Below are 72,089 nucleotides of genomic sequence, written 5' to 3'. Positions count from 1 at the left end.
ATCCATGTGCATAGCTCATGCATATACAACATTTCAACTCATGCAATCCAAGTAATTCAATAAAACTTGTCAAGGCGCCAAGATATCCAATTTTTGCAATTTTGCAAAGTAGCCCCTTACAAGTTAGCAATTCATACACCATTTTTAAGATATCAATATCTCATACATATCTACACCAAATTTCAAATACCACAATTCAATCAAATCATGCAATTCAATCAATTTAAACTAGTTGAAATTCACCAATTTAACAATTCAAAACATTTCAAAACAACAATTGAACTAACATAACAAAACAACAATTCAACTAACATAACCTAAATCAAAGCAATTCAAACAATTCAAATTAAACATGCAATCAACAAACAATTCATGCAAATAACACACAATTTAAGTTATCAAAAAATACGATCTATTCGTCATTCATGGGGTCGTTTGGTTCTTCGGCCATTTCTTCTTGACTTTCAACTGGGATGTCTTCTTCTTCATCATCCAGGTCTTCTTCCTCAACCAGACGCTCACGTGCTCGTGCCGGGCTTCCAGAGGGACCATATTGCTTGATAAAGCGATTGGAGAGGCTTGATTGTGCTTCATCAAGCGTATTGAGAGCTCGAGCATGTGCTCGCAGTTGTTGCCTTATCTTCATTTGCCCCTTTTCAAGCTTGTCGAACCTCCTATTCATGGCTTGATGATTCTGTTGAATCTCAAGACGTTGGTTGTGCATTTGTTGACAAAGCCACATCATTTGTGCTTCTTGACCTTCTGGAGGGACAAACGCACCAGCTTGTGGCACAAATTGTGGTTGAGGTGGAGGTTGAGCCGGTGCAACTTGTTCTTCCGGATCCCAGTATTGATTGGGTAGTGCCTCTTGATGGTTTATCCATTGGTTGATGGCTCTTGCATCGGGTTCATAGCGCCTCAGACCCGATTCTGAATGACCATAGACCCACCCGATTCTTGTCAGGTGGTCAACCAAATTTGTCGGGAAGGATACTTCTGTATCTTCAGGTAGTTGGATACCGTTGAGACGGATGATTTTGTGAATGAGGTGGGCATAAGGCAGAGAGTGGACCGAGGTTGTAAATGCACCATTAATGTGACGAAGAAAGAAGTAGGGTATATTAATCCTCTTTTCATCCATTTGAATGAGATGACGAAGAAAGTACATGGGTCCCCACTCAAGATTGGTTTTGATTGTGGCTTTGGGCATAAGGATGTTGTTGATGAAGAGAAAGAGCAATCGATGTAGAGATGGAAGGTGAGAAGCATAGATTTTAGCCCCGGATATGTAGTTGCGGTCAAACCATTTCTTATAGTTAAGTGAAGTTCCATCGGCATAAAGAGGCCAACTTCTCAAGGGGTAGGTTTCCTCCCCGTCATTCTCAACCCCAAGCCATTGTGCCACAGTATCCAGAGATAGGACAATTTCTTTCCCGCCTACCCAAGAGATGATCCTGAAGGGTTCATCACTAGTTTGGATGTTTGCATAGAACGTGCGGGTAAGAAGGTCATTGTAGGGTTCATAACAAGTGACAATAGGTTCCCATCCCCAATGATTCACATAAGCAATTATCTTGTCATCCTCGGGTTGGGAGAAGGTAACCGCGGCTTTGTTAAACCAGTAGCAATCGGTTATTTTCCTATTCATAAAAGAACCCACATAATTCTCATAGGCCACAATATCCCGGAATAGGTATCTATTTGACCGGTGAATGTTCCAATTTGGTTCCAAATTCCCCCCACTTCCTTGACCAACCTCAGAGTCCACACGTCTTTTCTTACTACCCTTAGGCACTGCATCTTTCTTTGGAGCCATTAGATTAGGGTTAAAGAGAAAGTTTACCGATTGAGAGGTGAAGTGCTAAACCGAGAAGAGGAGAGCCCTAGAAGTGCAGTGGTGAAGCCGGATCGTCAATCCAACGGTCGGATCGCCGGATTTGCTCCTAGGGTTTTGGCTAGGGTTTTGGAGAGAGAGAGATTGAGAGAGGGAAAGGAGATTTGGAGAAGAGAATTGAGTAGTGAGAAGAGAGGAGAAGAGAAATCAAGAAGAATTTCTTGATTTGGTGAAGTAGATGGCTAGAATGGGTAGAGAGAGAGAGAGAGAGTCGGAGTAGAGGAAGAAGGAGAGGTTTGAAGGAAGAAAGAAAGAATAGAGAGGAAGGGACGGGTTTGGAGGCTTTAAAACCATTTTTCGCTATAAAACGTTACCAACGTTTGTTTAAAATACATTGTTTTTACCTAAAACGTTATAACGTTTGTGTAACGTTTGTCCAACGTTTTTGTGAAGCTTTCGGACTTTTTGAAGTCTCATAAAACGTTACCAACGTTTGGAAAACGTTACAACGTTTTCACTTGTAATTTTTGCACTTTTGGTCCCTTGTCAGACAAACGTTGCAACGTTTGTATAAACGTTGTGACGTTTTGAAAGCGTTGGAACGTTTGTGTAACGTTTGTCCAACGTTTTTGTGAAGCTTTCGGACTTTTTGAAGTCTAATAAAACGTTACCAACGTTTTCAAAACGTTTACAACGTTTATATTGTAATTTGTCAATATTTTGGCTAAGTATTGGAAGTGAAAACGTTTATAACGTTTATAAAATGTTATGTAACGTTTTTATAATGCTTTCGGACTTTTTGAAGTTTCACAAAACGTTAGGAACGTTTTCAGAAACGTTATAACGTTTTGTTTCTTTAAAACACTCCTTAAATGACCTATTTTGATTGCAAATAATAATTTTGAAATAAGTTATGAATATGACTATTCTCTAAGTTCAAGCATGCCTAATTTAAATCTCAATTCATTGTGTTGTTGTGTATTTAGGGGTTTTGTGAATATATCGGCAATTTGTTCTTTGGTGTCGATATGTATGAGTTCAATTTCACCTTTTTCTATATGATCCCTAATAAAATGATGCCTTATCTCTATGTGCTTGGTTCTAGAATGAAGGACCGGATTTTTGGATATCATAATGGCACTAGTATTGTCACACATAATTGGTACGTTGCAGAAGCGAATTTCATAATCATTTAGGGATTGAATCATCCAAAGAATTTGTGTGCAACAACTACCGGCCGCTACATACTCGGCTTCCGTTGTGGAAAGGGCAACCGAGGTTTGTTTGCGACTTGACCAAGATACAAGTGAACCACCAAGAAATTGGCATGTACCACTTGTGCTTTTTCTATCTATACGGTCTCCGGCAAAATCGGCATCGGCATATCCTATCAAGTCTAAATCCGATTGTTTGCCATACCATAATCCCAAATTTAAACTACCATTGACATATTCAAGAATTCTTTTAACGGCTTTCAAGTGCAATTCTTTGGGATTTGCTTGATACCTAGCACATAGACATACCGCAAACATTATATCGGGTCTACTAGCAGTTAAATAGAGTAGGCTACCTATCATAGCTCGGTATTGAGTGATGTCCACCGATGTGCCATTTGGATCCGAGTCAAGATTTGCATTCGTAGCCATTGGAGTTTTGCTTGTATTGCTTTCGGTCATCCCAAATTTCTTGATCAATTCCTTCGCATACTTGGTTTGGCTCACAAATGTGCCATCCATGAGTTGCTTGATTTGAAGCCCCAAGAAGAAGTTCAATTCACCCATCATGCTCATCTCAAATTCACTACTCATAAGAGAAGAAAATTCCTCGGCAAGTGCCGCATTAGGTGAACCAAAAATTATGTCATCTACATAGATTTGCACCACCAAAAGTGATCCATCTCTTTTCTTAGTGAAAAGAGTTGTATCATTATTGCCTCTAATGAATTCATTGTCAATTAGAAAGGAACTTAATCTACCATACCATGCCCTAGGGGCTTGTTTGAGTCCATAGAGAGCTTTGGTGAGTCTATATACATGATTAGGAAATGTTGGATCAACAAAGCCTTGAGGTTGATTAACATACACGTCCTCATCTATGAATCCATTCAAAAATGCACTTTTAACATCCATTTGAAATAGTTTGAAATTTTTGTTTGAGGCATATGCTAAAAGCATTCTAATGGATTCAAGACGAGCTACAGGTGCAAAGGTTTCTTCAAAGTCAATACCCTCTTGTTGTTTGTACCCTTGAGCTACCAACCTAGCTTTGTTGCGAATTACATTTCCATCTTCATCCTTTTTATTTCTAAAGACCCATTTGGTTCCAATAATCATTCTATCATTTGGCTTAGGTACAAGTTCCCAAACTTTGTTCCTTTCAAATTGAGCAAGTTCATCTTGCATGGCACAAATCCAATTTGGGTCTATATTTGCATCTTTAAAATTTTTAGGTTCTATATGAGAAACAAATGCACAATGACCAATCATTTGATTTAATTCGGATCTTGTTTTAACTCTTTCCCTAGGATCACCAATTACATTAGAAAGAGGATGAGAAGATACTTCCCTTAGGTCTTGAGGAATTTGATACTCAATTCGTGAAGGTTGCATCTCCTCGGTTTGCATTCCTTCAACTATTGGATCCATCTCATTATTGGTTGCTTCTTCATTTATTTGATCCGTTTCGATAAAGTTGGTTGCATCCATTTCGGGTTGAGTTTGCTCGGGTTGATCCTCAATTGTATCGGTTCTTGTCTCAATTTCATCTTGATCAAGAATTGGCACTTCAACACCTACAATCTCAATACCTTTCTCGACCTTTTGATTAGCATTTTCATCAAATTTAACATGCACGGATTCAATTACAATTCTTTGAGATGGAATGTAAATTCTATAGGCTTTACTTGAATTTGAATATCCTACAAACATTCCCTCAATAGATTTAGAATCAAATTTAGTTACTTTGGGAGATTCATCAAGAACAAAGCATTTTGAACCAAATACTCTAAAATGAGATATCTTAGGCTTGTACCCTTTCCATAGCTCATAAGGTGTTTTATTCAATATGGTCCTTATGCTTACGCGATTTACCACGTAGCATGCCGTATTTACCGCTTCGGCCCACAAGTGTTTGGGTAAGGAGTATTCATTTAGCATGGTTCGGGCAAGCTCAACTAAGGTTCGGTTCTTCCTCTCAACTACCCCATTTTGTTGAGGTGTGCGAGGAGCCGAATACTCATGTTTGTATCCCCTTTTAGAGCAAAGTTGATCAAATTTTGCATTTTCAAATTCCCCCCCATGGTCGCTTCTAATCCTAATGATTTTTGACCCCTTTTCATTTTCAACACGTTTGCAAAATTCAATGAAGTTGCTAATTGCATCATCCTTGTGTTGTAGGAATAAAACCCAAGTAAAGCGACTATAGTCATCTACAATTACATATGCATATTTCTTTTTGGCCAAACTTGGTACACTAATTGGTCCGAATAAATCCATATGTAACAATTGCAAAGGTTGATCGGTTGAAACCATGTCTTTGGATTTAAAACTACTCTTGGTTTGTTTACCTTGAACACATGCATCACATAATCCTTAAAGTTCTAATTTATGTGTTGGTAAACCACGCACAAGGTCTAGTTTGATCAATTTCTTAATGGTATCTATTGAAACATGACCTAACCTACGATACCATAACCATGATCCACTAGATACGGCACTTAGACAAGTTTCACCGGAATCAAAATGAGTAAAATACAAGTAATACACATTTTTCTTTCGTTTACCCGAATAGATTAGAGCATCATCCGAAGATCTAACTAAGTGACAAGCATTAGCATCAAATTTGGCATAGTATCCCGAATCACATAACTTACTTACACTAAGTAAGTTATAGTCTAATCCATCAACTAGATATACATTGGATATGGTCAAGTGTTGGTTACCAATTGAGCCTATACCAATAATAGAGCTCTTCCTTTGATTGTTTCCAAAGGTAACCGTACCTCCATCATATGGTTCTAAGAATTTAAAGTTTGATTTGTCACCGGTCATATGGTGTGAGCATCCACTATCAATGATCCAAGCACTTTCCTTTTGAGATGAAATCAAACACACCTACAAAGTATATATTAGTTATTATTGAGTTAGTAACTAACATATACCTTGCTTTTAATCTCCCCCTTTGTATTTGGCAATTTTAAAACTTTTAGGGGAGATTAAGTGTGAACCTAAGATAGAATAGATTTAGGAACCCAAACAACATTATGTTTGTTGTTTACATTCCTAAATCCACATTCTAAGGAAGTGTGGCCAAATTTACAACAATAGTTGCATATTGTAGTCGATTGCTTAAGTGTAGTAGAACCTTGTTTGAGAATGGATTGGTACTTCACTTCACATACACTACTCTTATTACTATCATGTGACCTATTTGCAACTTTGAATGCAACACTTTTGATTTTGTTAGAATTAAATCTATTGTGATGTTGGGGAACATCTCTAGCTACACCATTTCTTTGAGTTTGGTTTTGTAAAGCATTTTTATTTTTAAGTTCATAAAACCATCCATCGGGTCCTTTGAAATAAGTTTTGTTTGACCCCTTTGGATTAAACATGTTCTTATCACTATTTTGAAAAGTATTTTTGTTCTTGAAATTTCTTTTATTATACTTATATCTAAATGCATAATTAGGTGACTTTTTATCTTGATTAGCATTTGAGGCATGAGAGGACTTCAATTTGGATGACTCCTTGTTCAAGGGAGTCAAACCATTTTTGGTAAAGAATTGATAATTTGAATATTGTTCACAATTAAACTTTAGCTTTTCATTTGGAATACTTGAAGTTTGAGAATGTTCCCCTTTTTCTTTAGGGCTTAGCATGTGATTAGATTTAAGTGAGGATTTACCCTTCTCAAATCCAAGACCAACTCTATCATTTTTATAATAGGATTGATCATTTATCAATTTGCTCACATAGTAGGGATCTAGACTAGTGACTTTTGATAATTCACTAGGAGATTTCAATGCCCGAATTTCGGTTTCCAAAGTTTGAACTTTAACTTTTAAAATGCCTATTTCACCTAAGTGAGATACTTTTAATTTTTTATTTTCAAGTTCTAGCATGTCATTTTTTTGCAATTAATTTTTGGATAATACCTTCCTTCTCAACCAAGGTTCTATTTGACTCATCAAGGAGTGATTTCAACCTAGATTCATTATCATAGTGCATTAGAATTTCACTATTGAAAGTGCTTGCATCATTGGTATCTAACCGATTCATATTCAAGTCATTATTGGTCTCATTTGTGATGATACAATTTTCAATATCAATTTCACCACTATATTCTTCACCACCTTCATTTACAAATTCAAGTTCGGTCTCATAACCATCAAGACTAAGAGTTGAATGTACCTCACTAGCAAAGTTTGTTGAGGTGTTGACTCCTTCATCTCCCTTCTTGGCATTCCTTGATTTAACAAGCTCCATGAGAAAGTTGATGGTTGTTTCATCGGTGATGTTCTTGCTAGCTATCATTGAGTCTATGTCAATCTTTGAGGAATCTTCATCTACACTTGCCATCAATGCAAGGTTGATCTCCTCTTCATTATCCGATTCCATGTCGGATTGTTCCGTCTCACTATCCGAGAACAAGGCTTGCAAAGCTTTGGCCTTCTTCTTCTTATACCCGTCATACTTTTGTCTTGGTTTTCTATCTTGTTGTGTTTCGCCATCCGTGTTCTTCAATTGTGGAAATAGCTTGAAACATGTTTGAATGGAATGCCCTTCTCTATGGCATGCGAAACACATTACCCTTTTGTTCTTTTCTTCTCGTTCCTTGTTGTATTTTCTTTCAAAATCAAGCATTCCTTGAAACATCTTGGATAAGAGAAGAGCATCCTTGGATGTTTCATGATCAATTTTGTTGATAAATTGATCATTTGAGAGACGGGTGTTTGAGGAGCTTGGAAAGTTTCGGTTTTGTGCCGGAAAAGCTACGGTTTTGGACTTTGAGCTTTGCTTCAAATCACCGGATTGTCGAAGTTTTTCTTCAAAACTCCTAAAATGAGCATAGAGGTCATCCGGTGTGAATGTGTCGTGCGTGCCTTGGATTGCCTCTAGAGCACTCACCAACCCGGACCATTTATCCCTCATGAGCATCACCCTTAATAGCTTTCCTACAAGTTTATTGTTAGAAAGTGGTTCTCCCAATTCGGTAAACTCATTTTGGATATGCATAAGTCTATTATACATATCCTCAATGCTTTCACCATCTTCAACCTTAAAGGTTTCAAATTTTGCTTCTAAACCGGTTATTTTGGTTCGTTTGATTTGGGTATTCCCTTCATACCGGTTTACAAGAGCATCCCACATTTCTTTCGCACTTGATGCACTACCAAAGAGTGAGGCTACCGATTCACTAACCAAATTGAATATGGCATTGGTTGCTAGATCATTGTCTTTCTTGGTTTGTTTGGAAACGATGGTCTCAATTTTGGCATCGGTTGAACCCTCGGTAGCTACACTTGTGTATGTTGGTGTATACCCTTGTTCAACCACATACCATACCTCAAGGATATTCAAGTAATTGATCATGGTTTTCTTCCAATGCATGAAATTTTTGGTAGTAGTACCAAAAATTAGGGGTTCTTTCACGGATCTATAAGGTGCCATTTGTCAAGTTGATCTAATCTCCAATTAGGTGTGTCTTAATTCGAGTAACTTGCTCTGATACCACTTTGTTACACTTAGGGGCACCTCTAATTGCTCAAAAACTGAAATTAAATTGCAATTGAAAGTAAAGAGATGAGTTTAGAGAAATTTGACACGCGGGGTGATAACGGAGTTCGGCAAAACAAAGGCCTACGTCTCCGGGGCTTCGCAACCTTGTGAGGTGCGCCTTCCTATTACCCAATACGAAAGGATTACAACTTGTGAACCGTTGAGCCCTTACACACCAAGCGGGAAGTCAAACGGCCAACTCAAAGAGGTGAGAACAAGGTCTCGATTATCTAGGAACACAAGAGAAACACTCAATAGCTTACTCTAACCTAATCTATAGCTAGATTGGTGAAGTAGGTTGAAGTTGCTTGAGGGATTTTGAAGTTATAGGCTCTCACAACAATGGTGGATTCTAAGCTCTCAGAAAATCACTTTTGAAATAATTAGGGTCGGCTCAGGTGCTTTTGAAAGTGATCCCCTCAATCTATTTATAGTGGCAGCTCAAAAATGAGCTGTTTGATATAAAACGTTACCAACGTTTTATAAAACGTTACCAACGTTTTATTCAAATGCGATTTAGGGTTTTAATTCTCTGACAGCTTAGTAAAACGTTGCTCAACGTTTTATAAACGTTATAACGTTTTCTAAACGTTCCAACGTTTCTAGTTTATACTGAACACCTGTTCTTCAGTTGTTCTGAGCCTGTTAAACGTTACAACGTTTCATAACCGTTATAACGTTTGTAAAACGTTACAACGTTTTATAAAACGTTCTAACGTTATAACTTGGTTTTCTTTTGATATTTTTGAAGCTTCTGATCATTATAAAACGTTACCAACGTTTTGTAAACGTTCATAACGTTTTATCCCACTTTGATCAACCTCACACATACTTTATCAATCTTTTGAATTTACATTTTATATTCTTGATAAAAGTCTTCGTGATTTCTTCAGTCCAAGCATATTTCATCGCAGTTCTTTCTCTTCTTGGACCTATATGTTCTTAAAATAGAAGAAATCGTAAAATTCAATAATTGTATGTTTTTGCAAATTAGTCAAATAGACGTAAAAGATTATTGTACGAACAACATTACCAACTACGGGTTGAGCTGTACCATCTGCAATCTGAACACTCTCTGGGACTGCTAGGCGAGTATAGGAAGAAAACTCCCCAACAGTACTAGTCACATGACGAGACGCACCAGAGTCAACTATCCAATTTGGTGATTCTGTGATGGGTATGGAGGCTAGAGCAAGGGTATCATGAGTACTTGTAGCTGTGTGGGCAAGAGAAACAAAGTTACCCCTTGAGACAGTAGAGGTTGATGCATCATCCCTCACGCTCTTCACATCACCTATCGGCTTCTGCCTGTTCCCGAGTCCCTGAAATAGGCCTCCACGAGTGCCTGATCCTTCTCTGTAAGGTCCCCACCAGCTTCTTCTTCCTCCTCTGCAACCATCAAATATACCCAGTTGCTTCCTCTTCCACCTCTTCGACCTCCACGGCCACGACCACGACTCCCAGATTGCCCCCTCCCACCTGTATCTCTCTTCTTTGGTGGCTTAAGGCAAGCATGCTTCAGGTGACCTACCTCACCACAGTTGTTGTTACATTCTGAAATTTTAAAACATGATTAAAATTTCTAAATCGATCATTTGGTTTAAATAAAAAGTTTAATTAACTTAACGATCGTTCAGAAATTTTCTAACCAACTAAAACAAAACTAAAATTTCGTAATATAAATAATGTATGAAATTATGTATAATAAAATTTCGAGATTTAGAAATAAAATAAAATATAGCACTGGGAATAAAATTATAATTATTCGGTAAATCTGAAACTTAGAAAATTCGCTACAATTTCTTGAATTTTTAGAAAAGAAGAAATTACTTAATTAGATTCGTGTAAATAAATAAATAAATTGAATTCCAAATAAGAGCATAATTATACGAAATTATTCATACAATTGGATTTTAGAATTTATAAAACTAGTTCATTTAGGAATTTTAGAGAGTTAATGGAATATATATAATTATATTACTTGAGAACGAATTATTCAAATCATAAATCTAAAGTTTAACATCCTGAATATTAGAACGAAATTGTAATAAATTTTACGAGACTTGATTCTAATTTTTGTAACATCAAAAGTCTTAAAATAATCGATTGAGACCATATATTAAAAATCAGAATTTTTAGAGCCATTTGATCTTGAACCAGCACGGATCTTGAAGCAGTCTATTTAATAGCACCCTCTCCCTTCTCTCTTTCTCTCCTCTCCCTCTACGTGACAGAACCCCCCCCAAACCCGTCCCCTTCTTCTTCTACGCCAAAGAAAAGAAAAGGGACAGGGGCTCCGCCCCCTCCCGTCGCCGGCGAGCCGCGCCGCGCCCCAGCCCCATCTCCCTCTCCTCCTCTTCTCGGTCCGACCCACCTGACCCGCCATAACTTCTACGCCCAAAAACAGAGGCTCCGCCTCTCCCCTTGCGTCGCTGCCACGGCCACCACCGGCCGCCACCCCACCCTCTCCTCTCTCTCTCTGACCCGGGGCACTAATCTCTTGGATTCTTCGCAATTGCCGCTGATTTTTGCGAGCTTTCGAGAAACCCTAGAAATTAGGGTTATGGTGCTGAGCCGTGCTGGTGTTGATTGGTGCTACCTCGGTTCGATTGGTGCTGTCCCGGTACTTGGAAGTGCCCATTGCATGAGGTGCTCGCTGATTTTAGACGACCGCAAGGCGAGGCGAAACCCTCGGAACCGATCACTTTCTTCCGACATTTTCTCTTTCGGTTAATTTCTAAAATTCGTGATTTGTGTGTCTTGATGAATCGATTAATGTCGTAGAACTTGAATTAGCTAATTATCGAGTTTGGTTGTTGATTTTCCCGACTCGATCGAATTGCTTGAATTATTTTCTTTGAGACCCCTCTGTCGTAGGTTGTGTAATGCTATGTTTACTTGTAGTGCTTTAGTATTCCTCTGTTTTGATACTGGTAAATGCAAAATTGAAGATAGAGGGGTTGTGGCAAATTTTAATAAATTTAGGGGGTATTGATTAAAGTAAGTAAATGTGACTAGGATCGAATTGCAAATGTTTAAAGAAAAATGGTATAATTGCAAAAGTAAGAAATTGTTAAGGTATGGAATTAGGACTAACTCAATGAATCTGAATAGGTGAATTATTATTATTGAGCCCTTTGTGTTGGGCTCGGCTGTGAATTTGAATAAATGGATATGGGACTTGGGTCAAATGAAATGATAATTAGAACATGCCAAAACTCTTGACTATAGAAACGAGATATAATAATTTATTTAAAGTGAATATTAACCTCTTATTTCTGAGCTGATAATTTGTAAAAATAGAGATTTAATTTAAAAATCTGATTTGAGTTTTAGTTGTAATACTAATTTTAATTAAACGAAGGTTGTAAATAAAATGTGTCTGTTCTGATCTGACCTGGTGCTGATTTTGTGTGTGTACCAGCCCTTGACTTGATAGGGACCAAAAATGTAAATAAATTAAATTGAGGGTTGTTTTGTGCAAAATACAAGCCTTGGGAATTTTTATAAAAATAAGGGGTACGAATTGTAAAATATAAGGCCTTATGTGGAATAGTATAAATTAATAGCCTAAATGTGAAAATGTGAGGTTTTGAATTAACGACCGGCCTATGCATTAGAAATGTTATAAATGGACTTGGAGTAACTTGTGAATTGTTAATTAGAGGCTTAAACCTTTACTAAATTATGGGTCTTTAATTAAATTAAAGTGGAATAAAATAATTGATACGTCCAATGGACCAAAGTGTAATAAGGTGAAAGTTTATATAAGGGCCGACCATATATATATAATTTTGGAATTTGACTTGAATTAAAATGATTATAAATGAGCCGAAAGGTATAAAAGAATTGACAAATTGAAAGACGGCTTTTGGAGTTTAAGTTTTGAGAATGTAACCGAACTAAACCAAGTAATCGTATAATATAGGTGTAGGCTCAGTCGAGCAAGAATTAGCGAGGCAATTTGAGACGTCTGATCCGTAACTAAGCGGTACGCTCGTCATAATAAGGTGCGGGATTCTTGGACTTGTTTGATACTTTATTTTCAGGAATTAAACTGTTTATTCGTTTGTCATGTTGAATGCTTAATTGTTGCATACTTTGAAATTCATGCTGCATATTGATTCTTGCATAAATGAGAATGATTGAATTGTTTGGTTGAGGTTAATTGGCATGTTGGTATGGTTATTATTTGATTAGTTCTATTAATTGTTCTTGATGTGAATGAATCTGCCAGGCCGACCTGTTTAGGTGGCTGGATAAGGTAACGGTGACCTATCCGTTGACCTGTGTTTACGAATTTGCCAGGCCGACCTGTTTAGGTGGCTGGATAAGGTGACGCTGCTGACTTATGCGTTGACCTGTTCGAATTTGCCAGACCGACCTGTTTAGGTGGCTGGATAAGGTGACGCTGCTGACTTATGCGTTGACTTGTTAGAATTTGCCAGACCGACCTGTTTAGGTGGCTGGATAAGGTGACGCTGCTGACTTATGCGTTGACCTGTTATGATTTTGCGAGACTGACCTGTATGTGTGGCTTTGATATATATTTGCTTGAGATTTAGCAAAGTTGACCTGTATAGGTAACTTTGATTCCATGTGATTGCATTTGTCAAGTTGACCTGTATTGGTGACTTGTAACCGGACCTTAGGAAATGGTTAAGCCAAACAGCAATTGCAGATGGGTGTCTGATAAAGGGTCCAGCTTGGTTGGCCATCTGTAGGCGTCTGTAACCCTACAGATGTGGGTTTGATAACGGTTCAGCTCGAAAGAACATCTGTGGTTGCTACCAGTCATAATGAAATGAGTTAAGCCAAAATATATGTTGTGTTTGAAATTCATCTTGGAAATTCCGTAAACTGTGTTTCAGGTTGATTAAATTGTTGTCGAGCATTGGCATTCTGTTAATTATGATTATATATATCTGTTTGAACTGTTATTGTTTGGGTTTCATTTTTGAATATAGAGTCTGATTGCAAGTCCAATAATCTAAACTGTGGCAAATTTCGCATTGAGAATTTATTCTCACCCCCCACCCTCCTGATTATTTTCAAGTTTTTATTATGGACGCAGCAAGTGAGGATATTGGTGATGCATATAAAAGATCCACTGCCTTGCATGTATATGTGACACCTGATAGATACACGCGGCAGGCTGTCAGACCCGGTGGATTTGGGGTGTGACAGTTGTAGCACTGTCGAGTCTCACCTCTATACCGTGTGTTACCTGAGTTGGAGACCGCTAGTGCTGACCTCACTCCTGGAGGTCCTCCTGTCTCAGCCTGTAGCCTCATCCGGCTCTCCTCCTGTATCATGGCTGATACTGCCTCCGCAAGCGAGGGAATCTTGTTCCTGCTCAATAACATAGCCACCCTCAATTCAAATGCTGGGGCCACCTGCTTGAGGAACAACATAGTCCTATCCTCCATGGATGCGTCTCTCTCTGAACATGTAGGGTGTGAGCAACATGGTCGAACCCTGTAGTGATTATGCTCTAACCATAAACGCTCTAGCTCTATGGCATATTCCTGCACGGTCTTCGCCCCTTGTACTACATCCGAGATCTCCCCCTTGATCTGATACACCCTCATGATATTCCCCACATCATCATAAGTTCTTTTCAACTTGTCCTAGACATCTTGTATCTTTTCCAAGCCATCCATATTGTCTGTAATAGACGAAGGCAGCAAGCTCAGAAGCCAGATGTACATCTGCATGTGAGAATGCAAGTATATATGCAACCTCATGCATTACTTCTGTAAATTACTTGAGAATATTTCCAATTAATTGATGTTAAGCTTTAGCAATTTGCTGAAAGTTGTACACTGACAAGAATAATTAAAAGAAACAAAATATGGGTTGGCGCACAACCATATATAGGCAATCATTATATATTTTCAATCTACAATAGATCAACTACATTCTTATTCGATGTTTTAAGCCTTAATTTCTTTTAGTTAAGCATTGACAATTTCGATCATACTAGAAAATTTCTTATTAAGATTTCTATATAGCAACATTTGCTCTAAGACATCATAATTATTTAGGTGTACATTTGCTCTAAGGCATCATACTGCCTAAGGGCTAAAACAAGGAAAATAAAACACCGATCCTCATATTAACCTATAATTGACCGTGTAAATTAGCATAAAGCCCTTTTGTCAGGAATATTATTGTTACAATAATTTTCTAATTTGATCTCTGCTATTGATGATAAAATTTCCTAAATGTACAATTTACAACAACAACTCTAATATGAATACTTTATTGGGACTAATTTGCAAACAAATGATGTATGTTTACAGAAGAATTTAAACCATTACGTCACAAGTCTCTCCATCCATCTGGCAACCGCCACCTTTTATGCCAATAAATTGAAACCCTTGACCACAAAGGGAACCCAAAACTGTACTCCAAGGCTTCATCTGATACCCCACCTATTGTTAGAAATATATTTTGAAAACACAAAATTTATTTAAATAAATATTTATGTTAATATTAACGTTTTAATTTTATGAATTATGGAGCTAATGGTGAATCATTTGATTAATCCAATTTATACATAAAACTTACTATCAACCGCCACAGAAAATCAAATCAAATAGATATGGTAGAGAGCAAGCTGTCTCATTGAATTAATCAGTGTTTTAAATAGCGCGCTATAGCGTTTTCCGACCAAAAAAGCTATGGCGCTATGCCCAAATAGCGCCGCTATAGCGTGCTATTCTGCGCTATAGCGCCGCTATAGCGCGCTATTCTGCGCTATAGCGCCGCTATTTGAGCATAGCGCGATTTTTTTAACCCGTACGCTATTTCGCGATAAACGCTATTTAAACCATTGGAATTAATTGATAATAACTTGGAGGCTTGGAGCACCTTACGCAGGAAATAAATCTTTCCATTTGTGCTTTGTTCATGTCTTTGATACAATTTGTAAATCTTGCCATATAATCAATTGAATTAATTTGCTAGCTTGCTTCAGCTGCACAAGCAATGAAATCAAATATCCGTTAATTTGCCAGCTGCACAAGCAATGAAATCAATTAAATTAATTTGCCCGCATGACTACCATTTATTATCGTTTCATTTCCATTGATCCATTCCTGTTCAATTTTCTTAATAACAAAAGAAACGGTAATATATTGAATATTATTTTTAAGAGTCATGAATTCACAAATTGATTGATATCTATGGTTTTGCGCACATACCATTTGGAAAGCAATCATCCAATAATTGATATACTCTCTTCTTCCTGTTAGCTCCATATATCATAAATTCAGTTTCTATTCTCCCACAAATAAATATTTTCTTTATAAAAACATATTATTCTGCTATCATTGTTGAAAAAAGCTACATCAACCTCTACCACGGTTGCGCCCGAAGGTAGAGGAATACCGACGTAACTTGGGGCAAGCTTAACCGATTATTCCTGCGCTTAGGACGGGAAGTTGCCTTAGGTCCGCATTTTGCAGCTCCGGGTAACAAAGTTTTAATTATATTCTTGATTATATTTTTTAATATAATTGTTATTTATTTAATGATCAAAATTCAGATTTAAAATTAGTTGGTTAGTTCATATTTTTCCAACAATCTAAGGCAATAACCCGTAATCTGAATTTGATCAAATTAAAATTCTGATTTTAATTATCTTATATATTGTAGAATTAATTCGTGGATCAATTTTAATTTAGTTTATCTATGTTACATTGTTTAATATGATTATTAGAAAGAAAATAAAACTGATTACACTTCTGTTAAGTGTTTGGATAGTAATTAAAATAAATCCAGAAATCTGGATTTTCAACTTCTAATTTAAACTCTTTAAATTAGATTGTGAGCTAAATATAAAGTTATTTGAATGTATATTATAGGTTGATATATATTTATAGTTATATTTTGTAGACTCCAGTTTCTTAAAGCTTTAACGATTAATGAAAGAAATTGGATCTCCAATAAATATATATATATATATATATATATATATATATATATATATATATATATATATATATATATATATATATATATATATATATATATGTTACAATAAAAATATTGCAGAAAATTTAAAAGTTAATATACTGATCCTACCAAACTATTTAAAAAAAAAAACAAAGCTCTCAGATTTCTTATTAAAGATTTAGAAATCTGATTTTTTAATCTTGACTCAATAATTAGAGTTACAAGTTATTTTCTGAGAAAAAAAAAAGGAATGAAGTTACTAGATTATTTAGTAATTCCTATTTGTAAATAAAATAAAGTTAGCAACATAATACAAATAAATTTTTAGGTTCATCGGTAAATAAAAAAAATACCATTAAATAAAAAAAAATTAATGAAGAAACATTAACTGTGAGCAATGATTTATCATTACTCTAATATTTTATAACCGATTAATTATAATTAATTATTATAAATAGAAAAACTGAAAAGCCCTTATTAATGCTCTTATAATTGCCTCTGTAATTAATTTCATTAACCACCTTGATTACCTCTTTGATGACCAGAGAAATCAAAAGAAACTATGAGCATTTGTTTCTTAAATTAACACATGAAATTAGTGTTAGATTCATATAATTAAAAAATAGAGGAATCAACAAGTGATATACAACCCATCTAATCAATATTAATATTGATAATTTCCCTCATCTAATGTCGCCCATATAATTAGATGAAATATTATATTAAATATTGAAAAAGTTGTGACTTGCAATAGTATAGTATAATTTGAATTTATATGGCTGTTTTCTAATTAAATTGTTAATCATGGTAATTATATCTTTAATGTTTATAATTATGTATTTAATGATTGGGAATATTGAACATAGAATATTAAGCAGTTATATTCTTGAAAGACATTCTCACTTGTCCAATCAGAAAATGCTATGTCATTTTTGTGTGTGTGTCTAATCAATATTAAATTGATTGTAGATATTCTTAATTTTATTTTAAGGGACATTAAAATCTGATTTCCAAATGGATATTCTACATTAGTAAATTGAACTTGACTTTCTATTCAGTCAATTTATAATTTTAAAACGGAATATACATTTGCAATTGGAGGCCTTATTTTAATACTTTCTTATGGTCATAGTAACCAAAATATATAATTATGTTGAGATATTTTGTTCTTGAATAACTATACAAAACAATCTAGATAATATATATATATTTAAAAAAAAAAATCATGATCAAAATTATATTTTACTTATTACCAACTTCTAAGAAAAATTATCATAATGTAAAAAAAAATATGATTAGTAATAATTTACAAACAGAGAGAAAACTATTACAATTTAATAATGTTCCATAATAATAAATATTCTCTAATATTATACTATTAGTTTCATTGATGCCAAAAGTAAGAATTGTGATATCGAAGGGTTTATTTTTCCAAATAAATGAATATGTCAGTCTTATTTTCAGATTAAATAAAAATAATCCATGACATCTATGTAAAACAAATGTGATAAATATTGTAGTATTCCAATTTTATAAATATAATAATAAATCAAAATATTTAATATATTGTTGTCAGGTGAGATTTTAATTATATATTATTATAATTTGAAAGATAACAAAAGTAAATTGAAATATTGAATATTATTTGATATAAGAAGAAAGAGAAATGTGGGTGTATAATTAAAATAATAATTTAAATAATTGTGATCAATTTTATTGATTGAGAATTTATTTTACTCATTTAATCATGATTACTATATAGCATACATGATTCATAATGTTATATTAAGAAATAAATAAGATGTCAACCTTATTATTTGATATATAACAGAATAATATGAGGGTTCAAATGTTTATTAAAATATATATAAACCTACCCTAAGTTATATATGGCATGAAATTATAAATGCATAAATTAAATTTTAATACTGATTATGTGTTTATAGAATGCTTTAACATTATGTTATATATAGTTAATTGTGGAGATTAAAATGTTAAAGAAATATTAAATTAACCCTACGATATGTATGGCATGAATATTGAATATATGTCCTTGATTTTAATTTTATGAGGAATTATGATAAATTTTAATAAGAAAACGAAATGTGGGGGGTGTGAAATAAAATGTACTCATTGAATTATTGATCATGATAACTAATATATATATTGATTGTGATTATAGCTAATATGTATTAAATGAGACTACTTTATAATTTTCTCGTATGTTGCAAACAAATGTGAGAATTTAAATTATCATATATCATGACATGAGGTGATAAAAAATTTATTGAGATATACATGCTTAATCTATCTTGATATCTTAAATTACTTTGATTGTATTAGAATGCATGATTTTGACATTCTATTAAAAATACTATTATTGTTAGCTCATATATTTTATTCTAAGTACGTGTGATTAATTTTATGTCACATGTTGCTACAAAATTAATGATATGCTTTTGAAAGCATTATTTCTAATTATAATAATTTGGTGAATATTATTTTGCAAGTGATTTATAAATAAATAAAAATTACTTGCATGCTTGAGCAATAAATGATAATTCATTGACATAAAAATGTTAATGATGGACTAAAAGTTAAAGTCCATGTGTATATAGGACGAAAGTCCTAGAGTCATCGAGGGGGATGGGATTTAGCCTAATGTGCCAATCTGGTGTGGGAACCCAACCTCTGTGATGGGCGATCCCCTGAAGGGGTTCAATGGGTAAGAACAAGCAGATAGGTTGGCCAAGGAGCACAAGAATATTTTAGATATGGAACTTCCGTTCCAAACCCATCCCTATGGTGATCAGTGCTTCTGTGTAGTGTAATAAGATGAGTATCCCAAGTCGGTAATTCGTGAGATGTGACTCTACACACATCCCAGAGGGAACTCTTCTATATGAGAATGACCTTATATAAAAGGCCGCAGCTACTGAGTTTAGGCAACCCGTAGAATATTCTCATGAAAAAATCAAGTTAATGTGCATGGCCTCAAACGCACAACCCGCGATGTAGTTTTCTGTACTGTGTGTGTAATAATGTAAGTTCCGATCAAAGGAATCGTTGTTCAAGACCTGGTTCACTTCGATCTCCTCGGACTGAAATTATTGACACTAAGCGAAATCAAAACATTTTGCCCAATGCACAGTATAAACAATGGTAGCAGAAATATTTATATATATGTTTTTTAGTTTATTTTATTTTTAATTAAATTTTGAGTTTTGTGGGGGATTGTTAGAAATATATTTTGAAAACACAAAATTTATTTAAATAAATATTTATGTTAATATTAACGTTTTAATTTTATGAATTATGGAGTTAATGGTGAATCATTTGATTAATCCAATTTATACATGAAACTTACTATCAACCGCCACAGAAAATCAAATCAAATAGATATGGTAGAGAGCAAGCTGTCTCATTGAATTAATTGATAATAACTTGGAGGCTTGGAGCACCTTACGCAGGAAATAAATCTTTCCATTTGTGCTTTGTTCATGTCTTTGATACAATTTGTAAATCTTGCCATATAATCAATTGAATTAATTTGCTAGCTTGCTTCAGCTGCACAAGCAATGAAATCAAATATCCGTTAATTTGCCAGCTGCACAAGCAATGAAATCAATTAAATTAATTTGCCCGCATGACTACCATTTATTATCGTTTCATTTCCATTGATCCATTCCTGTTCAATTTTCTTAATAACAAAAGAAACGGTAATATATTGAATATTATTTTTAAGAGTCATGAATTCACAAATTGATTGATATCTATGGTTTTGCGCACATACCATTTGGAAAGCAATCATCCAATAATTGATATACTCTCTTCTTCCTGTTAGCTCCATATATCATAAATTCAATTTCTATTCTCCCACAAATAAATATTTTCTTTATAAAAACATATTATTCTGCTATCATTGTTGAAAAAAGCTACATCAACCTCTACCACGGTTGCGCCCGAAGGTAGAGGAATACCGGCGTAACTTGGGGCAAGCTTAACCGATTATTCCTGCGCTTAGGACGGGAAGTTGTCTTAGGTCCGCATTTTGCAGCTCCGGGTAACAAAGTTTTAATTATATTCTTGATTATATTTTTTAATATAATTATTATTTATTTAATGATCAAAATTCAGATTTAAAATTAGTTGATTAGTTCATATTTTTCCAACACCTATAGCCAAAGGCAACCACACATACCTAGAATCCCTCAAATTGGCCGGGTTCCATCGATCTGCCATGAAAATAAACATGCCGGGTAGCTCAGGAAGCGGGAGTACAAAAGTGCTCTGTGAAAAAAAAGTTGTATGACGAAAAATTACATTCCCTCCGATACAGGGGTTCCCTAGGGTTTCCCATGGACCCATCATTGACTCTGCTGCATGAGCCATGTGGTTGTAATAAATGCCTTGAAATTTAAATAATGCCGGTGCCTCCCTATGCTTTCTTACAAAAATCCTTCTGAACTCGTTACTTGTATTGAGATAGTCATCTGTAAGCGGACTTACATGCAACTCAGTATTATCCTTTGAAGAATAAATCAAGTATGCCTTTCTGTTGTCATCTTTAAAGATGGTCATGTCGCGGCTTTCACAGCCATGTGGTTGTAAACTGTACAAGTACTGAAATGGACCAGTAGGGTTTTGGCTTGTGGCAACACCAACTGATGCCTTGGAGTAATTTGCATTATCTATGTGCATCCACATGACATAGCTTTTTGTTATGTCATTGTATATTACTTTAGGGCGTTCTAGCACATTTGTGGAGATCATGATTCTCATCCTTTTCTTCACTGCCAAGAACAATTCCTTCATTCCTCCAAGACCACAAATCCTTGGACGAGTAGCAGCTGACACCGATTACATCAACCTGGTATAATATTGGAGTTTTTGTTAGTTCATAGGAAGATCAATTAGAGACTCAACCTACACTCTGTTAGTTTACTGATGCGGCGCAATAGAGAGTCACACATTACAGATGAATTTAACAAATTAAAAAATTATATGCCACCGTGATAACTACAAAACAAAAAGGAACAGAAAAAACTATTTTAATTTTTTTATTCTTTTGGTCACGCATCTCGTTAGCATGACTGTATGACTGGTATGTAATTTTAGTCCATACAGTAATAAAGCGCCAGTAGGGTGCTTAAATATCCAACTGGTACAAAAGAGAATATATCCAATGCTCCTTCAGTGTGAGTCCTTTTGCTATATATCTCATTAGATAAAATGCCCATTCATATCTTGCTATATATCTCTCATTAGATATATAATTACAGATTCCATCAATTTTTGTCAGTAATTAATATTGCTGTTGGGTCTAGTTTAACAGATTAACCATTCCACGTCAGCATTTGTTGGGACTTCAGCCCATTTTTCTACTGAAATTTCTTTTTTCAGACCAGAATTGTGCAAATTTAAATTGTCGGAGACCAAATGGGAGGGAAACATTAACAACTAAGCCCTCAATATAGAATTCATTAAGTCAACTAAACACAAAATAAAACCTGACCAGCAAAAATAAGAAAACAGCTGACAACCTGAAATCAATTAGATACCAATCCACCACAGACTGGTACATAATCCTGCAGAAATGTATCAGACCTATGATTATTGTAACAAAAGAATCAAAACAGAATAAACAAAACAAAAGTAAGCAATTTTTCCATACCCGTGCATCTGCCTTCTGGTGAGACAGATATGTGGGGCCATCCTTATTCTCCCCATACCAATAAAACATTCTTGTTCCTTCATCATACAAAATGCTTCCCATCAGTATCGAGCCAAATATGACCCGGATAGATATAACCCGTACCAGTATTGTCATTCCCCTCAGCTAGGGCTGCTAATGAGTCGAGCCGGCTCGCGAATCAATGAGTTAAGCGGCTTAATATTTCATAATGAATTAGACTCGAAACTAAAAAATGCCCTAACTCGACTCGGCTCACTTTTGAAAGAAAAAAGCTCGGCTTGGCTCGACTCATGTAAACACTTGGCTCGACTCGTGAGCTCGCAAGTCGGCTCGTGATCCGACTCATATTACATGTTAAAAAAATGATCATTTAATTATTTTAAAGAAATGATTGAAGTGGGATAGAGATATTATTGTGACTTTAAATTATATGTTGAAAAACTTTGATTATTTTTTAAAGAAATGATCTAAAGAAATTTGAAAAAAAATTTCATTTTTTTAAAATAATTTTAAAATGCCGGCTCATATTACATGTTGAAAAAGAAAAAATTTGAAATTTGAATTCTGAAAAAATTTGAAATCTGAAAAAAATTTGAAATATGAAAAATTTGAAATCTGAAAAATTTTGAAATCTGAAAAATTTGAAATCTGAAAAAATTTGAAATCTGAAAAATTTGAAATCTGAAAAAAATTGAAATATGAACAAATTTAAAATCTGAAAAAATTTGAAATCTGAAAAAATTTGAAATCTGAAAAATTTGAAATCTGAAAAAATTTGAAATCTGAACAAAATTTGAAATCTGAAAAATTTGAAATCTGAAAAATTTGAAATTTGAAAACAATTTGAAATCTGAAAAAATTTGAAATCTGAAAAATTTGAAATCTCAAAAAAAATTGAAAACTGAAAAAATTTGAAATCTGAAAAATTTGAAATCTGAAAAATTTGAAATCTGAAAAATTGGAAATCTGAAAAAATTTGAAATCTGAAAAATTTGAAATCTGAAAAATTTTGAAATCTGAAAAATTTTGAAATCTGAAAAAAATTTGAAATATGAAAAATTTGAAATCTGAAAAAATTTGAAATTTGAAATCTGAAAAATTTGAAATCTGAAAAAAATTTGAAATCTGAAAAAATTTGAAATTTGAGAAAAATTTGAAATCTGAAAAATTTTGAAATCTGAAAAAATTAAAATCTGAAAAAATTAAAATCTGAAAAAAATTTGAAATCTGAAAAAATTTGAAATCTGAAAAAAATTGAAATCTGAAGAATTTGAAATCTGAAAAATTTGAAATCTGAAAAATTTGAAATCTGAAAAAATTTGAAATCTGAAAAAAATTTGAAATCTGAAAAATTTTGAATTCTGAAAAATTTGAAGGTGGGACCCATGACAAATGAAGATATACATGTATTACAAATTTGAAAAAATTCGTCTCTACATGTAAATTAATTAAATATCAGCATGAAGGTAGGCCTCATAGCAAATGAAGATATACATGTATTAAAAATATGAGTCGGCTCGTGAGCCGGCTTGCGAGTTTGTGAAACGAGTCGAGCTTTTTCTTTTATGAGCCGAGTCGAGTCAAGCTTTTTCTTTAATGAGCCGAGTCAAGCTGAGTTTTTTCTTTCAAAAATGAGCCGAGTTAAGAGCCGAATCATTGGGCTACAATTGACGAGCCGAGTCGAGTTTGAGCCGAATCTTAATCATTAGCAGCTCTATCCTTAGCCAGAGGATTGACAGCGCTCTTCATGTCAGGAAAGAATAGTTCATGCACTTCTGTCGACTTATCCAAAAATCCATCAATAATCGTTGGCAGTTTATGCGAGCCTTTTCTTCTTACTGCTCGAGGGTTGCGATGCCGACGGCTCCTGGCTGTTGTCACATGAAGTGGCTCCTCTTCTACTGTTTCCAACTCTTTTGTGATCGAATCTTGGTCAGAGTAGTATACTGGTGGTTGAATTTGATTTGGTTGAATTTGGTTCAGAGTGTACAAATGGAATAATAGTACTATGCCGAGAATAGACCAACTGAAGAGATATAGATGGCATCTCTTTCCAGGTTTGAGGTGCCTGTTTCGGAACCTCATATATATGGAGCTTTTTAAACAGAAGCCTGTGGCTTTGCTTGTGTCACACCCCCGGACAACCCGTCGCGCATTTATGCGCTAGGCGTTAAGCACATCACATACATCATCAATAAAAACATTCAACAAGCCACTTTATTAAAAATAAATGAAGTTCACAAACAAACAGAAAAGGGACAATATGTCAGACATGACTAGTCAAACAGTCACTGCCATGTCCACACAATATATTGTTCATACAAATATAAAATAAACAGAGAGTGGCTATCTTAACAACTTCCGCTAATTTCCTCACTCGCGGCCTTCCTCCATGCTTTCTTCTTCGTTTCCTGGAACCCACATAACAGGTGGTACGGTGAGAGATCGAACTAACTCTCAGTACGGGATTTAGTTCCAGCCCGGTGCTTTTACAAATCAATGCATTTAATTCCCCAAATAACATAAAAAGGAGGTTTTTGAATTTTTCCCCATGTCCCTATCAATTCGGATATGCAAATCACTTTAAAATAACCAGTTTTTATTCCCGCCCCTTTTTAACTCATTTCAAAAGGTTTTAAAATTCCATACTCTGGGAATCCATGCCCGTACATGAAAACCCGGCGAATCGCCACGCAAGGACGACCCGATTATCACACTCTAGATGGGCCATTTCGGGGACCCATCCGGCGAACCGCCGCGAATTTGGCGACCCGTTCTGTTCTGTTCTGTTCTGTCCTGTTCACACACTGGGCTGCCACACATGGACAGCCCGCTTTTCAAAAACAGATGCAGAGCCGCCTCACACGGACGGCCCCAATTTAAAACGATTCATTCAAGTTCCCCATTCTCAAATTCACAATTCAATTCCTATCAATTCAATTTCATGCATCAAGAGTTCCTATCATGCAATTCTACACAAATTCAAACGATTGTTCGACATTCACAACATGCAGTTTATCCACCAGATTAAGAAAAATGACTACTTACCTCAATCCATGCATTTTTTTGTATTATTTGTAAAAAGACCAGGAACCCGCACCTGTATTTTCAGTGCCTTCGTTTGAGCGGTTGTCAGGATCTCGTGTATTCTCAGCGTCTCCTAAATTCACGCGGTTTGCTCCTAAGTTTTAAACGCTTAATTAACTTCTTATTTCTTTTTAAATCCAAAGAATTTATACATAATTAAAACCCTCAATTCAGTTTCCCCCACAATTCAATTTGGTATTATTAAATTGGTATTAACCTTGACCCTCGTACTAATTTGATTGACTTTAAAGAGGGAAGGGGTTCGGTTCGGATATTGGGTTATTGGGTTTAGGTTTTGGTTTCCTTACCCCGTATATTAAATCGGCGGTTAATGGGTTCATAGGATCACACTCTAGGGTTAATGGGTTTCGGGTCTAGGGTTAATGGGTTCGGGTCTAGGGTTAATGGGTTCGGGTCTAGGGTTTGGGTTTGGGTCTTGGGCTGTGGTTCGGCCAGCAGGGGTCCGGCTAGGGTAGTGGCCGGCGGCAGCGGCAAGGGGAAGAAGAGAGAGAGGGAGGGGTTCGGCCAGGGGGATGTCGGCCTAGGGGGCTGGCGGCCTTGGGGTTGCTCGGGTCAGCGGCCAAGGGTGGGGCTCGGGTCAGCGGGTCAGCAGCCAAGGGAGAGAAAGGGGGGCGGCGGCACAAGGGAGAACAAGAGAGAGGGAGGGCCGGCGGCATCCAAAAAGAGATGGGGGGGGCGGCCAAGAAGAGAGAAAGAGAAAGAGAAAGACTTACAGGAATAATTGAAAAGGAAACAATTGGGAATGAGAAGAGAGGAGAGACTTTGGTTGGTTATATTATTGGATGTGGGCTAAACTTAGGATTGCATATTTCTAATTTGGGCTTACTAATTGGGCTAAGAAATGCATAATTAAAATTTATATGCAGAATTTAGATATAACTTTCATGTAAATTAATAAAACGTTTTGCTATTTATTTTCTGAACTATATATATTATTCTTATTTTTATTTTGATTCAAATTGGATTCTAAATTTAAAATATACCCGAATTCAGAAGCGTTACAGCTTGCTCGGGGCCTCTCACACGGAAGCGTATCCTATGTGAAGTTTTTTCCCTGCAGAGCTTTTAATCTGGTCCGTTCGTTTCGAATTGGACGAACCAGATCAGATTTTGTCCGAATTTTAAAAAACTCAAAATTTGCAAAACTTTTAATCCGATCCGTCTGATCCGAAACAAACGGACCAGATTAAAAACTCCGCACGGAAAAACTCCGCAGAGGATATCATTTCCTCTCACACTCTCCCGATTCTACAAATAGATCTGATCTAAAAAGTTGTGTCGGCTTGAGGAATCCGTATTCTCTAAGGTAACAGAATACTTCTGTTTAGATCACACCCGTTCAATCGGAACCTGGGACAATCCAGCCGGAGGTGGAATGCACTGGATGCTTTAATAGTTGTGCTTCTTCTGGACGGTCCAGATCTAAAAAATATTCTGTTATCTCTAGGGATGGCAATGGGCCGAACCCACAGGATTTTTGTCAATCCCAAGCCTGACCTGCCTGTTAAAAATTAACGGCCCGCCTGCCTGGCCTGATTTGACGGGCCTGAAAATTGAGGCCCGGCCCGCCCATGGGCTTCCCCATCATTCCTGTGCCTGCCTGCGCCTGCCTGTCTGCGCCAATGGGCCGCCTTACCCGGCCCGGCCCGGCCTGCCTGATCCCAATTTACACAGCATACAAAGCAATTTACACAGCATACACAGCAAATCCATACAAGTGCAGAATACGAGTTAACACTAAAACACATACACAGCAAATTATAATTTAACACTAAAATCCATACAAACAGTGATAAAATAGAGAATACGAGTTAGCAAATACAAAACAAATACAAACAGTGCAGAATACGAGTTAACACTAAAATCCATACAAACAAATACAATTTAACACTAAAATCCATACAAAGCAAATCGCCAGAATCTGTTTCTTCTCTTGTGCTTCAGATGCCAAACCAATAAATCTGGATTCATTAAGGTGTCACAAAAATAACAGGTGCTTCATGTGTGAAAAAAGGATTTGGATCCAAACCAATAAATAACAAAATCTAAACCAATAAATTCTCTTGTTTTTCCTACTGTTTTACATACTTGAAACTGACACCTAACTTTTGGTTTGCTTACATATAAATTGACACTGATTTATAATTTTAAATCAATCATATCACGTATGTCCAGTACATAGAAATTGCAGAAATACCCATCACATGTACAGGAAAATATAACCACTAAATAAATACTAAAATATAGGAGAATTATGCATACCATTTATTCCTTCAAGAAGTTACTTCAACATCATTAGCATTAGCCGAGCAATCACTTTCAACTACATCTTCACATTCATTTTCACCTTCATCTAAATCATCACAATATGTCTTGAATGGATTACGATTACACAAATCTGAAAAAACAACAACTTAGAGTTAAACCGAAATACGATCATATATAATTAAAATTTGACAAAATGAGACTATACAACATTTATACCTTCAAATTCAGTTCTTAGCTAATTTTGTGCGCATGCTAGAGCTTCAACAAGTGAAGGATGAAGTCTATTTCTTTGTGGACTAACTATTCGTCCGCCCATACTAAAAGCAGATTCAGAGGCAACAGTTGAAACGGGTATCGCGTATATGTCTTTAGCAATTGTTCCCAAAGTTGGAAATTTAGCTCCATTAGTCTTCCACCAAGCTAGCACATCAAATTTTTCTGCCCCACTTGGAAGCAATGCTTCTTCCAAGTATAGTTCCAACTCCGTAGTATTATCAAATTTCATTTTCTTCATGGTGTGGGCAAATTTTTGAAAACCAATTGGGAGGTCACCACCTTGTTTCCTTTCCATCTGTGGTTCTTCATCTTGGGGTTTCTCAACTCTTCTTTGATACTCGCGAAACAATTGACGACTCATTTCAACAACTTTTTCAACTTCGCTCTCAAAACCATTACCATAAATTAACTTGTAGTAATAAATTATGACAGCCATCTTACACCTTGGATCCAAAAGTGCAGCAACACCCATGACTACATGTATCTTACTCCAATATTTATCAAATTTTTCTATCATTCTTGATGTCATATTCGCAATAGTAGGGTTAGAATCTTGCAACTAAGTTCGCAAAGCTAATATAATTTCACAAATATTTGGAAAATAATGGTTGGCTGTTGTGTATTTTGTTCCGAAAAATAATTCTGTTGTAGTGTAAAAAATCTTTAATTTTTCGCTTATATTCTTGGCATTCTCCCAATCAGCCTCAGAAGGCACGGTTTTGTATAGTGTATCACATATTTTCACACGAGAGAAAACATCTTTATATGTTAAAGCTATTTGTAACATATTATAGGTTGAATTCCATCGTGTTTTTACATCATAACACAACTTTTTGGTATTACTAATACGTAATTGCCGTGTCGCCTCTTCAAATTTTTCAATTTTTTTAGGAGTAGAGGACCAATATACACAACTAGCACGAATTTTTTTTAAACTTGGAGCAATTACATCTAACCCATCCTTTACGATTAGGTTCAAGATATGTGCGCAACAACGCATGTGCAAAACTGACCCACCTAGCAAGAGTTGTTCAACATCTAATTTATGGACTAACTTTCAATAACTCCATCATTCGTACTACAATTATCTACAGTTATTGTAGACAATTTACTATCTATATTCCAATCTAAAAAAACATTCATCAATTGTTCCGCGAGTACATCTATGGTGTGGGGTGAAGGTAAGTGTTGGAACCTAATAAAATTCAGATTCAAATTTCAGCAGCTAACATACCTAATAAAATTCAGATTTCAGCAGCTAATAAAATTTCAGCACCTAACTAAGCAATTCAGATTTCAGCACTAACTAAGCAATTCAGATTTCAGATTCAGCACCTAACTAAACAATTCAGATTTTAGTAGCTAACTATGCATTGCAACAGCTAATGGCGGGGCAGATCGGTGGTTTTTGATCGATGGTGAAGCTTGTCGGAGAAAGGCGCAGCCGCACAGATCGGTAGTTTTTGATCGACTGTGGTGGACCTGGTGGTCGCCGTGGAGGAACCGAGGAAGAGCGGCTAGGTTTAGGAGATGGCTTTTGATTTTCGGAAAGAGAGAAAGAGCGGCTAGGTTTAGGAATTAGGAGACTCAGTAAGGCTATGCTAAAAATTTTGGGTAAGGGTAACGAATTGGGCTGCGCTAAAAATTTTGGAAGACATATTATAAAAGAAAGGCCCGTCAGGCAGCCTTTGGGCTTTGATAAAATCCCAAGCCTGGCCTGGCCTGTTTCGAAGCCTGGCCTTACCTGGCCCATTACAGTGCCGGGCTGACCAGGTAATGGGCGGGCCAGGCATGTATGACCGGGCCGCCGGGCCGAACGGGCTTTTTTGCCATCCCTAGTTATCTCAGTGAATACGGATTCCTCAAGCCGAGAAAAGTTTTCAGATCGGATCTATTTGGAATACACTGGATGCTTTAATAGTCGTGCGAATTCTGATTTGACGGTCCAGATCTAAAACAACATATTTTTGTTACCTTTAGCTTTAGGTGATACAAATTCCGGGTTGAGTGCGTATACTGTGAGATATCTCAATTTTTCCATGACCGATGTGTACAGTGCTTATTCAGAGATTAGCGCAGGTGACCATTATTATTTGTGGTTTGAGATTCGTGCAAAATTATTCCAACGGTAGAGAGATTTCAGAAAGTCACGCTAAGTTTGAGATATCTCAGTCTTAGAGGATGTGAATTCCGCTTGGGCCGATTTTTTTTTAAAATACAAAAAAAAATTTATTTTATTAAAAATAATCAGGTTTTGAGTGAAATTTTAAAAATACTCAGGCCGTAGAAAAAATTTGCGCCCCGAATTTTTTTTTTTAGAATTTTTTATTCCGAGCGCAGATTTTTTCTGCGGCCCGGATTTTTTTTTTTTTTAGAATTTGGAGTTTGGAGAAAAAAAATATCCATGGTTTGATTTTTTTTTATAAACTCATTTTTTTAATAATATATGTGTATGTATATAATATTTATGTATATACATATATATGTCTATAATATTTATGTATATGTATATGTATATGTATATGTATATGTATATGTATATGTATATGTATATGTATATGTATATGTATATGTATATGTATATGTATATGTAGAGTACGGCTAACGCGCTTCCTCTAGCATATGGGCCGAAATGCTTCCGGTGGAAATTTGAAATTTCAAAATCCAAAAAGTCGATCTGAACCGTTCATCTTCTTCTCCATATTAATATCTGCTTGGAGACCAAATTTTACATTTTTCTGAAATTTTTTACTATTTATTAAGCCACTTTGAAAATCGCTGATCCAATGGTTTTACTGTTTTGTTAAGCCACCGTTGGATCAGCGATTTTCAATGTGGCTTAATAAATAGTAAAAAATTTCAGAAAAATGTAAAATTTGGTCTCCAAGCAGATATTAATATGGAGAAGGAGATGAACGGTTCAGATCGACTTTTTGAATTTTGAAATTTCAAATTTCCACCGGAAGCATTTCGGCCCATATGCTAGAGGAAGCGCGTTAGCCATACTCTGTATATGTATATGTATATGTATATGTATATGTATATGTATATGTATATGTATATGTATATGTATATGTATATGTATATGTATATGTATATGTATATGTATATGTATATGTATATGTATATGTATATGTATATGTATATGTATATGTATATGTATATGTATATGTATATGTATATGTATATGTATATGTATATGTATATGTATATGTATATGTATATGTATATGTATATGTATATGTATATGTATATGTATATGTATATGTATATGTATATGTATATGTATATGTATATGTATATGTATATGTATATGTATATGTATATGTATATGTATATGTATATGTATATGTATATGTATATGTATATGTATATGTATATGTATATGTATATGTATATGTATATGTATATGTATATGTATATGTATATGTATATGTATATGTATATGTATATGTATATGTATATGTATATGTATATGTATATGTATATGTATATGTATATGTATATGTATATGTATATGTATATGTATATGTATATGTATATGTATATGTATATGTATATGTATATGTATATGTATATGTATATGTATATGTATATGTATATGTATATGTATATGTATATGTAGGGCTGGGTAAAAAAGCTCGAACTCGTAACTCGCTCGTAACTCGCTCATTTACAGCTCGTTTAACTCGGCTCATTTACAGCTCAGCTCATTTACAACTCGAGTTGGCCAACTCGTTTGATAAATGAGCCGAGTTCGAGTTGGCCCCAACTCGCTCATTTATAACTCGAGTTGCAAATTATTGATCACAATAAATTCCAAAATAATCAAATCCGAATCTCTAGACTATTATTTGTGCTTTGAGATTCGTGCAAAATATGTTTGAACTTGTGTTGTAATACTATCACTGGTTAAACGAGTTATAAACAAGTTGTGAGCCAACTCGAGTTGATAACGAGCTGAGTTTGAACTTGTGTTGTAATACTATCACTGGTTAAACGAGTTATAAATGAGTTGTGAGCCAACTCGAGTTGATAACGAGCCGAGTTCGAGTTGGCTCTACAACTCGTTATTACCATCTCAACTCGAGTTGGCTCGCTCGTTTATTAAATGAGCCGAGTTCGAGTTGGGGGTAACTCGCTCAAACTCGGCTCATTTACAGCCCTATGTATATGTATATGTATATGTATATGTATATGTATATGTATATGTATATGTATATGTATATGTATATGTATATGTATATGTATATGTATATGTATATGTATATGTATATGTATATGTATATGTATATGTATATGTATATGTATATGTATATGTATATGTATATGTATATGTATATGTATATGTATATGTATATGTATATGTATATGTATATGTATATGTATATGTATATGTATATGTATATGTATATGTATATGTATATGTATATGTATATGTATATGTATATGTATATGTATATGTATATGTATATGTATATGTATATGTATATGTATATGTATATGTATATGTATATGTATATGTATATGTATATGTATATGTATATGTATATGTATATGTATATGTATATGTATATGTATATGTATATGTATATGTATATATATGTATATGTATATATGTGTATATAATATATGTATAACTCGTTTTTTTTTATAATATATGTATAATATATGTATATGTATATAATATTTATGTATACACATATACATAAAGAGGTGGGCTACGGTGAGTTGAGAAGTAAAGTGACTATTTTACTTCACGCTCATATTTTGCAATTTTTAAGTTCAAAATGTCGATCCGAACCGTTCATCTTGTTCTCCATATTGAAATGTGCTTGGAGACCAAATTTTACATTTTTTGGAATTTGTTTACTATTTATTAAGCAATTTTGAAAGTCGCTGATCTGATGGTCCAGAAAATTTTACTGTTTTTTTACTGTTCACAGCAAAACAGCAATTTTCAAAAATGCTTAATAAATAGTAAAAAAATTCCAAAAAATGTAAAATTTGGTCTCCAAGCACATTTCAATATGGATTAAACATCTAACGGTTCGGATCGGTCGTTTGGACTTTCAAAATAAAAATACGGCGTGAAGTAGAAATGCGTTTTACTTCGCAACTCACCGTAGCCCACCTCTATACATATACATATACATATACATATACATATACATATACATATACATATACATATACATATACATATACATATACATATACATATACATATACATATACATATACATATACATATACATATACATATACATATACATATACATATACATATACATATACATATACATATACATATACATATACATATACATATACATATACATATACATATACATATACATATACATATACATATACATATACATATACATATACATATACAGGGTCTGTCTAAATTGCTGCTGGCAGCATTTCGGCAGAGGTGCTGCCGGGGCTATATTTAGCCGTGTGATGTCCAAACAACAAATCCAAACCGTTAGATGTTTAATCTATATTATAATCTACTTGGATACCAAATTTTACATTTTTTGGAATTTTTTTACTATATATTAAGCTGATTTGAAAACCGCTGATTTCAGTAAATTTCTGCAGCATTGAAATCAGCGGTTTTCAAATCAGCTTAATATATAGTAAAAAAATTCCAAAAAATGTAAAATTTGGTCTCCAAGTAGATTATAATATAGATTAAACATCTAATGGTTTAGATTTGTCTTTTGAACATCAAAAAATAGAAAAAAACAGTGGCAGCACCGCCGGCAGAAATGCTGCCGGCAGCAAATTAGCCACAGCCTACATATACATATACATATACATATATTATATTATATATACATACGCATATATTATTAAAAAAATGAGTTTATAAAAAAAAATCAAACCATGGATATTTTCTTTCTCCAAACTCTAAAAAAAAATTAAAAAAAAATATACATATGCATATACATAAATATTACTAGTATCATGCCCGTGCGTTGCAACGGGACACACTATAAGAGAAATTTTGTTTTGAAAAAAATCATTCAATAAAATTAATAATTATTCAAAAATTGAGGGACATGATCTCTGAATAGAATTATATGATTTTGTATTTTTTTGTGATCTCTTATAATAATTTGATGATGTGATGATTCTGTATTTTAAGTACCAATGATTTGAAATAATAGCTTTCCAATTTTAAATTAATTTGTACAAAATAGAATACTTGATAGGCTGATATAGATATAATATCCATGCCATAAGCAAACTGAACGAAAAAACCTTAAATTAAAAATACATTGGTATTTTAAGTACCAATGATTTCATATTTTTGGCGACTTTTTCAATTTTGTTTTCTTTCCCTTCTTCATGTCCCGCTGATTTGTGCTTCTAAGATTTTCAATTGATTTTCATTGTGATATGTGTATATCTATATAAAAATAAAATTGATAATATTTCTACAATTCTTATGGCAATAGCTATAGCAACATAGAAGAGAAATAATGAATGAAATAAATAAGGAAACATTATTATAACACTAAATTGGAGAGAGAGAAATAAGGAATGAATGAAATAAGAAAACATATTATATAGCTCAATTTCATAATTTATTTAATTTTAATTGTAATGCATTGTGTGGCAGTATGTGTGGTGAGTATGTTTTTAGTTGAATTTAGATTTCTACACATAATTCAGATGCATTTAATCAAAAGAAGACAAATTATGTAATTAGAGGGCTGAGATTAAATCTTAAATTTCATCTTTCAATCGCAGCCGTTGGCGGATCAGACACCCTACGTGCATAATAATAGAATGGAGATATACATATACATAAATATTATATACATATACATATACATATACATAAATATTATATACATACACATATATTATTAAAAAAATGAGTTTATAAAAAAAATCAAACCATGGATATTTTTTTTCTCCAAACTCCAAACTCTAAAAAAAAAAAAAAATCCGGGCCGCAGAAAAAATCTGCGCTCGGAATAAAAAATTATAAAAAAAGAAAATTCGGGGCGCAAATTTTTTCTGCGGCCCGGAATAAAAATTCCAGAGCGCAGAAAAAATCTGCGGCCTGGGTATTTTTAAAATTTTACTCAAAACCTGGTTATTTTTAATAAAATAATTTTTTTTTTGGTATTTAAAAAAAAATCGGCGCTTGGGTTAGGCGTTGCGAATTGGGGATGGAAGAGAGAAGTGATGAGCCGATTTTTTTAAAAATACCCAAAAAAAATGATTTTATTAAAAATAACCAGTTTTCAACTGAAATTTTAAAAATCTCCTCCCCGCAGAAAATATTTGCGCTCTGAAATTTTTATTCCCGCCCGCAGATAATATCTGCGCTCTGACCTTGAAATTACAGATCCGCTACATGAATCTTAAAGCAAATGCGCGGTCCGGAATTATTCTTTGGAAGCGCAGAAAATATATGCGCTCCGGGCTTTTAATTCCACCAGACATTTGGCGCTATTCTCTTCGGTGCTTTATTTATTCTCTCCGGTTCTACTTTACACAGCTTTTCCTGTCCTTTTTTTTAGTGTATATTGTTGTGGGTTGTGATGTTTTGTAACAATTATATTATGGTGTCATTTATTTTTTATTTTTTATTATTATTCTATATAAAGTTTAATATGGAATAAACTGATGAACGACAATAATTGAATTCAGGTACAACAAACTCTCGTCTTCATCTGATATTTTGACCTCTTTTAATATACATACTATATAATCTAAGAATAATCAACGGACTATATTTATTACAACAAATTTATTAATTATTTTATCTTTTGGTGTATAGATATTCTAGTTGATTGTTATGGAATGGTACATACATATCGATTCAATTTTTTTTGTTATTCGTATTATTGTTACCTCTTTTATTGTGTTATTTATTTATTATTTTTAAAACTTGTCGTATTATTGTTTTTGATTTTATTGTGTTCTTTATAACATAGCTCAACTCAAAGCATAATAAAACACAACGAAAATGAACTACACTAGAACAAAAACTGTAAAACTAAAATTATAAATAGCTAAACTGAAACTAAAACTATAAATATAATAAAACATAACATAATAAAACATAACATAGCTAAACTAAACTAAAACTGTAAATAAATAAACTCTATCTCAATCGAAATCCAAATGGCTAAATCGGCGAGGTGGTCGCCCTCTATTTTCCCTACTGAAATTCCTTTCACGCCAGGGAGCCCACTGTAGTTCCCCTATTTCCCTACTGAAAATTAAGAAGTGCGATCTTTCATGATTGTACCAAGTACCATAACTTTCCCAATTGTACCAGTGGTACCAAGTACAATATTAAACTTAGTTGCTTAATGGCATATATAAATATCATACCAGAAAACCAGAGGTATTAATATTTAACCATTTTATACACAAATTATTCATGATTTCTCAATAATTCCCAACAATTATTTTGTCAATCAAGTGGAGGCCTAGAGTTGATCAACAAATGCAATAAATAGGTTTAACACCTTACATAGTTACATTACTCGAATTGGAATGCAAGCAATGTGTTTATATATGCAAAACAGAGAATAACCGGAAACGAAAATTAGAAGTTTCTTGAACTGAAAGGTAGCAGCTCCTATTTTGACAGCTAGAAATATTACGGGTACAATCGATAGACCATGTAGTCGGTGCTAGAAATATAGTCGATAGACCACATAATTTTTGTGCAGATCAATTAATTACGGGTACAATCGATGACTCGGTATTTACTGGTACAATCAATTAATATACCTTTGATTACATTGAAATGCCTAACCTGATTTCGAGAGGAGATTTACTGGTATTTACTGGTTCACCGGTCACCACTGTAACAGAGAAGAGAAGTACGGAGCAAGAACGGAGCAGTGGCGGAGCGGCAGTGACAGGTACGGTTTGGCGGAGGGATTTCACGGACAAAGGGATTTCACAGGGGTGGGGTTTGGGGAAGAAAGGGTGCTTCTGTGCAGCGTTTCTATAATTTAAAGCTTGGAGCGCATAAAATTTCAGCGGGCCAGAATATTTAATCCGAGGCGCATATATTTTCTGCACTTCCAAAGAATAATTCCGGACCGCGCATTTGCTTTAAGATCCGTGCAGAGGATCTGTAATTTCAAGGTCGGAGCGCAGATATTATCTGCGGGCGGGAATAAAAATTTCAGAGCGCAAATATTTTCTGCGGGGAGTGTATTTTTAAAATTTCAGTTGAAAACTGGTTATTTTTAATAAAATCATTTTTTTTTTGGTATTTTTAAAAAAATCGGAGTGATGAGATATTTAATAAATAATTTGTTTAATTTTTTTTATTGACAAAATCGGGTAATTGAGAATTGAATAATGACTTCTTCTTTTTTAAAGTAAAAGTCTGAGGTCAAGTTATCAGAATATTAATATTTACGATAAATTTTTTTTTAGATTTCCAATGTGCAAACTTATAAAAGAATATTATTATTTTGTTGAGTAAGGCTTAGATGTTATGGATAGGATAAGACTTTTTGTGCTACGGTCTCAAGATCTATTGTATAAATTTCAAACTTCAATCTTAGTAGCTCATAAAATTAGTTCTATAATAAATTTGTAAAATATCAATTTTTATTATTTTTAATTTTTTTTACTATTTTTATGATTTATAAATATGATAAAAAATAGCTTAAAAAATGTTAATATTTAGATTAATTTTTGTCAACTTTTATAACTCATAAATAATGAAAAGTATAAATGCATTAATACAAAGACAGAACAAATAAAAGGTTTGATTATATTTTTCTTTTTAAAATTCCAATGGAGTTTAATTGTCCTGTAAATGCTGACTTGTAACGTATTTTTTTTCTTTTTCAGCATCTGAAGGGATAGCAAGTGCAAACATAATATATAACTGATATTATTGGGTCTGGCGTGCTATTGGATATTGAATTTTGAATATGTTGCTAAAACAACTTGATGATTTGCGACACCTTATACATCTTTTTGTTGAAAGAGAAGTACCTAGAAAAAAAAAGTAGTTTATCTAGGATCATTAATTGTGTCGAATGTTTGAAAATGATAGGCTATATGTTTGATTTTTATAGAAGCTTTTGTTTGGGGTACAATAAATGAATTCAAGTTTGGAATTTTTAAATTAAACTTGGCGATTAATGGAAGTCCAGATTGCTGATTTACATAATTGTATAGTTACCGTATCAATGAGGTGAAGCTTGAATTTTACTTTGCAATTTATTTGAAAATGCTTGCTCAATACATTATTTTATTAGTTAATGTAGATTGCAGAGTCGGCTAGATTTCAAACTAAGTTATTTTTTTAATTTCAAAATTCAAATAATCAGTTTGAAACGCTTACCATGTTGTCTAATATAAAATTTTGTTTTCAAGTACGAGCTAAGTTTGATTTGGATGAGTGTTATCAGAATTAGATCAAATTGATAGGTTGGATCGGAAAAAAAGCTAGAAAAAACCGATTACTTGTCCGGTTTAGTTCATTCGAAGAATTGTTTATAGAGTGAGAAAAATGGCACGACAGAATTAGCTCCATTACAGAATGGCACGAAACGACACAATATGTGTGCCAGATATATGTCGTGACTTGCGTGTCTCGTGCTGTAACCATCTTTTAAAACTTTGATATGGCATGGCACGGCATGTAGTCATGTATAATTAGAATCATTAGATATTGATTAAATGATGAATCTTGAATAAACTAACTTAAATTATGATTAAATAGTCACATGAGACACGTTTGGTCAGGTCATGGTACGTTTAGATACAGCATGACTCACATGGCGTGATTATTTGCGTGCCGTGACCACCTCTTGATATTTTAATCACGGCATAACATGATACTTGAAAAATTAACTTGATCACGGTACGGCACGACATGATACTTTTTTTCCAATCTAATTGAACTGGCCAAAACCGGTTTAATTGGTCAGGTTTTGTTAAAAACCGTTAAACCATTTCTCGAAAAAAAGAGAGAAGGATTTAGAACAAATTCATTTAACTTTTAGATTGCAAATGAAATACATGAGCGTTTTTGGATTATTAACACGTTAATGTATCCGACAAGTATCCTCTCCAATATTGTAAAAGATTATCTTAATTTTACGGTTTGAGATTAATTACCATCGGCTTTGAGATGCGGACAGTATTATTGGGCTTTAAGATTCGTGTCAATTTAAAAAAGAACGGTCGAGATCCAATAATTCTAAAAGATTCCCTATTACGGTATCGTGCGAAGTCTTATTTTCCAGCGTCCTCTCTCTCTCCATTTCCTAGGCGGCCGCTTCTCTCTTCTCCTTCTTCGCTTGTGCTCTAACCGATGTCGAGTCCCTCCCCCTCTCTCTTCCCGTCTCCACCTCCACCTCCACCTCCACCTCCCAATACCAAGTTAATCGCCACAATCTCCTCCCTCCTTCAATCCCCCGCCTCCCCTTTGTTCCCCAAATCCATCTCCCCTCATCTCCGCCACCTAACCCCCTCTGACATCCCTTCTCTCCTCCCTTCACTCCTCTCCGCCCTCTCGTCCCTCATCCGTACAGCCAGATACCCCAGTGCTCGTTCTCTCCTCATCTCCTTCATCCCTCTTGACCGCCACCGTCTCCTTCACTGCCACCTCCTCAACCTCTCGGTCCTTTCCTCCCGAAGCCTCCTTAACACCGCTGTTTGCTCTTATGCCATCGCCAAATTCCCCCACCTTGCCTCCCAGTTATACCTCCACATGAGTAGTTGCCGCCTCCGCCCCTCTCTTATTGCCTCCAACGCTGTCCTTACTTCCCTCTCCACCTCCCGCTCTCCATTCTCTCTTGATCTCCCCAGCTCCATTTTCCAAGCCATGGTCTCTCTCGGTGTACGATCCAATGTAATTACGTTTACCATTCTGATCAAGATTCATTGTTCTCATGGCAATTTCAAAGCAGCTTTAGAGCTGCTTTCTACCATGACACGGTTTGGCTGTTCGCCAAATACGATCTCTTATAATACCATTCTACATGGGTACTGTACAAGAGGTATGCTCACAGAAGCAAGGGCTATATTGTCTGACATGAATGCACAGGGTATTTTACCGGATGAGATCACCTATAATACTCTCATATCGGCCTATTTTAGGCTCGGTTGGTTGAAAGAGGCAACTCAGGTGATGGAGGTCATGACTGTATCGGGGTTTTCACCTGATATTAGGACCTATAATGTGCTTGTATCGGGACTTTTGTAGAGAAGGTAAGATTGATGAGGGGCTTAAGCTTAAGGAGGAGATGGAACAAGTTGCTTGCACTGGACCTGACGTGGTTACTTTCAGCGTGCTTATTGATGCGTGCTTTAAGTGGTGAAATGGGTTGGGTGCACAGAAACTGCTCGATGAAATGTGTGAGAGAGGCATCGAGCCAAATTTAGTTATACATAACATAATGGTTAAAGGTAGGTGCAAGGTAGGAAATTTAGAAGATGCACTTAATTACTTACGAAAGATGGAAGAAGAGGGGTTTAATGCTGACTGCATTACCTATAACACGTTAATTAAAGCTTATGCTGAGGCTGGAAATTCCAGTAAAGCTTTTTCTTTGGTGGATGAGATGGTAGGCAAGGGTATCAAAATGGACACTTTCACCCTTAATACCGTTGTTAAGAGTCTATGTAAGGAGAAGAGATTTCACGAGGCTTGTGAGTTGCTTAGGAGCCCTCCTAAATGGGGTTTTGTACCAGACGAAGTTAGTTTTGGTACAGTAATTGCGGCATACTTCAGGGATGAAAATTCAACAGAGGCTGAAAAACTATGGGAGGAGATGAAGGAGAAAAATATCAAACCGAATACAGGCGCTTATAACACCATGATTGAGGGATTGTGTAGGTTGAAGAAGTTAGATGAGGCAATTGGCATGCTAAATGACATGCTAGAAAAGGGTTTGATACCAAATGAAACTACTTATAACACCATAATTCATGGATATTGTAGGAAGGGTGATTTGGGAAGTGCTTTTAAATTTCATAACAAAATGGTTACTAATTCTTTCAGACCTAATGTCATAACATGTAATATTTTATTAGATGGTTGGTGTAGATATGGGGATGTTGATAAGGCCATGAAATTTTTTGAATCGTGGGTTTCTAAAGGGAAGCAAGTAGATGTTATATCATATAATACATTAATTAATGCGTTGTGCAAACGAGGAGAGTTCGATGAAGCATTGTATTTGTTTCAAGATATGAAGGCGAAGGGCATCAATCCTGATGCATACACATATAATGCAATCGTTTGTTCTCTTAAAGAAGCAGGTCAGCCAGAGGAGGAAAATGATTTGCCCAAGGGTTTTTCTGAACGAGGAGAATCGAAGGGATACTTGAGCTCTTATCCCTTGTTCAAAGAGCAGCCGGTACATGTGAAAGAGGAGAGTGATACCATAAAAACAGATTCGTTGCCATACTCTTGAGCAAAAAAATGCATTGTGTAAAAAGGGTTGGTTTAAGGAGGCAAAAGCAGTTTTGGATAGAGTGGTACAAAAGGGTATGGTCTTGGACAGCTCGATTTATGTTTCCTTGATGGATGGTGTCATGAAGAGACAGCAAAGGCTGACAAAAACACCTGAATAAAAATACCTATTACCAGATTAACTTTAGGAGTTCAAGGTTAAGATGGAGAAGCAAACCCACCCAGAACTTCCTATTTTTTTCCAAGTTAGAATTTTCCTCCCAAGTGGAGTGACACAAAGTTCATCTTGTTGCAAGTTTGAAGTATGTGGTTGGGGGAATGTTATTTTTCACTGTTCAGGGAGTTTTGTACATTGTAATTTTGTTACAATAATCTTAGGTCTGATGCAATTCTGCAGGGTTATGCACCAGTCTGTGGTGGATTGGTATCTAATTGATTTCAGGTTTTCCCCCGTTTTCTTATTTTTGCTGCTCAGATTCTATTTTGTGTTTAGTTGAGTTAATGAGTTCTATATTGAGACTTAGTTGGATATAAATTAACAATTTAATAAACAATATTGCTTCTGCCTTATGCTGATAACAAGTTGCAAATCTGGCTGTGTCTGTCAATGCCATGCCTGATTCCTCCCTTCTTGCAAGAGCACATTTCAGCCTAGAAATTTTTTTTTTTACTTGGAAAAGGCCAACATTACCCTCAGTCTTTGAGTTGAGATAGTTATGAAAAGGATTTCACAACTTGCTGTTGATGTTCCCCTCCCATTTTCATCTATAAAGAGTTCCCCTCCCATGGTTTTTTCTGTTCCTTTTTGTTTTTATAGTTATCACAGTGCGCATATAATTTATTAATTTGTTAAATTCATCTGTAATTTGTGACTCTCTATTGTGCTGCATCAGTAAACTAATAGAGTGTAGGCTGAATCTCTAATTGATCTTCCTATGAACTAACAAAAACTCCAATATTCTACCAGGTTGATGTAATCGGTGTCAGCTGCTACTCGTCCAAGGACTTGTGGTCTTGGAGGAATGAAGGAATTGTTCTTGGCAGTGAAGAAAAGGATGAGAATCATGATCTCCACAAATCCAATGTGCTAGAACGCCCTAAAGTAATATACAATGACATAACAAAAAGCTATGTCATGTGGATGCACATAGATAATGCAAATTACTCCAAGGCATCAGTTGGTGTTGCCATGAGCCAAAACCCTACTGGTCCTTTTCAGTACTTGTACAGTATACAACCACATGGCTGTGAAAGCTGTGACATGACCATCTTTAAAGATGATAGCAGAAACGCATACTTGATTTATTTATTCTTGAAAGGATAATACCGAGTTGCATGTAAGTCCGCTCACAGATGACAATCTCAATACAAGTAACGAGTTCAGAAGGATTTTTGTAAGAAAGCATAGGGAGGCACCGGCATTATTTAAATTTCAAGGCATTTATTACATGATCACGTCTGGGTGCACTGGTTGGGCTCCAAATACTGCCCTGGCTCATGCAGCAGAGTCAATGATGGGTCCATGGGAAACCCTAGGGAACCCCTGTATCGGAGGGAATGTAATTTTTCGTCATACAACTTTTTTTTCACAGAGCACTTTTGTACTCCCGCTTCCTGAGCTACCCGGCCTGTTTATTTTCATGGCAGATCGATGGAACCCGGCCAATTTGAGGGATTCTAGGTATGTGTGGTTGCCTTTGGCTATAGGCGGGGTATCAGATGAAACCTTGGAGTACAGTTTTGGGTTCCTTTGTGGCCAAGGGTTTCAATTTATTGGCATAAAAGGTGGCGTTTGCCAGATGGATGGAGCGATTTGTGAAGTAATGGGTTAAATTCTTCTGTAAACATACATCATTTGTTTGCAAATTAGTCCCAATAAAGTATTCATATTAGAGTTGATGTTGTAGATTGTACATTTAGGAAATTTTGTCATCAATAGCAGAGATCAAATTAGAAAATTATTCTGTAAAATAATATTGCTGACAAAGAGCTTTATGCTTATTTACACGGTTAACATGAGGATTGGCTTTTACTTTTCCTTGTTTTAGCCCTTAGGCAGTATGATTGGTGTTAAATGCACTCAGTCATATATAATGCTTAATGTTATAATAGTTTGTATAAGTTATATACACCTAAAAATTATGATGTCTTAGAGCAAATCTTAATAAGAAATCTTCTTTTAAGATCTAAATTGTATGCTTAACTAAAAAAAAATTAAATCTTAAAACATCAATAAGAAAATTCCTCTTTAGCATCCATTTGTTACAATCTGCATTGCTTTCTTTTTTTAGTATTTAAAATGTAGTTGATCTATTGTAGATTGAAAATATATAATGATTATGCCTCTCAATCTCCAACCCATATTTTGTTTCTTTTAATTATGCCTCTCAATGTACAACTTTCAGCAAGTTGCTAATGCGTAACATAAATCAATTGGATATATTCTCAAGTAATTTACAGAAGTAATGCATGAGGTTGCATACTTGCATTCTCTTGGATCTTCAAATAAGGTCTAATCAATTAAGCATGTCACACAAATGATCATTTTTACACTTACCAAGAAAAAAGAAAGTGAAAAAAAAAGTAAAAAGAGAAACACCAATCATGGGCAATGTGACAATAATGAAAAACCAAACTTGGTGAGATTATTCCTAGTTTATCTTTCAAAAGAGATCATCTCAAAAGTGCAAATAATAAAAAAAGAAAAAAAAATGATCTCAGGATGTTTCAAGAAACACTAGAAAGCATTTTCATCACTATCATCCTCCCAAGAACTATCATTGCTATCATCACTATCATCCTCCCCGGCCTCTTCAGATTTTTTTTTAATAAAAGTAAGCCTCTTGACAGCCTTTTCCACATCACCCCAAGAACTGAGCAGAGCAATGACATTTTCTCCCCTGTCCATGAACCCCATATGCTCCATTTCTGCCAATTGCAACGCAAAAAGCTCCTCTGGCACTGCCACATTTCGAGTCATGCCAGTACTGCCATCTAAAATGCGCATAGCATCAATATTAATTAAGAAAAAAAATTAAATGCCAGCACTCAAAATGTGAAGTCATCAAAAGGTTGTTCCAGCTAGTCCAGTACAAGCAGTCGACAGATGGTAGTACACCTATTAAATCTGAATGGCTATGACTATATATTGTCATATGGGATTCTTGTAAGGAACCCATTTGAGTTCAGTGCTAGTATGTGCATTACTATGTAACATGTGGAAATTGAAATGTAGAAATCAGTTCACTGCTTCTAACAGTATAAACTTGCAGTTATGATGGCATGAGAACACCATGCTAAAATGTACCAAGTGATGCATGTTATAGCAGCTTAATTTCCAATGACTAAGTGTGTAAATTTATACATGAATGTAGTAGAATATTTACCGTTAGATGCACCCCAAATATAATCCACGATATATGAAATTGGATACAATTTTTCCAGGATAGGACGGATATATTCACCAAGTTCCAAGTCTGTTACAAAACAAGTATTCCATAGTAGGATTAAATTTCAGATACTGCCAGTGGCTTGATTTTTAACAGTAAGTTCAGTCTCTTACAAAATATGCAGGTATAATATATATCAGACATTTTCTTCATTCATAAACCATAAAGATGCATCCTCTAGTCAGTTCCAGTGAGTTCAAATTACTGTATTTCACTTTGATTGTATAGGGAACTGAATACTCAAGTTTGGTTACACCAGTTAACAGTGAAATATTAGAGTTAGTCTGTGAACAAAGCAACAGGAGAGGATAATAGAATGAGTACTATCAATGTTACCTAGGTTATTGAGTACTGCATCATACCTATCTCTGCAGCCACATACAGAATTGCTGCAATGTCAGTAGGGAGGCATAAGATTGGATTGGATTGGAACTAGCATAACAGCTCATCAAACAATTTTAAGGAAAAGGAAAAATATACAGTAGACATGCCAAACTTACAAGGGATTACAATGCAAATTTGGAGGGGTTTTTGGATGCAAGCCCCAATTTACATAATTTTATAATCATGAATTACTTCTGTAAGTTATCCCATTTGAATGAGGTATTGTTGCCATGCATAATTGTCAAGTCAGTTATGTCAAAATTAAAGAAGTAACATTGAATTGTTTAATCAGATTATGACATAATGTTGTAATCATAGACTATCTTATTACAGTTCCAGAGATCAGCCATCAGTAAAGCCTGAGAGTTCTAAGGAATATGACCGAAGTATATGAATGTTTTTAATGAAAAAAATGAATTTCAAAAAGGGTATCATATGACTAACTGAATCATATTGTTAGCCAAAAGCAGTCTGTCAACAGTTTTAAGCATTGAAAGATAAGCACGGTCAACTGATCGTCCTTGCTGTGTAATAAAGTTAAAAGCAAAAGAAAGAACAAATAATAAATATCATGAAACATACTGACACATGCCGCTAGAAAGAATAACAATTATCAGTACAATACAAAGCTTAGTGTGAGAAAGAAAAATTCTGAAAAATAAATGCCTAACCTCCTTGCAATGTCTTGAAAGAGTGGCATCAGATAATATGATTGGCACAAGCATATCGATTGATCTTTTGTGAACTTTTTGCCAATAGGATAGGCCCATCAATTCATCATCATCATCACTGTCAGGTACTTGTTTTGTCTGTGATGAATTAGCTCGAGCGTCTGGTATAAAATCGTCAGGTAGTTGTTCCGTCAGTGACGAACTAGCTCCTCTAGTTCCCCTTCTGGCTGCTATATTTTTTCTTTTCTGTCTTTTTATTTGTCCTTTCTTCCTTTTTGTTGCTGCCATTAATCCATGTTGTGGTTCAGGTGCATAACATGTCAAACAAAAATGGAACAAAAAAAAGTAGACTCTGGTAATAGACTTACAAGAAGGTGCCGATTCTGACCGGTTTGCATTTGAACTCTCTGATCCTTTGCCTGAGGTGTCAACAAAACTGAAACCCATCAAACCAAGTTGAAACTGATTCTGCTCTGTTCCATGTGGAATACCAGATTGAGCATAATACATGCATGCCACCTTTGGAACCTCATACCGGTTGTTGATACTATCTGTTACATCAGCTTTGAAACTTTCCTTCCACACATTTTTATGTAACTGGAATAATAAAAAGGTATGTAGTACATTTGGGTTTTCTAGCCAAAGAGCCCAACAGTTTGGAAAATCTTCCAGATTCCATAATAAGGGCATATTCTTCATTAGTTTGGCTATGGCAACTTGATTGATAAACCTGGGATGGATTTTATATGGACCCAGTTCATAGGTCTCAGTGGGTGGTGTTGGAGTGCTTTCTCTTGGCATAGAGCCAGTGGATGTACTGGGTGCTGCTGGTCCAATGTGAAGCAAGGGTATGCTCTTATCTAGATCCATTTCTGAACAAGGAGAAGAGAATAATCAATTAGTAAACATGTTCAATATTAGAGGTTTAAAGAGATATTCAGCATGCAAGATTGGTAAAAAGATTTTCTAAAGATACCAAAAAGAGAGATTAGTTTTGGATTCCTGTAGCGCACATACTATAGAATTAAAACGTCACTGCATAAGGTTAGTATGCTGCATGAAGCCAAAACTACTCTGTTAAAATATTTACCCGAATAAAAACCCTGGTTCATTATGAAATCTTGGTTCTTTCCAGATTTTCAAGAACCTAATTAAAGAAATGAAAAAAAAAAGGAACAAACTATAACATTTTAGAAAGAGAAATGGAATTTTTTTTTTTCTTTTTTTAATGAATTTACAAGTGTCACTGTTTGCTATTTATAGCATATTACAAATTTACAATCCCTCTTAAGTCTTAACCTCTGTACTAACCTTGATTACAACTCCTAACTCTGGTTTACATAGTAAAAAAGAAATATATCTGTAGAGTTGCATATTACCAGAACTTCAGCTCTCTGCAACAATTACAAGGATATATAGATTCTGATATATAGAAGTAAATGACCATTAATTACAAGGATAGATTCGATTATTCCATAGTATAAGTAAATTCTGGGGTTCAACGATGCATAGTGCTTTTCGGCTTTCAGCAGCATTAAAACAAAAACTTATCAAGCATTAGTAAATGAGAGAAAGAAAAACAAAGATTTTCGAAATATACCAAAAGAGAGAGAGAAAAAAAAACCTTCTTCATTATGAAATCTTGGTTCGTACAAGATTTTCAAGAATTAAGGAAAAGAAGAGAGGTATGAACAAACCATAGCTCCTGAGCGTATCAGGATTACTGAGGATACGACCAGTGTGAGTCAACCATTGGTCATCAGAGGGTGTGCCAGTCCGGTCGACTAATGCCTGTTCGACCATCCGATCAAGCTCTGTTTGTATTGTGACCGGTCTAAGTTCGTTAATCTGGGATCCTTCATCATCAAAGTCCATTGTGACGAGAGAAAGAAAGAAAGGTTTGAGCGAAGGATTTGAACTGGAGACGGGATAAATTCGATCGGAGAAGGATCTCAAAGAGAATTCTTTAATGGCGAGTTTTCCCTGTTGCTGGGAGGGAGTATTTAACGTGACTCAAGGGAGAAAGGGCTGACAAAATTCACATCTTCTCCATCTGGACCGTTCATTTTTACTTGGCACGAATCTCAAAGCCCAATAATACTGCCCCCAGCGTTAGCCCGAATCCCAAACCGTAAGGAAAGGGAGTGGAGAAAATGTGATCGTATTTATGTCTTTTGTTAGGAAAGGAAAGGTAATGGAGAATGAGGCTATGGTACTGTGCATAGCGCAATGTAAAGTAATTTGACTGTATTAGAAGATGTAAAGTAAGATTTTATGCTGCTTCAATTTGATGTCTCTTTTATCACATTCACAATAATAACAAATGGTTATTTAATTAAATTATATGATTAACCCCAAATTTGATATCTGATTTGGATAGAGTTAGGAGCATTGTTGTGAAAAACGTCCGTTTAAATCGATTAATCAATCGGCCGATTAATCAACTGTTACGGATTTTCTCAACTAATCGGCTGATTATTTTTAATTATGAGTTTATGACCGATTAATTGCTTGTCCGTCCGATGACCATATACTGTTATTTACAAGACTGATTAATTAGGAGAGGTATTATTACTGCGATATTATTTTATATTATTTTTTATAAATAGAAAATTAGCATTACCGATATGGCGATTGAACTGATATCACTATTTATATAAAATTTATGTGTATATAAAAAGAATATTAAAGTTTACAAAAAATGAATTCTTCATGAATAAATCGGAAATAATATGACAAACTGTTTAATTTGTCTATTTGTTAAGGAGTGTGCTGAAAATGAATAATTCTCTATTTGTTTGCAAATTTTGTTACTATAACAATGAGTGATGAGCCTCTGCCAAGAATTTCAAAAAAAAAAAACAATGAGTGATGAGGTATATATGGTTGCTTAGAATAAAAGTAAACATTGTTCATCAATTTGTTTGTTAGATTGTTCATGACATTTCCTATATTAACTTCTATTCGCCTTTAAAATTTTGGATTTTGAAGCTAATCAATTTGAGTGTGTAACGGAATTATTTATCCTACACATAGCACACATTGGTTCATAACTTTAATATTTGAAGTCTAATTAGTCATTCCGAACCATTTGATTTTCCCATATGAAAATGTACTTGGATGCCAAAATTTTACATTCTTTTTTCTATTTTTTGAATAGATACAAATTCACTACTTTTTAATGATCTAGAATATTTAAATAAGTGATTTTGTACCTACTTGAAAAAAATATTATAAAAGATGTAAAATTTGGCACCAAAATACGTTTTCATATGATGATCATGTTGAGCGGAACGAATCGACTGTTTGGACTTTAAAAATGAAGATATGCATCCGACCAAAAATGCCTATACATAGTACAATAGCATCACTCCAGAAGAAATTAATAGAGATTGATTACTAGACCAATTCCATAATATTCACAACCTAAAAAATACAGCCTCGAGTATATCATGCAATACAGATATTCTTTCCCCTCCAATCGAGTAAGATAGGCAACAGCCAGTGAAACTCACACAATTCTTACTCTTCAAGGCCTCTCTGGAGTGCTTAGAATAGTTTTCAACACTTTTAGATCGAGATAACACAGGATAAGATCAGATATCAGGTGATCAAACGGCAACGGAGAGTGCGTTATCAATAACTTTAATAGTAAAATAAATATTAATAGTATGCTTTTATTAAATAGAAATAAATAAATATAATATATAGAGTCCGTGCTATGACCTAAAAAATCTATTGAATAGGTTTTAAACGACGATCCAAATCTTTAAAACCGATCTACTTGTTCACAAGTAATGTATTTACATGTATAGTTTATGAATTTTAAAATTCATCTACTATAAAGTTGGGGAGTAAATAAAAAAAAACATTTATAAGTAATTTTAATACATTTATTTTTCAATATTATTTTTTTATTACTTGACTTCATATTAAATGAATTAAAAAAATATATATTTAACATGTAAATGCATCATTCATGAAATAAATTGATTTAATTAGTTTGAATTTGATGTTTAAAACCTATTCGATAAGTATTCTAAGGTTTATCAAGGTCGTAGTACATCATGTCGCTATGATGTAATGTAATATAAGCTACACACATATTAAGTGCATTGAACAAAGGTAAAGACAAGATAATTTTTCAACAGTTCTGATGTAAAGATAAATATCCAGAAGAAAACTAAGAACACGTATTGATCATCAATTGACTAGTTAGACAACAAAAGCATTAGCCAAACATGTCAAACAATCTTACGATGTAACAATAATATTTATCAAACAATGTCAAACAATGTCAACAAATTGACTAGTTAGCCAAAGATGTCAAACAATGTAACGGGAGGTGACAAACTTACGAGATAATAATATTTGCTGTTGTTTCTACTTTGCCAATTAAATTGCGAACCACCTCCCCAGCCAACTTAACAGTCTTCCCCGGGCAGCTTATCTTCACTGCTTCAAGGTACATATGTCGAAATGAAATATCATCTTGAAACTCTTCTTCTGTATCATCTTCACTCGGCTTTGTTCGCGAAAAAAAAATCAAAAGTTCACAATCGGATGACAAATAACAGTTTTAAAAATGGATTTGTATTTTTCTATGGCATTGAGTTTAATCAAATTTTTTTTTTTCACCAAACTACTAGCTAAATACCATAACGTTACTAAATATCATTAGATTTAGACTTGTGACATTTGAAAGACCACCGAGAATCCTAAAGTCAGATACATCGTCATCTATAAAACAGATGTCAACTGTGACAAGAGATGCCATATTCTTCAATATAATCCCACTCATATGCATAGTGATAATGATCAGAAACAAAACTCCTGGGCAAGAAATCTCCAGAGTACTACATTGCAAGCATCGCCTAAGTACCAACTTCTTCAGCACATTAGAGGAAATCATACTCACTTCCATCCAGCAATACTCCAAAACTAATTCTTCTAGAACAGGACACCCCGATATAATCATTCTCATTATATCATCATCCAAATTATTCTCGCGATTTACATCATCAGTTTCAAGCTGCAATGACATCTCCTCTATGGACGTACATGTGAAAATTGAAACAGGCAAGTTGAGAAATGTGCAAGTTTCCATATGGATTGATAATACACGGGGTCTACACATGGCAACACAGCAAAGAAATCCAAATACAAGATAATGAGTGCTCCTGTCATTGCCCCACCATGTCAGTTTGAATGTATCCAGGGTTGCCGTCTCTCAATTGAAAATGACGCCACCAAGGAATCTTAGAAACTTAGCTTCACGTTGTTGGTACTCTTCTTCTGTTAGACGATCATATGGGGTTTTATGATCGTCAAAGACGAGAACAGGCAAAGATGCCCAAACCCTCATCCATCGTTTGGACAATATACATGTGCACACGGCCTCTTCAATAGGTACAAACAAGAGAATGTGGGTAAGAATTGGGTCAGGAAACTCACTAATTCTCTCCGGTGAAATCTATAACCACCATCATTCACCAGTTGTGAAAAATACCACCAAACACCTTACATGCACGAGATCTGTATTCAAATGTAAGAAAACCGCAAACAACTTTTATAAGTTATTCCCAAGCTAATACACAAGTACGAAAGAAAAAGAAGGCCCACTTATAGTATTAGTTGGAGATGGTCCCCTAAAACTGGATTGATTAAAGAGAGAGAGAGAGAGAGAGGAGTTAAACCTGCGTTTGCATCCGCGATAGCAAAAGAAGGCGCTTCGATCCGTGGCGATGCGGTTGTGAGGGAAAGAACGAGAGCACGGCGTGGCGAGGAGAGAGACAGAGAGTGGCAACGCTGCGAGAGGGGCTATTAAGTGGAGCCGTGGAGGCGAGTGTTTGAGCTCTCAGTCAAAGAGGACTTGAGATGAGCGAAATGGTACAATTTTCTCAGAATTCGTATCACCTAAGGTAACAGAATATTTTTTTGAAAATGAGGCTATTAAGCCCGTTTCATTGCAGAAACTTAGATTACAGAAACATCAGTGTTTTTAGTAGAGATATGCTAATATTGCCCCTGTCAACTAAGCAAAAAAAAAAAAAAAAAAAAAAAAAAAAAAAAAAAAAACCCACTAACATGATACCATAGATGGTATAACCAACAAAACAGAATCTCAAAAATAGAGCTGACACAATCAGCAAATATGACATAGATCCAAAATGTAATATAACTAGAGAGCTATATAGATTTTTAGTCAGATTTCATGCAGCATCAGTTGATACCCCCGTGTGAGCGTCTTCGACCAACACCATCTCGTCATCCCCAGCATAAGTGCGAAGCGGTATGTCCTCCAGTGACTGCGGCAGCCAAGTCTGCACCGCCTCATCAATCTGACCCACTTCATTACCTGTCCAATATAATGTGAGAGAAATAATAAGAATAATTGTGTTACGACCTGTAGGTAGAGAGGCATGATTAAAGCAAATATCATTTCGAATTTTCCAAACGGTCCAAGTTAATGCACTAAAGATAGTAAGAAAGGCCTTTTGCTGTGAGGGTTGTAACTTATACGCAAAGGTCATGATGTCCTGAATGGAACTCCAATTACTGAATTCATCTTGGCATTGGCCTAACCAAAACCATAGTTGCCTAACCCATGCACATTGAATAAAAAGATGGTTGACCGTTTCATATTCCTGACAAAAGTGACATTGTGTAGGCCCCTGCCACCCCCTTTTAGCTAACTGAGACTTGGTAAGGATTTTCCGTTTTTGGACTAACCACATAAAGACTTTGATTTTAGGGGGTATTTGTAGATTCCACCAAATCATTGGTTGTATGAGTTTGGTGCCTCTAAAATTTAGAAATTGATATAAAGATTTAACATTAAAAAACCCGGAAGAGGACCATCTCCATCGCATTGGAGGGTGGGTGTCATCAATAACTAACGTACATATAATATTTTGTAAATCATCCCAATCTTTCAAGTCCATCCCATATATGTGTCTGTTGAACCTTAAATTGCCCCCTTGATCTGCCAATACTTCATGCAGGGGTATATTAGGAAGAGTGCATTTATTGAATAAGTGTGGAAATAATGTGGCAAGACTGCATTCCCCATACCAAATATCATTCCAAAAAGAAACAGTAGTAGAGCAATTAGGAGAGAAAGAAATACTGTGTTGAACAAGAGGAGCAATATCTAATACAGCTTTCCAAAAGTTTGATGGTGGCAAAGATTCTATGTCATATTTATAGGTAATTAAGATTTTCCACTGGCTGTTGTATGTAGGATCTTTGAATTTCCACACCCACTTGGCCAATAAAGCAATGTTCATCAAATCTAAGTCTAAAACTCCCATACCACCATTTTGTTTGGTTAAGCACACACTAGGCCAATTTAGTAAAGAGTGTTTTGTGGCATTGGTGCCATAACCCTGCCAAAGGAATTTACGTCTATATCTATCTAATTTGGTTAGTATCCCTTTTGGTATCCTATATATAGACAAAGCATACAAAGGTATAGAAGTGAGAACAGCATTAACTAAGGTCAGCCTACCACCAATAGATATGAGCCTCCCTTTCCAGCTTTGTAATTTTTTATCTACTTTATCCAACAAAAACTGCCAATCTTTAAGTAACAGAGGAGAATTATGTAAAGGAACCCCCAAGTATGTAAAAGGAAATTGAGCAAGATTACAATGAAATAAATCAGCTAGAATCTGAGCTAAATTTGTATCTATATTAAGTGCATACAGTTCAGTTTTTTGTTCATTAATCCGAATGCCTGATAAGGCCTCAAAAGCTCTAAGTGTCCACCAAGCTCTTTCAACATTTTGTGGGGTGGCTTGAAGGAATAAGATTGTATCGTCAGCGTAATGACAATTGGTCATAGCTGATTGATGGTCAAAACAGGGAGGTCCAAGTCCTAATAAAATTTTGTTGTATTTACCAATGTTGAACAATCGACTTAAGGTATCAGCCGCAAGGATATATAGAAATGGAGAAAGTGGGTCCCCTTGACGCACCCCTCTCTGGCAAGAGAAGTAATTAGTAAGAGACCCGTTTACATTGACACACGATTGTGAGCTATACATCCAGTTTCTGATCCATTGAAGCCATCTATTACCAAAGGATCTCCCTTGCATTACCTCAAGTAAGTAATCCCAATTAATCTTATCGTATGCTTTCTCGAAATCGAGTTTTATCACTACCCCTTGTTGATCCTTTTTAATGGCATAGTGAATGATTTCTTGACTAAGAACTACGTTATCTAGAATAAACCGTCCTTTAAGAAAGGCTGATTGGCTATTATCAATTAATCGTTGCATAATTGGTTCTACTCGAAAGGTAAGCAACTTGGATAGAATTTTGAAACTACAATTTACCAAACTAATTGGTCGAAATTGTTTAAGATGAGAAGCGTTAGTGTTTTTCGGTAAGAGGCAGATAACTGATTTGTTCAGATATCGCAAATCAAGGTTATTTTCAAAGAATTTGTGACACATAAGGAGAAGTTCAGATTTAATCAACTCCCAAAAAAATTGATAAAAAAGAAATGAAAACCCATCAGGGCCTGGTGCCCCTGTGGGATCTGATTGAAAAACAGCCTTATGTAACTCTTCTTCAGAAAAGGGAATTTCAAAAATCTGGCGATCAAACTCAGTCAGTTGAAGGTCTTCAGACCAAAAATCTACCCCTAACTCAGCAAGTTTGACCCCAGGTTCCCCTAAAAGATTTTTATAGAAAAGATAAACCTCTCTTTGAATATCAGGTAGTTTTGTCACTATGCCTGAGTCAGTATCGAGACTATGGATAATATTATTTTTTCTGCGGTGGGCAGCAACCATGTGAAAATATTTTGTATTTCGATCACCCTCTTTCAACCACTTCTGTTTTGATCGAATTTTCCAAACTATTTCCTCATCTAAGTAGATATCATCTAAAACAGTTTTATAGTGTTGCCATTGAACTAATTCATCAGGTGTAAGCTCTCTTTCTTCTTTTATTTTTTCCAATGTAACTAGGATGGTATTGGCTTGTTGTTTTAGTCGTTTTCTCTCCCCATAATAATTTTTAGCCCACCCCGTAATTTTCTTTTTCATCATTTTCATTTTCTTATGCCATTGGTACCCAAAATTATCATGTGGAGAGATGGGGGATGCCAACCACCATTTGTAAACAAGTCGAACAAATTCTTCATTCTTGACCCATTCAGGGTCAAATCTGAAGATAGGAGAAGGAGGGCTTACACCAGATTGGGTTTGTAACAAGAGGGGACAATGGTCAGACCCATACGAGCTTAGATTCTTAATAGTACCAGTAGGGAAGAGGTCTGACCATTCTTGAGTAAAAAATATTCTATCTAATAAAGCCGACTGTCTACCATTGGACCAAGTATATTGTTTCCTAGGTAATTTAAATTCTATGAGGTGATGGTCTTGTATAAAATCATTAAACTGTCTACTAATCCTAATATCAAAACTAGGACCAGTTCTTTCATGGCGATATCTGATAGTATTGAAATCCCCTAATAGTATGAGAGGTTATGTCCTATGAACCCTACATTGCTTAAGTTCCTCCCAAAAGGGAGACTTAAGCGTCCTATCTACAGGTGCATACACAACAATTAACATCCAGCGTTGGAGATCAGATCTAGATTGTAACACTAATTGCATAGAAAACTGAAGCAAGTTACATTCTACTATTTGAAATTTAGAGCTAGCTGCTCCTACTAAAATTCCTCCTGATCTACCTTGCGAAGGTAGCCAGTTCCAAGTGTCTATATGAGAAGAGAGTGATCGTAAAATCCTATCATTAAAACTAACTTTCTTAGTTTCTTGTATTGCTACCACATCTACGTGATTATCCTTTAACAAGTCATGTAAAATGTGTCGTTTTCTATCTGCATTCATACCCCTTATATTCCAATTTAAAATATTCATTTAACAACTAAGTGTCCCTCAGGTGAAAAATCTAAAATCAAAAACTGATCCTGAGGCATAGCTTTGAGCTTGGTAAATGCTTGAGCAATCAGTTTATCAAATTCAGCCCTATCAAGATGTTTCATAGCCCTAACAATAGCATCCGCCTCTAAATCATTAATACCTATTTTTATGTTGTAAGCCCTAAATAGATCAGAAACCTCAGTTTCTGTCAATCTAGTATAAGGAAAAGAACGAAGTAAAGTAACTGTGGTGGTAGTAGTACCTCTATGCTGAGCTCTATCTTGTGCCTTAGCTAACATAGATTGGGCTGATCCTTGAGCCCGAATCCTGGTACTTCGTCTCAGGTCTCCAACATGAAATTCTATGCGTTTCCTCCTGGTGGTAGTGCTCTCCTGAACTTGTGGTGTGACTGTGTGAACTTCTTTAGTAGGGGCAGCCCCTGGTGGAGAAATAGGGGCTAGGGTGGGAACTGTGTTATCTCTGAGGTGCAGAGGATTAACCAGGTGATTCATGAGAATAGTGAATGCCTGCACGGCTGAGTTAGAAACACACCCATGGAGCTCAGGTTGAGAGAGGGAAAAGGCAGTAGAGGGGGTAGAGCTAGTATCCGTAGTCACAAGATGACTAATGGTGGCAGGAATGGCAGAAGAGGCACAATGCTGAGATTGCGAAGTAGGATGTACCATTCCCTTGCGGTTGGAAAGAGGCTCGAGTGTCACAGGTGGAATTGGTCCAAGGCATTCAGAGTCATCAGGTTCTTCTATCGGAGCATCAAAGTCAGGAACGGCATCCCTGTTGGCAGGAATAGGAGTCTGGTCTCGGATTTCCATTTCCGCTTGTACAATTTCTTCACCTGGCTGCCATGGTGCATAAGAAGAAGGGCACCGATCAGCAGGGTAAGATCTCAGATAGGAAGGATATGAAGGGTGAAAGGTGGCAGGAGGAGGAGGGAGTCCAGAGGAAGAGCCCCGTTCAAGCTGTTGGGTAGGGAGAGCCCGTGAACCCGTTGCCATCCCCGTTGGAGGGGAAGCGGGTGGCATGTCATCATCATCAGCATCCGAATCTGAGAGATCATCAGTGGGGGCAGGATTTTTACCTTTACCAGTATCCTGTTGCTGTCCATTGCTAGGAGCTGGAGCAAGGCGAGGTGTGGCATTATCAGCAATGGAGATGCCGGTATTGCCTCCTGGCGGTTTGCGCTTCATCGGATCAACTGGTTTCTTCGATTTCCAAGGTCCTGCACCTGTGTCATGCTGATGTTCAAGCTCGAAGATGAGATCAAAACGTGCCAGAAAGCCATGAGCGTCTCTGTGCATGACCCAGTGCACTGTCGGGAGAAGCAGCGGATCGCATAGACCAACTCTGACTCTCGCAAAACGCCAGTCACGTTTGAATCGGGTGGCAGGATCCAACTCGAGGACTGTGGCACCAAAATCAGCAAAAATACCTTCAAATTCCTCCCACTTCCAAAATTTCATAGGAAAACCACGGATTCGGATCCAAGAAGGGATCATCCGTAGACCCTCTGTGTAGCACGGGTCCCATGGAGCAACTTTGAACACAATGTTATCGAGCATCACAGAGCCGCGATTCAGCACATTCTCTAGCCAGTGAGGAGAGGGAGCTTCAATCAGGTACCGAGTTTCGTCAAAACGAGCAGCAAGCCAGTTAAAATGTCGGACCAGCTTCTTTAAAGCTTGTTCAATGCGGACCGCTCCCCATCCCGGCTCATCGGTAAGGAAGAAGCTCCTTTGAAATTGCTGTTCGAGCGCCTCACTATCTTCGGTGACATAGAGTGTACGAATCGGGGCTTTCATTGCCTTGGAACTCATTGCAGCCGGAGTAGCCTTAAAGAAGGACGGAGGTGAAGCGGGATTAGAAGGTAACGGAAGTATAGGTGGAAGGAGCGCAGGGAAATCACTAGAAGAGAGAGAGGGAGGTTGTGCAGAAACAGGAGGGGCAGGCGGAGGGCGGTGTGAAGAGGGAGGTTTGCGCGGAGCGGGAGGCAGATCAGTAACCGATCGGCATCGGTCTGATCTATGACCTAGCTTGTTGCAAACGAAGCACAATACGGCATTTCGACATTGTTGAGCAAAGTGCCCTTTCTCTGCACAACGAAAGCAAACAGGATGTTTTGTGGAAGAAGAGGCCCGCAAGGCGTCAATTTTCAATCGCACCGCTTCTTTTCGTGTGCGCAGTACTGTAGCAGGAAATGAACCGTTTCGAGGCTGCCAGTGGGAGATCTTTTGGCTTTTAGTGACAGTCGTAGCAGGGAAGCTGTTGCGATCAGAATTCGAACGGAATGACGCCATTGCTGGGCTGGACGCCATTGCTGGGCTTGTGGGCTGGAGAATTGATTTTTTCAAAACTTTGATTTGTTCTTCTAACGCCTCAATTGAGGCCTTCTGATCTGATCCACTAAGTACAGCAAATGGATTGAGCGAGAGCGCCATAGGCTGACGAGGGATTTTTATTCTCCTTTTCGCAATTTTTCTTTTGTTTTTTCTAGATCTGGAATCTTTTTCTGTTTTTTGGCAATCGCCTTTTGATCGCCTCTTAATCGCCTTTTTCTTTTAGCGCTCCCTCACACCTCAGTTACTTTTTAAGGTAACAGAATATTTCTGCTAATCTAAACCGTCTAATCAGAATCCGACAGGATTATTAAGTGGATCCGTGCATTCTACCCCGGACCGGATTGGTCAGGATTCCAATCGGACGGCCCTGATCCAAACATAAATATTCTGTTACCTCAGACGATATGGTGTCTTGTCTCTCTTAGGATGGATCATGGATGGCGTATTTCTGAATGAAATCTAGTAGTAATTCTAATGGTTCCAACTGTGGCCCAATTTCAATGTCTAACACGCCCATCCCATGCCAATTTTTAGGCCCATCTATAATTAATTGTACAATCATATTTGTTTCATCTACTTGGAATATTGTTCGAAGATGAAAACAGGCAGCTATAATTAAATCATATATAGATTTGACATGTCGGTAATATATAGGGGTGAAAACGGAGCCGGATTATCCGGCGGATATCCGCTCCGTATCCGGATATAATCCGAATCCGGATAATCCGGATTCGGATAATTCCCGGATACGGATTCGGATAATTTTCGGAAATCCATAAAAGATCCGGATACGGATACGGATTCGGAGTCCTAAACGGAGCGGATATCCGGATTATCCGAATTCGGATAATTTGGCCAAACCCATATAAAAGAGGAATAAATATTTGCTATAGGTGGGATTTGAACCCATGTCCTCCCATCTCAATGCCTTAAGACCAAGCTTCAAACCACTACACCACAACATCTTTTGTTACCATACACTTATTTGATATATATATATTATATGAATAGATTATCTTTCATCTCTTATAAGTTCATTAATATTTATATTTAATGTTTTAATTAATATTTGTATTTTAGAAGTTCATATATCTTAATTATCCGACCATTATTCGTTTTATATCCGTATTCGAATCCGTATCCGTGGACTATCCGTTCCGTATCCGTATCCGTTTAAGGCGGATTTGGTATTGAATTTTGATATCCGTTTACTATCCGTATCCGTATCCGTATCCGCTCATTATCCGACAGATGCGGATATGGTATTAGCATTATCCGCTCCGTATCCGCTCCGTTTTCACCCCTAGTAATATATCAAATAAATTATTTACTTTGTTTCTATGTTCATCGACTCAAGAAGCAAACAGTCCTAAACATAAAATCAAACATAAAGAATAAACTGAGGAAGGGAGGCAACCTTGTCCTCCTCTAAAATCCAAAATGTGCCTTTGGTACGGATGTAGGTATCAAGAAGCTGTTATGCAAATAATCAGATAAGTTATTAATTTTATGTGTAATCTGCTTGAAAAAGAAAAGTATTTGATGGCATTCATTCCTAAATAAGCAAAATTTCAGGTATAACAAACGACAAGTTACATCCCTTTAGCACCAGACTAATTAATTTCATGAAATTGTAATTTGCCATATAAATTTTATATAGATTTGGAAAATTATCCACTTTAGATTTCAGTAAGTCTCTAGCTCATAAAGATTTCAGAAAAACCCAAATGACACAGCATGTAAATTTTTACCAACCTTGCACCAGCCTCAATTCGACGAACAAGTGCTCCGCTGGCAACAGTAGTCTCCTTTGAAAACAAAAGATCAGAAACGGGTTTCTTCAAAGCACCAGCAGGATCAAAGAGATTATCCTCACTGGAGCATAGATAACATATCACATCAGCCACCCCGATCTTTCCGACAACCGCCTTCTTATTGGCGACTACACACAAGACACTTTCCGGACATCTCTTTAGAGTTGCTAGCGCCTCACCAATGGATGCATTGAGAGACAACGACCTCATCGGCGGCTTGCCAATGCAGAGATTAGACATTTCATGCATGAGACAACAAGCTCACTGCCATGCACTGTTTTAGAGAAGAGCAAACACTTGGAGATGAAAATGGAAGAGGGAAGAATAAACAAACAAGCTAAAAATTTGGGATTTTGCTTGTAATGTTGACAGAGATATATACAGAAATGTACTTTTCAAATCTGTATGGAATATATTTGCCATTCGGAATTCTAGATTATTTTAGATGATTTTTTTTATTATTAATGAGATAAAAGTAATAAATTAATAAGAAATCAGATAACTTATGCTTTGATTATAAAATCCGGAACTCAAATTGAATACATATTTTCAATACAATAATAATTTAAAAAACTTTTTTTAGATTTTTTTTTCTTTCTCTTTTCACTTAATTAAATTATCTGAAAAACTATATTTAAGCACTAGAATTTCATATGATGAATAGTAGCACGTGTTTGCTTGTATTGTGTCAAGAGGCAATTTATTCTTAGTGGATATGATTATGAAAATGCTTTCATCCTACCCGTATTGTATCCATTACAAAGTCAAAGCGACTTATTTTTCTTTTCGATTAAAAAATCACAACTTAAATTGATTTTTAAATGTAACAAGCTCCTGTCATTGGGCATGTACAATTTATTTACATCTGAAAGACTCAGCGGAAATGTAACAAACTCTTGTCATCTCATATTCAATGGTAATTTATTGATTCCTTTTACAAATATTGGGCCTTTATAGTAATTTATGCGGGCCTAATGTCTGAATCCAGTAGCTTTTTTGGGCCACTATTGGAAAAGAAAATAGTTACGCTAACCCTTTTCTGTTTTTTCATTTAGTCTTATCGCTCCTTTTGCGGCTGAGCCTTCGTCTCCTTCAGAGTCAGTGGGCGACTCCCTTCAGCTCAACTCAACACAACTCAACTCGGTTAGTTTTGTGCCCCTCCTCCTCTCCCTGACACTCAGACACTCCGTTTCTCTCTGTATTCCTTGCTAAGGCAGGAGTTCAAACTGTAATAAAATCAAATGGTGTCTTCAACCTTATCTCTTACCCCCTTCTTTTCACTTTCACCTTCACCTTCCCCATCCCCATTTACTTCTCGCCGAGGCCTCTTCCTTGTTTGTTACACGTTCCCACAATCTGAATCTCAACCTGATAGACGGAATCCACGGCGTCAGCCGCATTGGAAGGGTAAGCAAGAGGAGAAGAAAAGGCGGCATTGGAAGGCGGATGCCATTACTGACCAAGAGGCAATTCACCAGTTTGATCGGCTGTTGGCTGCCAAGAACCTCCGTCAAATCAATCAATACCTCAAGGACTATACCAAAACCTCAAGAAACCCTCACCCCACAGTTTTTTCCCTCTTCACCCGCTTAATCCAAGCTGACGGAATCGGTCCTAATGAATATTCCTATGAGGTTTTGATGGACTGTTGTGCACGAATTAATCAGATCAGCCTAATGTTTGGTTTTCTGGGACTGTTTCTTAAAGAGGGTCGCAGAGCTAATGTCATGACCTTCAGTCCTGTACTCAAAGGCCTCTGTCGGGACAAAAGAACTGGTGAGGCCGCTACTATAGTGCTCCACAAAATGATTAAGGTGGGATGTATACCCAATGTAGTCTCGTATAGCATTGTTATAGATGGGCTATGCAAGAAAGGTGAAATTGAGAAGGCGATTGATTTTGTAAATATCATGATTTCCAAAGGGCATGAGCCTGGTGTCGTGACCTACAACACTCTTATAAAAGGGCTGTGCAAGAATGGTGAAATTAAGAATGCAATGGATTTTCTTAATGTCATGAGCTCTAAAGGGCATGAGCCTGATGTCGTGACCTACAACACTCTTATAGATGGACTGTGCAAGAATGGTGAAATTAAGAAGGCAATGGATTTTCTTAATGTCATGAGCTCTAAAGGGCATGAGCCTGATGTCGTGACCTACAACACTCTTATAGATGGACTGTGCAAGAATGGTGAAATTGAGAAGGCATTGACTTTTCTTGATGTCATGATTTCCAAAGGGCATGAGCCTGATATCGTGACCTACAGCACTCTTATAAAAGGGCTGTACAAGAATGGTGAAATTGAGAAGGCGATTGATTTTGTAGATATCATGATTTCCAAAGGGCATGAGCCTGATGTCGTGACCTACAACACTCTTATAGATTGTCTGTGCAAGAATGGTGAAATTGATAAGGCAATGGATTTTGTAGATCTCATGATTTCCAAAGGGCATGACCCTGATGTTGTGACCTACAGCACTCTTATAGATGGGCTGTGCAAGAATGGTGAAATTGAGAAGGCATTAACTTTTCTTGATGTCATGACCTCCAAAGGGCATGAGCCTGATATCGTGACCTACAACACTCTTATAAAAGGGCTGTGCGAGAATGGTGGAATTGAGAAGGCGATTGATTTTGTAGATATCATGATTTCCAAAGGGCATGAGCCTAATGTCGTGACCTACAACACTCTTATAGATGGACTTTGCGAGAATGGTGAAATAGAGAAGGCGATTGATTTTGTAGATATCATGATTTCCAAAGGGCATGAGCCTGATGTCGTGACCTACAACACTCTTATAGATTGTCTGTGCAAGAATGGTGAAATTGATAAGGCAATGGATTTTGTAGATCTCATGATTTCCAAAGGGCATGACCCTGATGTTGTGACCTACAGCACTCTTATAGATGGGCTGTGCAAGAATGGTGAAATTGAGAAGGCAATGGATTTTCTTAATGTCATGAGCTCTAAAGGGCATGAGCCTCATGTCGTGACCTACAACACTCTTATAGATGGACTGTGCAAGAATGGTGAAATTAAGAATGCAATGGATTTTCTTAATGTCATGAGCTCTAAAGGGCATGAGCCTGATGTCGTGACCTACAACACTCTTATAGATGGACTGTGCAAGAATGGTGAAATTGAGAAGGCATTGACTTTTCTTGATGTCATGATTTCCAAAGGACTTGAACCTGATGTCGTGATGTACAACACCCTTAGAGATGGGCTACGATGAACGGTAAAATGGAGCATTTATTGGATTCTCTAGATGCCATGATTTCCAAAGGGTTTGATCCTAATGCTGTGACTATTACCCTCTTAATGAGGGGTTGTGCATTGGATTTTTGTATTTACATGATTTCTGAAAGCCTTGCGCCTGATGTATCGTTATGATTGGGTGAAAATTAAATATGCAAGGGACGTGATAGTACTGCCATGTCGAGAGTGGAGAAAAAAATTGTTTTATTATTGAATGTTGCTCCTTGATTGAATATCGAATATTTGAATCGTGTATTGTGTCATTCTCCTCACCTATTTGAGTCCATTCAAGCCCATTGGATTTCTTTATAAGAGAATCTATATTGTAATTTGTTTTTTCTAATTTCTAAAAGTGTGCTGGTACTTTCAATTTTGCTTTCTGTGATGTATTGTGATTTCAAATTTTTTAAGAAAGCGCTTTGTAAAAGCTATGCTGGTGGATTATTGGCTTTGTAAAAGCCATGCTGGCAAAATATTATGCTCCAAGTTCTTCATGGAGCAGCAGAAGAAGGTTAAGAAGACAGAGAATTCTTCAAGTCTGAAGAGGAGGTTTGTCTATTTTACCTTTGTCTCATATTCCTAAAAAATTACCGTGGGATGCCCCCACTATTATTCGCTGCTCTTGCATTTCAGTTTAGTAATAACTAATAAGAAATGTTTGGATTACCTACCGAAAAGAACTACATCCTACAATAAATACCCCCCAGCGTACCTCTCAGAGATGGGATGAAACCTAATGTTTTCTGATTCAAAACTTAAATTCATCGTCGATTCACCCTGTTGTGTCATATGAGTGCACAATTACAAATAGGACCCTAAGCTATTCTATAATTATACTATTACATAAATGCCCTTTGTAACTTGTTTCTCAACAAAACCCCACCAGCTTGTGTTTTATTAGATAATATTAGCACTGCCGTCATATCCCGGATAGTGTGTTTGAGCTTTGTTTAATGCAGTTAATATGTGTGCAGCTTGTCTACTTTATTTTGCACCTAAACCCAATTTTCAATTATATCACATCACATGTAGTTTGGTTAACGTGCTATCTATAGTTTAGCTTTGTGCTGTACTACAGCCTTGAAAACTTATTTAATAGGTATCTGATCTTATATTGTATTATCTCGGTCTAAAAGTGATGAAAACTATTCTAAGCACTCCAGAGAGGCCTTGAAGAGTAAGAATTGTGAGAGTTCCACTGGCTGTTGCTTATGCTGCTCGATTGCAAGAGAACTAATATCTGTATTGCATGATATACTATAGGCTGTATTCTTAAGGTTGTGAATATTATGTAATTGGTCTAGTAATCTTTTTTTTTTTTTCTGGAGTGAGGCTATTGTACTATGCATAGCATATTTTGGTCTTTACTATAGATGTATATTTTTATTTTCAAAGTTCAAATAGTCGATCCATTTCGCTCAACATGATAATCATATGAAAATGTGTTTTTTTTTTGTCAAATTTTACATTTTTTAAAATATTTTTAAATAGATACAAAATCACTTGATCTAAAGATTCATATCATCCGAAAGTTGTGAATTCCTACCTATCTAAAAATATAGTTAAAAAAAATGTAAATTTTGTATCTCGAAGTACATTTTGATGAGGATTTAGATTTGACGGAGTGAGGGGCGTTTTTGTTTGTTAAGTCTAAAATCTAAAATCTAAATAGAGCCGCGAGCGAAGGGAGTACGTCTCGTTTCCACTTTTAATGGAGCCAACAAAATTAAAATAGCGTAATTATTAAAATAACGTAATTATTAAAAAGAATAAAAGAGTTAGGGGTGTAAACGGAGCTGGATTATCCGACGGATATCCGCTCTGAATCCGCTTGTAATCCGAATCCGAATTAAACGGATCCGGATACTTTCGGATAATTATCAAATATCCACAGAATATCCGGATTCGGATACGGATAGTAAGTATAAAACGGAGCGGATATCCGAACCATCCGGAACATGATCGGACCCGCTAAGAACCCCATATGCTGAGGTGAACCTGCTAGGAGGACCTTCAGCGCTAAAACAAATTTGCTTGAGCTGGGATTCGAACCCTTGTCCTCTAACATCAAGGCTTAGCATCAAACCACTGCACCACTTTAACTTTTGTTACCATTCTTTTATTTTATATATATAATATATCAACATAGCATCTCTTATCTCTTCAATATTATAATTAATATTTTTATCTTAAAAGTTAATATATCTTAATTATCCGACCATTATTCGTTTTATATCCGTATTCGAATCCGTATCCGTGGACTATCCGTTCCGTATCCGTATCCGTTTAAGGCGGATTTGGTTTTGAATTTTGATATCCGTTTACTATCCGTATCCGTATTCGTATCCGCTCATTATCCGACGGATGCGGATATGGTATCAGCATTATCCGCTCCGTATCCGCTCCGTTTTCACCCCTAAAAAGAGTGCATATACGTCAAAAAAAAAAATAGAAACCAAGGAAACTAAGACAGCTGCTTTTCGTTTGAAAAATGTTCAAGAACATAACACCTATTTGACGATTTTCATTTACTAAAGAAAATTATTCAATTTATTAATTTTTTCTTTTTTTTACAAACAATTATAAGTACTGCAAGTCTGACATTTATTCTAACTTTACACATGTTTTTTTTTAAGAAGAAGTTGGACGTCAAAATATCAAACTACAAACTATTTAGTATCACAAGAAATTTATATTTAGATTTTGAACTTACGACCTTACACACAGAAGGTGTTACTTTTGTCACTAGACTAAATATTAGTTATCTATTTACTTCTTCAAAAATATCTTGCACTGTTTGTTTACACAAAAAATATCAATGATATAAAGTTGCTAATATTCTAAATTATAATGTTTGTTAATTTAAATTAATTATGTGAAAATGTAAAGAGTAGTTAAATTTAATAAACATTTGTGAATAAGAGATACTAACATTAACTGCCAATAACTTTCTATATAACTGCAATTTCTGAAAGTACAGTTTCAAAGTACAACTTTTTTGTCCTGTTGTGGAAGTTGCAATGTGTTTTTAACTATTATGTGACCACTTCAAATAGTTGCTGGATGTTTTGTTTTTAACTGATACATTTTATGTGATATATTGTATAATTATACAGCATGTAGAAGTAGTTTTATAGTATTTGCGTAAATTAAAACTGTGAACAAATGGTGGACAAAAATTTGTGAACAATTAAATGCTTCCTTTATTTAATACGAAGACAAGTTTATATAAGACGTGGCTGAAGCTTTGTCCCATACTGACCAAGTATTATGAGTTATGATGCATTCATCTCTCTATTTCGGTATTACTATATCTGGTGTATAGATTCTCTGTTGCTTTATGTATGTTATTGCCTATATATTGTTCTAAAAATAAATAAGATGGTCAATAAATTGATAAAATTAAAGTTCAGAGTCCACCGCTATGGATCACAACCTCATATTCATTAATCCTATCAAATTGTGTAACTTTTGCAAAACTAAAAACCGAATTTTCATAAATCAAGGAAAAATGATAATTTTAATGCATACATGGTTGCTATTACACGCACAGCATATTCTTTCTATTAGCTTATGTCATATTACATTACAATTCTAAATATATCATATATTTTAGACGAAAATATATCTTATATAATTACTCCAGACAAACTATGCATGACGTCACAATTAAATATATAAAACTAACTGAAAATAAATCCACAGGATTACAGTAATCCCCCCTGAGTGGTATATACCTTTACACTTCTAAATCCAAAAAAGGAAACATTCATTTTACTAAAAATAGCACTTTAGCTTTCAAAGACTAAAAAATAGAATTCTTAAAAAGACTCGTTACTATATCCAAGTGCATCAAAATATCCAAAACAATTAATGCTTATTTTAGTTAAAATACAATCGGCTAGCCCCTCTGGTTAAAATACAACCGTCATAGATATATCATATATTTAGCTTCAGCATATTTAATTCTTATATATACCAGACGCGCGTATAACTTTTTTATTTCCTTATTTAATTCCTTGTAACTTCAAGCAATTAAGAAACCTAGCTTTCGTTCATTTAGGAAGGTACGTATTAAAGGTAATTAATTAAGTTATTTCGTTTATTTCTTTCTTTTTGGTGTGATTTTGTGGATATCATTTGTTAGGTTTGATTTTCTAAGAGAAGTTTGTGCTTATTATGTCTTTCTTTTTCGTGAATCTGATTTAACCAATCCTTTTCTTTTGAGTTAAAAAGTAGCTTATTTAATCTTTTATTTAACCACCAGAAAGAGACCTAGGCCAGAAATCCTTTAATAATTATTCCTTGTTTCTATCAAATTCAATTTTTGTATATGTTGTATTCCTGATTTGGTTTCTCTAAAAAAGTAAATATAGTTTTGGGATTTATGCATGTCACTAATAGGTTATTACTTGTGAGGGTAAAAATTAAGTGAATAATTCCGAGGGTATCATCTTTTATTTACATACATGCTATTAGTGGGTATCAACTATTTTGTAGTTGTTTATACTTTATACATTTCAAAGGAAAGACAACTTGTGCAAATTTGAAAATATGCATATTTTGAAATGAATTCAGATATTCAATTAAAACTTAAAAAATTTGGTTCTAAGATTTTGTTTTAATTGTCTATTTTTTTTTTTCAAAACTTTTTGTTTATTGTTTAGTATAGTGCGTGGAGAATTGTTTACTTCCCAGAATTATTTTTCAAGAACCTTTCTTTTATATTGAGAAATTAGCTTTGAAAGGTGTGCTAATTTTAATTTAATGGATAATTTTTCTTCCATTTCTTTATCCATGTTGTAGTTCCTTTTTTTTTTAATCCTACTAACATATTATCTTATGCATCTCAGGATGGATAATTCCCATAAACAAAATATGAATAACTTTGGGCACAAACTCTCCACCTTTGAACAAGCTGCATGGGCTCTAGACGACCGTGCCATTATAAATCATCACATGCCGGAAGAGCACACTAACATTCAGGTCATAGAGAAAGTGGACTTGACAAGTGGCTCGCAGTCATGGTTCAATATGTTCTCCGATATTGCCATTGATGAGGTTAGTACTTAGTAGCTTGTAACTTTTTCATTGGTCTGCTCATTGAAATAAAAGTGATTGCACACTTGTATTCCTTAATTTGATAGTTATCAGTTTCATGCACGTTGTTGTTAGTAGCCTAGCTTGTAGATTATCTATCTATATAAGAATGATTATAATTAATTATGCTCGGATTTGTTCCTAGTATATATTTTATCTATGGAAGTCCTAATCTGGTAATTTGTTAGTCTTTTTTTTTAACTAATACCTAAGATCGATTCTTGTATAATGCAGCAATCAATAGAAGACATTTATACTCATCCCGAATATTCACAACCAAGAATGACGATTTCAGAAATCGAGGGAGCAATAGAGAGTAATTTGGGATACTTATCTGCTAATCTTATCCCCTCTACTTCAGTCCCTGGTACTTATTGATTGATTGATAAACTTCTGTCCCTGCTAAACTTCATATTATTTGACAAGTTTGGTAATTAGATTGCTTGTATGGTATATTTATGTTTCTCTGTAGATGACCAACTTCTGCGAAGCACTAGATCAACATCTATTATAATTCCTGACAGCCCGGATAGAGACAACTCACCAGCTCAGGGCGAGAGACGTCATAGGTACAATTTCTAAGAAAAAATTGTGCTTATTATGTCTTTTTTTTTCGTGAATCTGATCACCTAGTGCTGTCTTTTGAGTAAAAGTGACTTATTTAATCTTTTATTTAACCACCAAAAAGAGAATAGGCCGAGAAGCGAGCCTACATTAATCCTTTAATAATGATTCATTGTTTCTATCAAATTCAATTTTTGTATGTGCCATATTGCTGGTTTGGTTTCTCTAAAAAGTAAATATAATTCTAGGATTTATGCATGTCATTAATAGGTTATTATATGCGAGGGTAAAAAGTGAATAATTCCGAGAGTACACCCACAAAAACTGCTATTTCTGAGCATATCGGAACTACTGATATGAGTATCCGCGAAGATACTGTCGGTAAAAAGCACATTTAGTCTTATAAATAGTGACACATTTTTGTAGCATGTGATTAGAAATAACATTTTTTTTTCCTTAATTTGATGATCTTACATTAATAAATGTTATTTATTCCTTCTCATAGAAAACTTCACATCACCAAAAGGGGTAACTAATGTCACGGGAGTCCTTCAAATTTTTGGTTTACTATATATGTATTACATATCATCTTTTATTTACATACATGCTATTAGTGGATATCAATTATTTTGTAGTTGTTTATACTTTATACATCTCAAAGGAAAGACAACTTGGTGCAAATTTGAAAATAAGCATATTTTGGAATGAATTCAAATATTCAATTAAAACTTAAAAATTCTGGTTCTAAAATTTTGTTTCAATTGTCTATTTTTTTCAAAACTATTTGGTTATTGTTTAGTATAGTGCGCGGATAATTGTTTACTTCCCAGAATTATTTTTCAAGAACCTTTCTTTTATATTGAGAAATTAGCTTTGAAAGCTTTGCTAATTTTAATTTAATGGAGAATTTTTCTTCCATTTTTTTATCCATGTTGTAGTTCTTTTTTTTTAATCATACTAACATATTATCTTATGAATCTCAGGATGGATATTTCCCATAAACAAAATATGAATAACTTTGGGCACAAACTCCCCACCTGTGAACAAGCTGCATGGGCTGTAGACGACCGTGCCATTATAAATCATTACATGCCGGAAGAACACACTAACATTCAGGTCATAGAGAAAGCGAACTTGACAAGTGGCTCACAGTCAGGACGGTTCAATATGTGGTCCGATATTGCCATTGATGAGGTTAGTAGCTTGTAACTTGTCTGCTCATTGAAATAAAATTTATACACCAGTATTCCTTAGTTTGATAGTTATCAGTTTCATGCACATTGTTGTTAGTAGCCTTGTAGATCATCTATTTAAGAATGATGATAATTATGCTCGGATTTGGTCCTAGTATATATTTTATATATGGAAGTCCTAATCTGGTAATTTCTTAGTCTTATGCTATTTTATTTTTTTAACTAATACCTAAGATCGATTCTTGTAATGCAGCAATCATTAGAAGACATTTATACTCATCTCGAACATTCACAACCAAGCATGACGATTCCAGAAACAGAGGGAGCAATAGAGAGTAATTTGGGATATTTATCTGCTAATCTTCTCCCCTCTACTTCAGTCCCTGGTACGTATTGATTGATTCACAAACTTCTGTCCCTGCTAATTAAACTTTTAATTGACAAGTTTGGTAATTAAATTGCTTGTATGGTATATTTATGTTTCTCTGCAGATGACCAACTTCTGCGAGGCACTAGATCAACACCTATTATAATTCCTGACAGCCCGGATAGAGACAACTCACCAGCTCATGGCGAGAGACGTCAGAGGTACAATTTAATTTGTCTCCTTTAATGACATTTAGTTTGGTTATTCAAAGGGCATGTTGTCTCTAAAAAAGATTGGATTCATTTTTCTTTTGGCATGCTTTTCTTTGACGTATACAAAAATTTATCAATTTGGCATGCTGGATATTTATAATATGAGAGATAAGTCGACTTATATTGATTAACATGTGCTTATGAGATCATAGTTCTAGAAAATAAATAAATCATAATGACTGCTGGTTAGTTATTGGTATAAAGAGATATTATTTCCCATTACCTTTTTTCATTCGATCCACAGTTTGTTGATGACTTCTTGTCTGTTGGGAACTTGTTTGTATTAAGTTATGCCAAGAAATATGTTGATAAACCCAGCCCATTGGGGCATCACTAACTAATTCCTACTTCTCACTATTAGTTATCACAAACGAAAGCGTGCAAGAGAACCCGAATCTGAAGTCGAAATTATGTTCTCCAATAATATGAAAAAGGCGAATAAGATGCACTGTGCACGAAGAAATGAAAGCCAGCTCCCTTCAATCCAGAACAAGATAGAAAGCAAAATTTTCTTTGAAGGATGGGATGGTGTACAATATGTGAATGGTCGTATGTTAATACCCCTGGGTAGAGATCTGGTCCTGGAAGAGTTGCTCAGTACGACCACGGTGCAAGAAAATGCTGATCATCATGTGTTAGAGAGTTAGGACCCGTGTCGTTGCCTGATTCTCGTAAGTTAAATTCTTTACTTTTATTAAAAAAAAAAAGTTATGGTATATAATTAAGTACCTCCCATATGTACACTGTTTTTTGTGTCTTTAGCTAATTTTAGTTTTAATTTATGAGTGGTCTTTGCTTAAGTCTGATAAAGTACCATATATCATTTGACATTGTGCAAAAAAAGTCTTCATTGAAGTCTTCAGAATAGTAAATTTTTTATTATTGTTCAGAAATCCTTAATGGTAGGTACTATGCTGGTAGCATAACTGAGGATTACAGACTTTTAAGAATTAATTTGGTATTCCTTATTGTTGAATGATACAAATTATTTTAAAAGCATTTTAATACAATTTTCAGAGCATAATTATTTTTCAAGCCTCCCTGACTCCAGTCTTCAATATGCTACAAGATGCACCACTCCGTCTTCATTGAAGCCTCGAACTAATCTTCATCATAAGGGTTTTATTGAAATTTTCTTAGGCGAATAATACTCATTTTGAATATAGTTTTACTTTTTTTAGACCTTTCTATTAATTAGTCTCTAATTAGTGTGTGAAATTTGTAATGAACTGGTTCTATTTTAGTTGCCAAGTACGTATATAAATTTTATGAATAAAGAACTTTTAATTAAATAAAATGCTTTTATCTTAGTATGTCTTGAAATAATGTGCTGACATTGTGATTTTTTGAAGAATGTAGTAATTGAAAAGGTTAAAATTCATAAAAGAAAAAAGGTCATCCAT

At 35.3% G+C, this 72,089-nt stretch overlaps 2 protein-coding genes, 1 long non-coding RNA gene and 3 pseudogenes across 4 annotated transcripts; 4 read left to right on the top strand and 2 right to left on the bottom strand.

Annotated features, from left to right (window-relative positions):
• Positions 1-14,862: 14,862 nt before the first annotated feature.
• Positions 14,863-24,364, bottom strand: LOC144557522 (uncharacterized; annotated as a pseudogene). The gene is made up of 4 exons (XR_013512689.1): positions 23,996-24,364; positions 22,250-22,409; positions 20,751-21,445; positions 14,863-15,050 (listed from the first exon to the last, which is right to left on the bottom strand). The product of XR_013512689.1 is annotated as an uncharacterized LOC144557522 (transcript).
• A 14,882-nt stretch (positions 24,365-39,246) lies between these two features.
• On the top strand, positions 39,247-42,292 carry LOC144557521 (uncharacterized; annotated as a pseudogene).
• LOC144557103 (uncharacterized) lies at positions 42,289-43,374 on the top strand (annotated as a pseudogene).
• A 375-nt stretch (positions 43,375-43,749) lies between these two features.
• LOC144557102 (uncharacterized) lies at positions 43,750-47,739 on the bottom strand. Its single transcript, XM_078305639.1, has 7 exons — positions 47,562-47,739; positions 46,233-46,736; positions 45,865-46,145; positions 45,638-45,717; positions 45,146-45,198; positions 44,747-44,836; positions 43,750-44,354 (listed from the first exon to the last, which is right to left on the bottom strand). The coding sequence occupies exons 1-7, from the start codon at positions 47,737-47,739 to the stop codon at positions 44,098-44,100; spliced, it is 1,443 nt and encodes a 480-aa protein (XP_078161765.1). The 3' UTR covers positions 43,750-44,097.
• A 13,263-nt stretch (positions 47,740-61,002) lies between these two features.
• On the top strand, positions 61,003-63,533 carry LOC144557537 (uncharacterized). The gene has a single exon (XM_078306119.1). The coding sequence runs from the start codon at positions 61,173-61,175 to the stop codon at positions 63,165-63,167; it is 1,995 nt and encodes a 664-aa protein (XP_078162245.1). The 5' UTR covers positions 61,003-61,172; the 3' UTR covers positions 63,168-63,533.
• Positions 63,534-69,990: 6,457 nt separating this feature from the next.
• LOC144556635 (uncharacterized) lies at positions 69,991-70,588 on the top strand. The gene is made up of 3 exons (XR_013512485.1): positions 69,991-70,048; positions 70,301-70,433; positions 70,539-70,588. It is a non-coding gene; the product is annotated as an uncharacterized LOC144556635 (long non-coding RNA).
• Positions 70,589-72,089: the final 1,501 nt, after the last annotated feature.

This window comes from Carex rostrata, chromosome 7, assembly GCF_964058835.1.
Source record: "Carex rostrata chromosome 7, lpCarRost1.2, whole genome shotgun sequence".
Lineage (NCBI taxonomy): Eukaryota > Viridiplantae > Streptophyta > Magnoliopsida > Poales > Cyperaceae > Carex > Carex rostrata.
Note: the sequence above shows the minus strand (reverse complement) of the source record. Positions and strands in the feature narration are given on the sequence as shown.

Excerpts from the sequence above, each read along its gene's own strand:
- LOC144557102 (XM_078305639.1), bottom strand. The coding sequence starts at position 47,739 with ATGGACTTTGATGATGAAGGATCCCAGATTAACGAACTTAGACCGGTC. Across the intron at positions 45,199-45,637 it reads TTGGCTAACAATATGATTCA|CAATTCTGTATGTGGCTGCA; the intron begins GTTAGTCATATG and ends CTGACATTGCAG. Across the intron at positions 44,837-45,145 it reads TGCAGTACTCAATAACCTAG|ACTTGGAACTTGGTGAATAT; the intron begins GTAACATTGATA and ends GTTTTGTAACAG.
- LOC144557537 (XM_078306119.1), top strand. The coding sequence starts at position 61,173 with ATGGTGTCTTCAACCTTATCTCTTACCCCCTTCTTTTCACTTTCACCT.